This window comes from Silene latifolia, chromosome 10 (genome assembly GCF_048544455.1).
Source record: "Silene latifolia isolate original U9 population chromosome 10, ASM4854445v1, whole genome shotgun sequence".
Taxonomy (NCBI): Eukaryota; Viridiplantae; Streptophyta; class Magnoliopsida; order Caryophyllales; family Caryophyllaceae; genus Silene; species Silene latifolia.
In genome coordinates, this window is record NC_133535.1 from 134,969,540 (window position 1) to 135,041,628 (window position 72,089).

At 39.8% G+C, this 72,089-nt stretch overlaps 3 protein-coding genes and 1 non-coding gene across 4 annotated transcripts; 1 reads left to right on the top strand and 3 right to left on the bottom strand.

Annotated features, from left to right (window-relative positions):
- Positions 1 to 29,811: 29,811 nt before the first annotated feature.
- Positions 29,812 to 30,665, bottom strand: LOC141608292 (F-box protein At4g22390-like). Its single transcript, XM_074427655.1, has 2 exons — positions 29,924 to 30,665; positions 29,812 to 29,816 (listed from the first exon to the last, which is right to left on the bottom strand). Exons 1-2 carry the CDS (start codon positions 30,663 to 30,665, stop codon positions 29,812 to 29,814), a joined length of 747 nt encoding a protein of 248 aa, XP_074283756.1.
- A 2,262-nt stretch (positions 30,666 to 32,927) lies between these two features.
- On the top strand, positions 32,928 to 33,668 carry LOC141608293 (uncharacterized). Its single transcript, XM_074427656.1, has one exon. It carries the CDS (start codon positions 32,928 to 32,930, stop codon positions 33,666 to 33,668), a length of 741 nt encoding a protein of 246 aa, XP_074283757.1.
- A 685-nt stretch (positions 33,669 to 34,353) lies between these two features.
- On the bottom strand, positions 34,354 to 38,574 carry LOC141608294 (F-box protein CPR1-like). The gene is made up of 3 exons (XM_074427657.1): positions 38,528 to 38,574; positions 34,942 to 35,074; positions 34,354 to 34,800 (listed from the first exon to the last, which is right to left on the bottom strand). The coding sequence occupies exons 1-3, from the start codon at positions 38,572 to 38,574 to the stop codon at positions 34,354 to 34,356; spliced, it is 627 nt and encodes a 208-aa protein (XP_074283758.1).
- A 4,214-nt stretch (positions 38,575 to 42,788) lies between these two features.
- Positions 42,789 to 42,895, bottom strand: LOC141609808 (small nucleolar RNA R71). Its single transcript, XR_012527717.1, has one exon. It is a non-coding gene; the product is annotated as a small nucleolar RNA R71 (small nucleolar RNA).
- Positions 42,896 to 72,089: the final 29,194 nt, after the last annotated feature.

Here is a 72,089-nt window from a genome sequence, read left to right on the forward strand (position 1 = left end):
AAAATACGACCTTTGTGAATACGGATTTTGCAAATTGTTTTACATTGAGTGGGAGAAATTTTAGGATATGAGAATCGGTTATCGCACATACACTTGTGAGGACAAGTGGGAGATTGTTGGAGCTTGTGTCCTCCAAAATTAGTGTGATAACATTTATAAATCTCTTATAGGTTCACAAGGGTATACTTTGTATTTTATCAGTTGATTAACGATTACCTAATAACGGTTGGCTTGCTGGAGAGTTTGACGTTATTATCATATTGATGGCGGTGATCAACTGGTCCCTAAAAGTCACACCTAAAGGATGTGTTTGAGAGATGTGATTATGGAAATGTAATCACATTGATGCCTTATATGACTAAAAGGTTAGTTCATGTATTTGACTAAACAGTTAGTCAATGTGTTGATGAGACGATTATTTAATCTAATTAAATAATATTAGCCGAGACAATTAATCAATTAAGTAAATTGAATATAAACTGTTATATTTAATTAATGTATATAATGTTAGCTTGAACGAATTAAGATGTTAATTCGTAATTAAACGTAATCGGTTATATTTAATTAGCTAATTATAAATATGCGATATTTATAGTTAAAGTATATATTTTACGAGATTGTCATAATAAATTATTACCGACCGATATTAATAACTCGACTGCAAGTTGTTGTGTGTAGACTGATTAATACAGAATAAATTAAATGACAATTTATAAATTATACACTTTATATACATTTTGTAAACTACCAAAAATAAGAAGATTTAATCTCATTATTTTTGGTAGGTGAAAAACCGAAAATAAGAAGATATTTCCTCTTATTTTTTTCGGTTGGTCAAGGAGCAAAAAGAGGAAGAAAAATATCCTCCTTTTATTACTCCCTCTACACGGTTTTAAGAGGTGAGTAGAGGATCATTTTTTTTCCATCATTCTTTTAACCTAATTTTGACCTAGCATTCTCTCATCAAACATAAACACAAAAACCCTAAATTAATTACTAAATTTTGGGGATCTCATTCTAGCAATTTGAGGGGCATTTCTCGGAGCATCTTGGGTGCAACTAATAGGCGAATATCATTTTGATATTGTTCTTAGGCCATTATTGCTAGGACCGAAGGTTGATTCTTCATCCCTATTCTATTTTGTTTATGCAATTCATTTATGGCTAGTTTTCATAGATTATAATTTCGTTATAATCCTTAATTTTAAGAGAAGTATACCGATATTTCCTACATGAGAAACCCATATCTCATGGGTTTTAGGTATGGGTATGAAACTCCCATATTTGCCAAACAAACACTTAGTATGAGTTTGGCTCATTTCAAACTCATACCTTATACTTTTATGAGTTGAACCAAACATTAGTAGTAAAGATGAGTTATATGTAATAAAGGGGATAGAAGGCGATGACCTAAGTCAAGTTATATTCTCTTGAACATGGAAAGAAAATTTAGACCAAAATTATATGGTGACATGGTGTATTCTCCTCCCTTGTAAAAACTTATTAATAAGGGTTTATAGCTCGATGGACATGAGCGGAGCTTATGTAATACTACGGTTTTATGAGCCTCTGGGTACTCTATCGAGTGGGCCTTACTCTGTCGAGTAAGGGTGTTTTACGATTTAAAACAGTTTCTGACCTGTTGGGTACTCGATCGAGTAGCCTTGATACTCGATCGAGTAGGCGGCACTCGATCGAGTATGTCGGTTACTCGATTGAGTAGCCGGTTTACGGGGGAATGATTTGTCGGGTTTTGTTAATAATGCGATTTAATATATAAACACTTCCGTCACTTTTTTAATACACTTTTACAAACCTAATTACTTTCAAAAGAGAAAACAATCTACGTTCTTCGCATCAATCGCATTATTGGCAAATCCCGGAGCTTGGAAGGTCGAAATTCACCGTTCTTTGCACCTTTGTGATCCTTGCATTGAGAGTAAGATCTACGTACTATTTTTATGGTATTTCGTTAAAGTTAGTTAAACTCTAATTTGGGGATTTGGGGGTTTTGTTATGTTTCTTGATTGGTAGTAATTGTATGATTGTATGTTAGGAGGAGGATTCGTAGAAGAGGCCTTCTGATAACAGTTGTTGAGATCGTCAGACTGTGTTGCTTTCCAGGTAGGGTTTCCCTACTCAGTATTAGTCCCATAATGTGTTTGTGGTGATTTGTGATTGTTATCATACAAGTATTGTGACGGTTGTTGGTTTGATTGCTGTCTAGTAGTTGTGATTGTTTGTATCTGCCTGTGTTCTTCGGGTCGCGTCCCTGGCTGAGTAGAGTCACTTGCGGGAGTTGCTTCACGCCCATTATTCGCCTTCTGTGGAACCCGCCACAGAAGGGATGTGCACATTAATGGATTTGGGTTTATCGCTCGACGGAGATGAGCGGGGATTATGGGGAATGGCTGCGGTCCCCCACTGGCGGCGTGGAGTGACCTGTTGCGATGGGCACTCTGGCAGGGCTACAAACTTTAGTGTGTAGTCAGTATTGTGGAGTTGGTGATGGAGTTCGGGATATATCTGTGATGTTTGAGCTGTGTTGATTGTTGTGTTGTTGGATTATATAAATTGTGTGATTAGTACTGACCCCGTTTATTGTTTTAAAAACTGTGGTGATCCATTCGGGGATGGTGAGCAGTTGTTGAGCAGGTATGAGTCGAGTTACATGGGATAGCTGGGATGTGCCACTTTCAGATGATAGAGTCTTCCGCTGTAGCCTGAGTAGTTATTAGACATTTCATTTAGTTGAGTAGACAGTTGGTTTTGAGAACATGTATCCGTATTTTGGTATTTGGTTTTGGATTGTATCTTATTCACTAAACTTATACTATTTAAATACTGTTTTGTTATTGTCTTATGATTATCATTGCCTCGGGGAACCGAGATGGTAACATCTTTATACCTGGGTGGTCTTGGTAAGGCACTTGGAGTATGGGGGTGTTACAAAATGGTATCAGAGCGGCGATCCTGAAACCTGTAACCAATGAATCTAATGAATATAGGGAGTCAATTAAAATGAACCCGGGGTAAAGGTTATAGGAGCTAATGCAAATGTAACACCCCCATACTCCAAGTGCCTTACCAGGACCACTCAGGTATGAAGACATTACCATCTCGGTCGCCCGAGGTATGATAATCAAATAGACAAAACAGAAACAACGTTTAATTATAAATGCTTTAGCGAAGAGTTACAATCCTCAAACCAAACTGAAAGTACAATACATTATTCCAAACTATCTTTCTCAATCAAATAATAATAAATGCTAAACTACAGCGGAAGACTCTATCATCATGTCGTGGCCATCCCAGCTATCCCAGTACTCATCTCTATACCTGTTCAATATCTGCTCACCATCCCCGAATGGATCACCGCAGGTTTACAAAACAACACCGGGGTCAGTACTAATCACACAATCAATATAGATAACAATAATAAGGCAAACAGACAAATTGAACCGTCACACACACACACACACCACCAACTCCCATCATCTCAATATCGACGATCCACCGGACCACCACGCCATGGGGGACCGCAGCCGTTCCCACCTAAGCCCCGCTCATCATACGAGCGATAACCCTGTCCCATTAATGTGCACATCCCCTTCCGTGGCGGGTTCCACGAAGGGCGAAACTAGGGCGTGAAGTCACTCCCGCAAGTGACCCCACTCAGCCGAGAACGCATCTCGAGAACCATAGACAACCAATCACCATCACAATCACAATCACAATCATCATATCAAACAACTAATTACAGCACATCACCAATATCCCATTATGGGACTAATACTGAGTAGGAAATCCTACCTGGAAAGCACAACACGCAGACGGTATCTACAGCTGTATCAAAACGGCTCCTCTACGAATTCTCCTCCTATCATACAGCACATAAAGACTACACATCACAAACTACACACCAAAACCCCCAATTCCTAAATTAGGGTTTAACCAAATTAAAGGAAAGACAATAAAAAGGGTACATAGATCTTACCCTCGACGCAAGGAACTCAACGGTATAAACAACGACAAGAACTGACCGTCTGAACTCCGGGAATTGCTAAGAATGCGATTAAGAAGATGAACTTGTTTGCTTTCTCTCTTAAACAGAAATTTAGGTTTTATAAAAGTGATTTAGAATAATGACGACTTTAAATACCTTAATCGCATAATTAACAAAACCCGAGAAAACTCCCCGTAAAACCGGACACTCGATCGAGTACCCAAGGTACTCGATCGAGTACCCCCCTACTTGATCGAGTGCCCCAGCTACTCGATCGAGTACCCAACAGGTCAGAAACTATTTTATTTCGCAACTTACCCTTACTCGACAGAGTAAGGCCTACTCGATAGAGTACCCAAAGACTTATAAATACGGACTATTACAGTCTTCCCTCCTTAGAAGAACTTCGTCCCCGAAGTTCAACCCATACATAAAAACAACCATACCGACTCGACCAAGACACAACAACTTAGCTAAGGACTCAAGAACTCGACCGAACATAGAACATGAACTCTTAACCCCCATTCTACCAACTATGTTTACTTCCACAACATGACTCACTATATCGTATCTACCACATATATATCTCTCACGACACCAACTCCATACATAATCAACTACCATCCTCTAATGCTGCTAGCTCCATAATATCATCAACTATCAAACCCAATACTAAGACACTCATAGACATCAAACGGAATGTTACATTCTACCACCCTTAAAAGGAACTTCGTCCTCGAAGTTTACTCAGACTCATAACATCATCCTCCAACTGTCAACACTATATAAAATATTCTCATACTCCGAAGCATCACACTACTACAAGCACGGCCATGGCCTTTTATAAGTATCATCCACAAAACAAATCCCTCCTTTACGCTACGCTAACACTCTACTTCCAATTATATTACAACATGCACCACCATGAAACTCTCTTTTATCGCATCCTACTCCTCTTAAGACAAATGTTACGTCCTCGTAACTCACTAATACTAAATCCTAGCTATATCGTGTCATTATCCTCATCACCACCGCATGTCAAAGATAACCACTTATAATCTAAACACTCGCCATGCATATATCCAAGGCTCTCTTACCTAAACATTCCTCATACCTCAACTCATTCGCCACACCACCTAACCTATACCTCAAAATCTTTATCTTAACCCAAAACTTCAACTTTTCCACATTACCGCAACATGACATACCTCTCTATATAAAGCACCTATCTCCCAAACGCATAACTCACGACCCACACTCGTTACGTACACTCACACTAGATCCTCAAGTTCTTTCCTTCATTACCGCAAAACTCATACATAACTTAATATGACACTAGTTCCCCCAACACCCTACACTCACTGTCTCAACAAAGGATTATAAACCACCTGCATCTTTCAGGTCATTACCACACATGCTTTACGAATCACTTGCCATTACCATGTCCACTAAAGCCTTATCTAGAACAAGATCAAAAGTACTGTAACAACTTCTGACAACTGTGTCCCATCAACAGAACATTTCTATACCATGACAACAACGAAAACATTTACAACTCTCTTTATATTAAACTCTACCCTCTTTCTCAAGCTGAAACTTGTAAGAAACATCAGCAAACAAAACAACAATCTATCTGTCCAAACTGAAACTCATGAGAAACAACAACAAATAAAACAACAATTTATGTATAACTGGTATGTACTTTCGAAAACTCGTATCATAATCATCCTGCCTACTCCACCACAACCGGTGACGGCATCGTAACACCGTCACTAACAGCCACATAGTAGTGCGAAAATACCCGCATCACAACACTAAATACCGTGCCCGGATCACCACCCGAGGCACCACGACCACATCGATAGACATCACAACTACATACAATTACATAAACACTGACTCGGAAATAACCTTTCGGACAAGAAACCTTACTCAAATCCACTTTACTCAATCACAACGCAACATATTATATGAATAAATGGATAAGCACCTCGTGAGCATCATTTCCACCATTTCACGGAATACACATGTATTATAAATACACATACAATTATAACTAACCATGCCAGATCAATCAAATTATCACTTTTTATCATCATTCCATTAAGTTACCATATCCTACATATATTACAGAACATTCAGATAACAACATTATAACTATCACACCATACCGCTTCTCGTGAGGTCACAACCTCACACCAACATTTATATTCATCTTAGACCCGTAATCACATCCAACTAGTCAATCCTGATCACGTAAGTTACCACTCAACAAAGGTTACCTGCCGCCCGAGCTTAACTCGCATGCCCCTCATAATATATTTTCCCGCTCGCATAACCATCACCTCATGCCAAATATAACCATATCATTAATATTCAACCACTAGAGCTTGCCTCATATAACCACATCTTATACTTCCTTACAAACATTCATATCAATCCGGCCTTTACAAAATCAACCTCTCTAAGACTGCTGTCTTTCTTATCTATCATCACCCTTAACCACTAGTGACAACACCACAATACCACCACTGCTCGTATATCAAACCTCTTACACTCACATCAAAATAACACGGTTTTTCTCCTATCTTTGGTTAACATCCCAAATAACGAACATCAAACCCATCAACAAAATTACCTCAACATTATACCCAATACTGTCTTATTTGTATTGTCATCCAACTCTCCACCAAATATCTCGTATCCTGCCAATCCTCCACCAACTTATTACTCCCTTAATTCCTCGAAACTCATTATCAATCATTTTGTCCTGAAACTTCTATATAATCATTAACTAATATTCTCATGATAATATCATAAATCTCGACGATTCCTTACTTTTATGTTACATAACTCCAGTGAACATTTTTCTCAGCTTACTTTTATCCTTCTTTTCTCTTTATACTCAACAATACCATTAATAGCTCAACTCCTTATTCCTTCTAGCTAACTCTTTAGTAATCCAGTTACCCTTTCGTTGCTCCAAAACTCAAATTCCATTATTTTCTACCGACATCATCTCCCTCTTTCTTACCATGGATCTTCTCTTATTATGCTATCACTCACTCACACTTATCACTAATTTGTCCATAAAAATCAACGTTTAAAGTTCAAACAATTACATCTCCCTTTTTACATCTCTAGAAATCAAAATTCTTTTTATACCGTTAATTGCCCAAGGAAATCCCACAGTGGTTTCACCTCTTAATAAACCAAATCTCCCCAAACTCACTCACTGTCTACAAATCCACCTCGCGACATGTCTCCACAAAGTTCACTATATACCACTCTTCTCAATCCCTCTAAAACAACCTTTCATTATATATATTCTTAATCAACACTATTCCTAACCATCTCCCTCCATAGTTCGTTATACATCTCCGGTTGCTACCATTCGCATCCTTCCTTCCAATCTTTTAATTCTCACGTTCCATAAACTCACATTATCCCTTGCCCACATTCATTTACTTTTACATTACTCAACATTCAAACATATCGCTCATCTCATCTCACCAAACATTCTCTATGTCTCAATAAACCATATCAATCTTCCTTTTCTTTTTCCACTATCTATCACAACACATATAACTTATGTCCTCCCACCGAACTCCTACTCACCATAGGTGTCACTCACTTCAGCATAAGATTGGGTAACTTACGTATCAAGACCAACATACATGTAAAACAATGCATAAAAAGTAAAATAACATCTTTGAATTAAACATAATATGCAACGAAGTCAAAAGATAAGCATATGACCCAAAACAGGGGTCACTAGATCGAGTACAGGCCACTCGATCGAGTAAGGGACTTACTCGATCGAGTAGGTGAAGATCAGAAGCACGTAAAACAAATCACCAGGGATACTCGATCGAGTAACTAACGTACTCGATCGAGTGCCCCCTTACTCGATCGAGTACCAAGGCTACTCGATCGAGTACCCTAATTCTCAGCACTGTCCAGTTTTCGTAAAACAGCCATAACTCACTCATTTCTTGGTCGTTTTGGGCGTGTGACCTATCGTTAGAATCGTAAAAGAACAAGCTATCACCTCCAATTGGAATTACATTAAAATCATTTATGCATCTCAAGTTATAACAGTTTAAAGACAACTTTGCTGTAATCAGACGACATAACTATTTGATTTTTACTTCCAAACAGCTTAAACAACAACCAAGCAAACAAAACCAGTCCAAAACTCATAAAACCAGTATTCATAATCATATGTTACTATTTTCAAAAGCCAAACAACAACATTCATCATGCACATAGCTTATCTAACTTGCCAATTATGACTTACCCACATGTTTTTATTCTATCACTTTTCGTAAACAAAATCACAAATACATGACATCAAGTCCCCTATTCACATGTTACTACCACGATGATTCATCTTTTCCACTAATTCATCCTTCATACCACATATTTATCCACCATATTCGTTCAACATATTCACTCAGCACATGTTCAATTCACACTCCCAACCTTCTGTACTTTTACTCAACACGACGACAACAACATGTAGACTTACACATCGCTTTATATATATATAGACAAAACACTTTTCCTTACATAACTATAACATGCCAAATTACATGTATCAATCCTTATACTTTCATGCTTTACAATCAACCAACATACAACTCACGTCATCATCATCTTTCAATTCAGATCCCCCATCCTCCACATGCATGCATCCATCAATTCATACAACATACTACTACATAGATACACACAACACACAATAAGCACATAACGATCCCGAAACATATCCCATGGTGACCGGTTCAAAATTGTAGGGCGAGTTCGCGACTTTAGGACGTCTCCCAAGTCTTTGCATTAGCTCCTACAACCTTTACCCCGGGTTCATTTTAATTGACTCCTTAGATTCATTAGATTCATTGGTTACAGGTTTCAGGATCGTCGCTCTGATACCATTTGTAACACCCCCATACTCCAAGTGCCTTACCAGGACCACTCAGGTATGAAGACATTACCATCTCGGTCGCCCGAGGTATGATAATCAAATAGACAAAACAGAAACAACGTTTAATTATAAATGCTTTAGCGAAGAGTTACAATCCTCAAACCAAACTGAAAGTACAATACATTATTCCAAACTATCTGTTCTCAACTGAAATAATAATAAATGCTAAACTACAAATGGAAGACTCTATCATCATGTCGTGGCCATCCCAGCTATCCCAGTACTCATCTCTATACCTGTTCAATATCTGCTCACCATCCCCGAATGGATCACCGCAGGTTTACAAAAACAACACCGGGGTCAGTACTAATCACACAATCAATATAGATAACAATAATAAGGCAAACAGACAGCTGAACTATCACACACACACACACACCACCAACTCCCATCATCTCAATACTGACTGTCCACTGGACCAGCCCTGCCAGTGGGGGACCGCAGCCGTTCCCACCTAAGCCCCGCTCATCGTACGAGCGATAACCCTGTCCCATTAATGTGCACATCCCCTTCCGTGGCGGGTTCCACGAAGGGCGAAACTAGGGCGTGAAGTCACTCCCGCAAGTGACCCCACTCAGCCGAGAACGCATCTCGAGAACCATAGACAACCAATCACCATCACAATCACAATCACAATCATCATATCAAACAACTAATTACAAAGACATCACCAATATCCCATTATGGGACTAATACGAGTAGGAAATCCTACCTGGAAAGCACAACACGCAGACGGTATCTACAGCTGTATCAAAACGGCTCCTCTACGAATTCTCCTCCTATCATACAGCACATAAAGACTACACATCACAAACTACACACCAAAACCCCCAATTCCTAAATTAGGGTTTAACCAAATTAAAGGAAAGACAGTAAAAAGGGTACATAGATCTTACCCTCGACGCAAGGAACTCAACGGTATAAACAACGACAAGAACTAACCGTCTGAACTCCGGGAATTGCTAAGAATGCGATTAAGAAGATGAACTTGTTTGCTTTCTCTCTTAAACAGAAATTTAGGTTTTATAAAAGTGATTTAGAATAATGACGACGAAGCTTAAATACCTTAATCGCATAATTAACAAAACCCGAGAAAACTCCCCGTAAAACCGGACACTCGATCGAGTACCCAAGGTACTCGATCGAGTACCCCCCCTACTCGATCGAGTGCCCCAGCTACTCGATCGAGTACCCAACAGGTCAGAAACTATTTTATTTCGCAACTTACCCTTACTCGACAGAGTAAGGCCTACTCGATAGAGTACCCAAAGACTTATAAATACGGACTATTACAGCAAAGACTTGGGAGACGTCCTAAAGTCGCGAACTCGCCCTACAATTTTGAACCTGTCACATGGGGGGGTATATGTCAAGGTCATATGTGGTGTTTGTTTGCTTGTATGTGAATGTGACGATATATGTTGTGAATTGATGGATGTTGGGAGTAGAAGATTGATATGGTGATTGAAAAGTTAGTAAGGTGTGTATATATGTTGTTTGTATAAGAAGCATGATGGTTGTTTATTATGTGGCATTTGATAACATGAAATGGTTGTTTTGTTGATTGAATGAGGAGTTGTGTAGAATTGCATGCGTAGTTAGATTATAATGTTGAGTTTATAAAGTTGTATAGTATGTTGGGATATGAGAGATAACATGCGGGTAGTATATACGAGTCAGCATGACTCGATCGAGTAGGGGGTACTCGATCGAGTAGGTGAGGTACTCGGTCGAAGTGGGTCTGACTCGATCGAGTGGGTATTTGACGTTTTTATAACCAGAACCGTGTTTTTGGGTACTCGATCGAGTACATAGGGCACTCGATCGAGTGGGGGTTATTCGATCGAGTGGCTGTGCTACTCGGTCGAGTATGTTAGAGATCAGAAGGTCTGTTTTGGGTCTGAAGTCGGGGCACTCGATCGAGTATGGTGGGCACTCGATCGAGTAGCCTCTACTCGATCGAGTAGGTTTAGGAACTCGATCGAGTGTGTTCTGGGCAGTCTGTTTTCGTGTTTTGGGGTTATAGTTCGTATGTTCATATCTACCCTTTCTTATATAGTTTCAAAATGCCGCCCAAGAGAAACGCTTTGTATGCGAGAGCTGAGAACATGAACATCGATGACATCGTTAAGATGTTGGAGCATCAGGATGCTCTTACGGAGGCCTTAAAGAGAGTGGGAAAGGATAAGGAGGTTGATCACTCTAAGATCAGCCTTTATATAGCAAGGTTTAACCCAAAAGAGTACAAGGGAACCGGGGAGCCAATTCTTCTTGACAATTTGCATCGTGAGATGGAGAGCATACTAGACCTTGTACACTGTCCTGATGAGATGAAAGTAGAACAAGCTGCGTTCTACTTGAGGGAAGCAGTTGGTGAGTGGTGGGACAAGGTGAAAGTGAGTGCTAGAGAGATGTATACGAAGCAGGGCTTACCTACTATACCTTGGGAAGAGTTCCGGAGGGCTATGAGGAAAGAGTTTGTACCTGAGCATGTGAGGAATAAGCTGAGGGAGAAGTTTGATAGGTTTAGGATGACATCTGATATGTCAGTGGCTGAGTACTACAAGTAGTTTAATGAGAAGTCTAGGTATGCTGAGGACATGGGTTTGAGTGAGGAGAACCTAGCGCTGAGATTTGAGAGGGGGTTGACTCCCAAGATCATGGACAAGTTACCCGTGGGAGTCCTTACTGATGTTAAGGAAGCTTATGAGAGGGCTGAGAGAGCTGAGAGGTTGGTGGAGATGGCTCAGGAGAGAGTGGTTGAGAAAAGAAAGGTTGAGAGTGAAGGTGGTGGCCAATCTAGCCACAAGAAAGGCAACCACAATCGGGCTAGAGCGTTTTCTTCTGGGTCAGGGTTCAGTGCTGGGGCTTCCTTTGGACGCGTCCGTATGAGTGGTAGTGGTAGTTGGGGGATGGCCTGTTATGGTTGTGGCGGTGTAGGCCACAAGAGACATGAGTGCACGAGTGTATCTGGAGCTTTTCAGAGATCAGCCCAGGGGGGCTATTCTCAGGGGCCGGCATAGAGTTATGCGAGCAATAGACCGACTGGGTCATGGTCTAACCGGGGAGGTCAGAGCTACCAGGGTGGAGGTAACCGCAATGGCGGTAATTCCTATCAGAAACCAGCTACGAACAACAACAACAATCAGGGGTCGGGTGCTAAGCCGACCACATCGGCCAAGATCTTGTCCGGGGAGGTGGACAGAAGACCAGTGGAAAGCTGTTCATGATGGACAAGAAAGCAGCTGAGGACGATGCACATGTTATCACTGGTACTTTTCTTGTTAACGGTATTCATACCTTTGTTTTGTTTGATTCAGGGGCGTCTCAGTCGTTTGTATCTTCGAGTCATGTTAAACGGTTGGGTTTGAGGGTATATGAGTCTGTAAGTGAGAAAGTTTTTTTTACCTTCGGGTGAGTCTGTATCATGTGGGAGGTTGTATAGGGATGTATCTATAATAGTTGGGCAAGTTGATCTACCTGTAGACTTGCTAGAGTTTCCTTTTGATGGTTTTGAGATGATAGTCGGGATGGATTGGTTGGGAAAGTACAAAGCTAAGATAGACTGTCATCAAAAGAAAGTGTCTTTGAGAGGTCCTAAGGGTGTTAGTGTGTCTTATCGTGGGTTTGTGGTCAAACCCAAAGTTAAGTTGATTGCAACTGTGACCTTGAAGTCCTATCTGAGGAAGGGATGCCCTTTGATCTTGTGCCATGTGAGATATGACCGAATAGAGAGTCCGACGGTTGATCAGATACCAGTTGTGAGTGAGTTTGCAGATGTCTTTCCAGAGGAGATTCCGGGGTTGCCACCGAAGAGGGAGATATATTTCACGGTTGAGTTGAAACCGGGGACGGGGCCAATCTCTAAGGCACCGTACCGGATGGGTCCTAAGGAGATGGAGGAGCTCAGAAAACAGTTAGATGATCTGATAGAGAAGGGATACATTAGACCTAGTGTATCACCGTGGGGAGCACCAGTTCTTTTTGTGAAGAAGAAAGATGGGAGCTTGAGGTTGTGCATAGATTACAGGAAACTGAACCGAGTGACGGTGAAGAACAAGTATCCTTTGCCAAGGATAGATGGCCTGTTTGATCAGTTGAGTGGTGCATCAGTCTTTTCCAAGATTGATTTGAGGTCGGGGTACCATCAGGTGAAGATTAGAGAGGTGGACATACCAAAGACAGCTTTCACGTCGAGGTATGGCCATTATGAGTATGTGGTGATGCCGTTTGGGTTATTTAATGCACCCGCTGTGTTTATGGATTTGATGAACAAAATCTTCAGACAGTTTTTGGACAAGTTTGTGGTGGTGTTTATCGATGACATCTTACTCTACTCCAAGACTAAGGAGGAGCATGAGGATCATCTGAGGATTGTGTTGCAGACCTTGAGGGAGCATGAGTTATATGCTAAGCTGTCCAAGTGTGAGTTCTGGTTAGAGAGAGTTGCTTTTAAGGGGCATGTGATCTCTAAGGATGGGGTAGCTGTGGATCCGGCAAAGATTGAGGCAGTGACAAAGTGGGAAGCACCAAAGAATGTTGCTGAGATCAGGAGTTTCTTGGGTTTAGCTGGATACTACAGACGGTTCGTGAAAGATTTCTCCAAGATTGCTAGACCTATGACAGCTTTGATGAGGAAAGAGAACAGGTTTCGTTTGGATGAGAGTTGTGAGACGGCGTTCCAAACATTAAAAAAGCGTTTGACCAAAGCTCCTATCTTAGCATTGCCTGAAGGGATCGAGAACTTTGAGGTTTATACAGATGCCTCAAAGAATGGGTTGGGATGTGTGTTGATGCAGAATGATAAAGTGATTGTCTATGCTTCTAGGCAATTGAAGCTTTATGAGGAGAACTATCCTACACATGATCTAGAGTTGGGTGCGGTGGTGTTTGCTCTCAAGATTTGGAGACATTACCTTTATGGGGCGACCTTTAAGGTATTTTCTGATCACAAGAGTCTCAAGTACATCTTCACTCAAAAGGAGTTGAACATGAGACAGAGGAGATGGATGGAGCTGATTGGCGATTATGACATGGATATTATCTACTATGAAGGGAAAGCCAATGTTGTTGCAGATACTTTAAGTAGGAAAAGTGTACATTCTTTGTGTACAGCTTTATCTTTGATGAGGTTGAGAGATGAGGTGGGGAGGTTTGGGATACATATGATGCAGAGAGGGGATGCCATGCGAGATTTGACAGTGCAGCCTGATCTTTATGATGATATTCGAGGTAAATAGGCGTTGGATCCTAAGATGGTAGAGTGGAGAGCTGGAGTAATGAAAGGGACAGTGTCTCGGTTCTCTATTCATACAGATTGTAGTTTGAGGTTTGATGGGAGGTGGTGTGTCCCTAATGATGAGGAGCTGAAAAAGACGATCATGACAGAGGCACATTGTACAGCATATTCAGTACATCCAGGTGGTGACAAGCTATACAAGGATTTAAAGAACACGTTCTGGTGGCCTGGGATGAAGAAAGAAACAGCTGAGTTTGTGGCCCGTTGTTTGACATGCCAGAGAGTTAAAGGGGAATAGCGATGACCACAAGGTAAGATTCAGTCTTTAAAGGTACCTGAGTGGAAGTGGGAATCCATTTCCATGGATTTTATCGTGGGTTTGCCGAAGAGTCAACAAGGTAACAACATGATATGGGTAATAGTGGATCGACTGACCAAGTCAGCTCACTTTGTGCTAATGAAAGATACATGGACTAAGGCACAATTAGTTATGGCTTATCAGAAGAATGTGCTAAAGTTACATGGAGTCCCTAAGGACATAGTATCTGACATAGATGCGAGATTTATCTCAAGGTTTTGGAAAGAGTTGCAGGAATCTTTGGGAACAACTTTGAAGATGAGTACATCATTTGACAGATGGTCAGACTGAGAGAACGATCAAGACTCTTGAGGATATGTTACGAGCCTGTGTGATGGACTTTGGTGGTAGCTGGGAACAGAGGTTGGATTTGATAGAGTTTTCTTACAACAACAGCTATCACACTAGTATTGGTATGGCACCATTCGAGGCCTTATATGGGAGGAGATGTAGGAGTCCGATTTGTTGGGACGACAGTGCTGAGGCAGTGGTTCTAGGACCAGAGATGGTACATGAGATGGTTGAGAAGATTAAGATGATCAGGGAAAGGATGAGAGCGGCTCAGGATAGGCAAAAGAGTTATGCAGATCTACATCGCCGGGATATAGAGTTTCAGGTTGGGGACAAGGTTCTTCTGAAAGTGTCTCCTATGCGTGGGGTTATGAGATTTGGGAAGAAAGGCAAGCTGAGTCAGAAATTCATAGGGCCTTATGAGATCTTAGTGCGGGTTGGAGAGGTTGCATATCGTTTGGCTTTGCCAGATGCGTTAGAGAAAGTGCATAATGTGTTTCATGTATCTCAGCTGCGGAAGTATGTGAGTGATCCGTCACATGTGTTAGAGGCAGAGAGCTTAGAGCTAGATGAGTCCTTGTCATATCTTGAGGTGCCTAAGCAGATTCTTGACCAGAAGGTTAAGAAGACTAGGAGTGGTGAGACAGTTTTGCTTAAGATCCTTTGGTCTAACCACGAGTCTGAGGAAGCTACATGGGAGGCAGAGGAGGCCATGAGAGAGCGTTACCCTTTCCTTTTTTATCAGGTATGTATGGTTACGGGGACGTAACCTTGTTTCTTTTAGGGGAGTGGGAGATGATCGCGAAGAGTTTTTAAGATCTTTTATACCTTTTTATGTTGTGTCGGCAATGTTGTCAGGATCGGGATTCTACTTTGGATCGATGGAGAGGGTAAGATCGAATCGGTAGAATCGGATCGTAGAATCGCAAGATTCTACAAACTTACTAAATATAATTTTTTATTTGGTAAAAACATATAATTGAAAATCAAGACATTTATTTATTAATATTTATTCATAAAATATTGGTAATTAAAGATTTTAGTATCATTATATGGACAACTTACACGAAATTTGGGTTTTACGGTGTCATTATATAAAAATATATATTAATTTTTTTATTATGGAATCGGATCGTAGGATCGTAAAATCGTAGGATCGTATTATGATCCCATCTCTAGAAATTTTCAAATTAATAGGATCGTAAGATTCTACCACTAGGATAGAATCGTAGGATCTAGGATCGGTCAAGCATTTTTGGATCGTAAAATCGTAGAATCGTTGGATCGAATCGCGATTCTGACAACATTGTGTGTCGGTATGTTTGTTGTGGTTGAGTCGGGTTGAGTTTGGGTTAGTAACATGCTTTATGTTGAGTTTTGTTTTGGTTGTTGAGTCGGGAGTGTAGTAGTGTGTGTCTTTGTTTTGTTGTGGTTTGAACTTCGGGGACGAAGTTCTTTTTAAGGAGGGAAGACTGTAATACTACGGTTTTATGAGCCTCTTGGTACTCTATCGAGTGGGCCTTACTCTGTCGAGTAAGGGTGTTTTACGATTTAAAACAGTTTCTGACCTGTTGGGTACTCGATCGAGTAGCCTTGATACTCGATCGAGTAGGAGGCACTCGATCGAGTATGTCAGTTACTCGATCGAGTAGCCGGTTTATGGGGGAATGATTTATCGGGTTTTGTTAATAATGCGATTTAATATATAAACACTTCCGTCACTTTCTTAATACACTTTTACAAACCTAATTACTTTAAAAAGAGAAAACAATCTACGTTCTTCGCATCAATCGCATTATTGGCAAATCCCGGAGCTTGGAAGGTCGGAATTCACCGTTCTTTGCACCTTTGTGATCCTTGCGTCGAGGTAAGATCTAAGTACTGTTTTTATGGTATTTCGTTAAAGTTAGTTAAACCCTAATTTGGGGATTTGGAGGTTTTGTTGTGTTTCTTGATTGGTAGTAATTGTATGATTGTATGTTAGGAGGAGGATTCGTAGAAGAGGCCTTTTGATAACAGTTGTTGAGATCGTCTGACTGTGTTGCTTTCCAGGTAGGGTTTCCCTACTCAGTATTAGTCCCATAATGTGTTGGTGGTGATTTGTGATTGTTGATTGTTATCTTACGAGTATTGTGACGGTTGTTGGTTTGATTGCTGTCTAGTAGTTGTGATTGTTTGTATCTGTCTGTGTTTTTCGGGGCGCGTCCCTGGCTAAGTGGAGTCACTTGCGGGAGTGGTTTCACGCCCATTATTCGTCTTCTGTGGAACCCGCCATAGAAGGGATGTGCACATTAATGGATTTGGGTTTATCGCTCGACGAAGATGAGCGGGGATTAGGTGGGAACGGCTGCGGTCCCCCACTGGCGGCGTGGAGTGACCTGTTGCGATAGGCACTATGGCAGGGCTACAAACTTTAGTGTGTAGTCAGTATTGTGGAGTTGGTGATGGAGTTCGGGGTATATCTGTGATGTTTGAGCTGTGTTGATTGTTGTGTTGTTGGATTATATAAATTATGTGATTAGTACTGACCCCGTTTATTGTTTTAAAAACTGTGGTGATCCATTCGGGGATGGTGAGCAGTTGTTGAGCAGGTATGAGTCGAGTTACATGGGATAGCTGGGATGTGCCACTTTCAGATGATAGAGTCTTCCGCTGTAGCCTGAGTAGTTATTAGACATTTCATTTAGTTGAGTAGATAGTTGGTTTTGAGAACATGTATCCGTATTTTGGTATTTGGTTTTGGATTGTATCTTATTTACTAAACTTATACTATTTAAATATTGTTTCGTTATTGTCTTATGATTATCATTGCCTCGGGGAACCGAGATGGTAACATCTTTATACCTGGGTGGTTCTGGTAAGGCACTTGGAGTATGGGGGTGTTACAACTTAGGTGGGAACGGCTGCGGTCCCCCACTGGCGGCGAGGAGTACTTGTTGCGATGGGTAGGGCTACACACTTTAGTGTGTAGCCAGTTGTGTGGAGATTGGTGATGGAGATTGGAGATTGGTTTGAGCTGTCTGTGTTTTTGTTTCATTGTGGCTATTGTTTTTATGTAATCAGTACTGACCCCGTTAATTGTTTTAAAAACTATGGTGATCCATTCGGGGATGGTGAGCAGTTGTGAGCAGGTATGATGGCTTATGCGAGGGATAGCTGGGCTGGAGTCACCACCGGTCTTAGAGTCTTCCGCTGTGTTTTATTTAGTTGTTTGAGTACTTTAGTTTTTGAACAACAGTTTTATTCCTTTTGACAGTTTTTGGAACTTTGTTATATCACCTAAACTTTATTATCATTTAAATACGTTTCGTTATTGTCTATTTGAGTATCATTGCCTCGGGTAACCGAGATGGTGACGTTTTCATACCTTAAGTGGTCCTGGTAAGGCACTTGGAGTATGAGAGTGTCACAATAAAATCATAGATTAATGAAATAGGTACGGAATATACTATACTAGTTTGAATGCCCGTGCGTTGCAACGGGGTAATTAACTTATTTATAATGCAAAAAAAAAAAAACGTTATAAGCGTTTAATGTTTACATTATATGTCTAATGATTTGTTTACATATTATTAAAATATCTCTTTCAAAAAAAAAAAAGATTAATATATACGTGGGTTAACTCTTATTTATAATTATATAATCACCCTACCTTATATTAATCTTTCGATGTGTGACAATTCTACTATTTATAAGTAATATATTCACAAAAAATAGATTTTTTTTCTGATGTGGGACAATTCTAATATTTATACGTAATATATATTTATCAAACCTGCATTATTTTTCAATGTGGGACAAATAACATACTCAGAATTACACCATCTTTTTTGCACTTAGTTCGACATCCAATCAGATCTCGAATACCGAATACAGACAATTGTTACTCATTATATCTAATAGTTATATTTAAATTTAATAATATGATCAAGTACTCTCCATTAATATTTGTACGTTGTTTTTCTTCCAAAAAAAAATTAAAATAATTGAGATACGGAAATTTCCCGTAGTATCCCTTACTCTTGTTAGATTTTCCATGTTACCCCTACTTTTAAAAATCTGCCCATGGTACCCTTGAGGTTCCATTTTTTTTGCCCATGGTACCCTCTAATGTAAAGGCTGTTAAATGGACGTCAAGTTTGATGGCGTGGCAATAAAATAACAATTAAAAAATAATACCCCCTTTATTATTTTTTTGGTACGGATATCTCTCTTTTAGATGCAAATTTAATTAACTATATCATTATAATATTGAAAATTTCGCATCGTAACCTTGAATTTTGATAGATTACACATGCTACCACTGACGTTTGTTTTCTATTTTTTTTATCATAATTAAAATATGTGCAAATGATAAGAACCTATACTCTAATGATAGAATATTTTTTAACACAATTCTAATTATATAATTTAAACATTGTATATTTACGGATTTACCACACCTACATTATTTTTCAATATGGGACATATAAATTCTATAGGTAGAAAATATAATGATATAAACTTTTAAGAGCTTTCCAAGACAATACTTAAGCGACTCAAAAGATTTTGGGTGAATGCCTAAGTTCCAAGGATGCTCATAGAATCAACCACCTTATGCTATATTTTGATGTGGGAAAATTCTATTTTTTATATGTAGTATATTTATCACACCTATATTATTTTTCAATGTGGGAGATATAACATACTATGAAATACACCATCTTTAATATGTGCAAATTATATGAAATCTATATATACTCTAATGATAGCATTTCTTACCATGAATCTAATAATATTATTTTCATAATTTTTTTACCGACATTATTTTGTCAAATGAAATTTAAAAGTTTTTATATGAAAATTAGAAACATCACTTGAATATAAAATAAGAAATACATAGTATATATTATAATAACTAAAAGATTTTCCAAACATTAACTTAGGTTAGAAATCATTATTGTACAAACAGTAATATAAACTCTTTTAAGAGTTATCTCTGACAATACTTAAGGGAATCAAAAGATTTTGGGTTATGACTTCTATTTATAATCATAAGATCACCATGCCTTACGGTAATCTTCCGATGTGGGACAATTTTAATATTTATACATAGTATATTCACCACACTTACGTTACTTTTCAATGTAGGACAAATAACATACTAACTACTAAGTACACCATTTTTTTTGTACCTACTTTGAGATCAACCCGATTTAATAATGAGAAAATACAATACAATACAATATACACTCTAATGATAGCATTTTTTTTGTAACAATCTAATTATATAATTTTCATACGATATTTTTTTTCAAATGAAATATAAAGTTTTTATATCAAAATAATAAACATCACTTTAATATAATATAGAAAATGTATATATATGGGACATTTCTATTATTTATACATAATATATTCACAACACCTACAGTATTTTTCAATGTGAGACATATAACATACTAAAAAGTCTATATCTTTTATATCAAAAACATTTTGGATTAATACCTAAGTTTCAGGGATGCCTCCTATTTATATTTATAAAATCACCCTACCGTATACTATTATTTCAATGTGAGATACATAATTTAATTATTTAGACGTAGTATGTTCATAATGCCTACATTATTTTTCAATGTGAAAGATATAACATACCAAGAAATACATGTCTCTTCTTAAAAAACCACTATTGTATACATATTATTTTTCTTTGAAGGTAAAAACCACTTAGTCTCGATCATTAGATATGGATCTCTACATCGTACATGTAACGACTCATTAAAGCTCTATTACTGCATTCAAAAGACAAACATTAGTAAAATTTTTAGTTTTGTATTGTGTCAGGAGACTACCATTAGTAAAACCTTTTATTTTTTGATTTTCTTGTTCAACCTTTAATTATTTTTTGATTTTCTTGTTCATATTCTTAACTATTTCCCGAGTAATTCCCAACGATTTCCACTTTATTTTTATATCAAATCGTAGATAACGATAGAAAATCTTAAGAGCTCTTTAAAATAATATTTATGAGACTCAAAAAATTTTGGTGGATACATAAGTTCCAAATATGTATCCTATTTATAATCATAGGATCACATCACCTTATACTAATCTTTCGATGTGGGACAATTCTACTATTTATATGTAGTATATTCACCACACCTACTTATTTTCCAATGTGGGACAAAACATACTAAAAATTATACAATTTTACGTATTAAGAAGTACACAATCTTTAACATGTGCAAATAATATGAAATTTATACTCTAATGATAGCATTTTTTAACACAAAGCTAATTATATTATTTTCATAATTTTTTTAACGATATTTTTTTGCCAAATGAAATGTAAAAGTTTGATATAAAAATTGGAAATATCACTTGAATATAATTTAGGAAATATACATATTATAATAATTAAAAGATTCAAAAATTATACTTTCCTAAATTGATATATAGATGATGTGGACGCTCTCAGATTGCTCGAAAAAACTCTCTTTTATATATATATATAGATTGTAAATTATACTATAAGACTGTTAAATAGTACGACTGCTTAAAAAGTCGCCATTTTATGTTAAAAAATAACAATGTTTTATTTTTTATGAAGTGACTAATTTTATTAGTGGCCACTTTTTAACATAAAGAAATGATCACTATTTATCGTAAAATGCTCACTTTGTGTCTCTCGCAGTCTCGCTTCATACGATGGTAGCGCATAATAGTTACTGTACGTAGTACTGTATAATTTATTGTGAATCCAATTTATGCATAAAAGAATGTGACCTTTTTTATGTTTTTTCTTAATCTTTTCATAATACTTGTGATATTTTTTAATTAGTATCCATTTTTATAATACTAAACTATAAATATATATTTTATTGTATGGTTTTATAATGTTACAAGTAACATAAAAGATCATAAATTTTGTTTATTAATATAATTTGACAAAAATAAAAATATAATTTACGGTAAGGTTACGTCATGCCTTGAAGTAATAATTTACCTAAACAAAGTTGAAAGTTTATAGTTGTTGGTTTAGGAAGAAACAAAAACAAATGCATCAATTTGATGTTTCTGTTTTTTGGGGTGAAAAAGTGGATTTGAGCTTTAGAAAAACAGGTTCTATTTTTTAAAAACTGGGTGTTTGGCACAACTTCTAGTTTTTAGAAAAAAAAAACTTTTTTAATCTTGGCCATACACATACTAAATCTGTAATGCAGTTACGTCATCTCGTTTATTTCGACAATTGTCAAACAGTAAATCAGCGAAATGCAAAGAAGTACCGGAATTATCAGCAGAGTCATCTTTTTAACAAGACAAAGGAACGTCCTTATCCAATTTTCAATACAAAGGTCGAAACAAACAATTTGATGCTTATTCTGTAATCCACATGAAATCAGGCAATGACATAAATGGTTATCGCCATAAGGGATGACAGTATAGAACCCGGTAGACGGGTTCATCAATATAAAATTCTCGTTATAATGACCGCTACGAAGTAAGACTAAGCCACTGCAATAACTGATTATGGAATGTTCCATTTTGGGTCTGAAATACTCTCGTACGGGAATCGGTACAACCAGATTTTCCGGCGAATTGAGATCGTATGAGTGGGGCCTACTTTTCCAGGTGGTGATCAGGAGGCGATTGGCGAAGGTGGAAAGAGAGTAGCGGAGGTGGCGACGGATGAAATTTGGGGATGAAATAAGTGTTCTGAATTGTTTGGAGACACATTTGAATCGAAGGAGAGATTTGATAGGTAATTTAGGGAGGATTTCTTCGAGGATTTGTTGGAAGTAATGCAAAGGCTAGTAATGTTGTCTAAATACATTAGATCATAGAGAAGCCTTCAATTTTCCTCGTAAGGGAATTTCTACACTTTCTCCACTTGCATGATTATAGTCACTAACTTCATGTTTTTGGTGGTTAGACCACTAACTTTGTGGTTATGGTGCTAATTAACCACTATAAATAGAGAACTGTAGTCATTTGAGAAATACACATCTTCATATATCTTTACTATCTTCTCTATGATAATTTTGAGCATACCATATGAGTTCCAACTAGACCTGTCAAAATCTGACCCGATCCGAAAACCGACCATAACTCGACCCGTAAATAACCCGCAAATAACCCGGGTTCTTCAACCCGAACCCGAAAAATACCCGAACCTGTTTTGACCCGCAAATAGCGGGTCAAAACCTGACCCGTAACGGGTTGACCGTTGTGTCAAGGCAATATTTCTTCCTTAAAATTGATAATGTCAAATAAGTATTGACTTATAAAATTTTAAGGAAAGATATGTATATATACAGAATGTCACGCCATCACCTTGAACCATATGCCACGTCATCACATCAAAGTGTGTGCCACGCCATCACTTTCACGATATTACGTCGATCCGTATCTACGTCAGCACTGCTATGTCATCATTTCAGGCGACATGCCATGTTATCACCTTGAAGTGCGTGCCACGCAATTACTTTCACCGTGTTACATCAAACCGCATTCCATGCCAGCACTACCACGCCATCACCTCGATCACATGCCACGTCATAACTTCGAAGTGTGTCCCACACCGTCACTTTCATCGTATTATGTGTAACCGCACTCCACTTCAGCATTGCCACCTCATCATCTCGGATCACATGTCACGTCATCATTGTCATCTTATTTGAGTCTCACTGTCGTACTTAGCGAGTTAGTGAGGGTAATGATGATGATGACGAGGTGGTGATGGCGAGAATGGTGACAGTTAAGTTGACTAAGACGAGCAAGAGATGAAAAAACGTATAAATGGTAGGAATTACAATATAAAAGAAGTTCTAAAAAATGATAAAAAAAATAGATGTTGATCTACCCATTTTTTTTACCCGGACCCAACCCAAAATCCATATCGACCCGTTCGTATAACGGTGTGATATTAAAAATATTAAGCAAAATATGTTTAATCTTACTAATATCATATATTAAATCAGATAATAATAATTTTTTTTTACAATTACCAAAAAAAAAATGGGGATTTTAGAGAGAGGTTTCTCTGCCTTCTATCTAGGATTTTAGGTTTCCATTGCACTATGGCAAGGAAAACTGTATCCAAAAAATCCCAAAAACAATCAAAAACTAAACCTAAAGCAAGAATCCGTCTTTCATTTACAAATTTACGCAATAAATCTCTAGGATTCTCTCCGATAATGGCTCATTCAGCTTCTAATTCCTCTGGGATTCCCCAATCTGCACAAGATAAAGGGACCAAATCTGTTAATGAGATTGTGGGTATACCAGAAGTTGACCTGGATGCTATTATTGTGAACGAATCCACTGAAAACACTTACCTTGTTGAAGATGCTAGCGAAATCGGTAGCGAGGATGATACTGGGGAAGGGTGGAAGGAAGTACATCATGGTAAGAAAACCCCCTCTCAACCTTCATCTCCTAAATCTGGTATCCTTCAATTTACTGTTGATGATGTGAAATCTGAGATAGAATATTGGAATACGGCTGTGATTTGTTATGTGTTGGGGAGTAATCCGCCATGGAAACTAATATCGGGTCATGTGAAATGCCTCTAGGGTAAGTATCATTACTATAAGATCTCTTTCCTACCCAATGGTGTTTTTATTGTCCGTTTCCCCACTCTGGAGTGCAAAAATCTTGTCCTCCAACAGGGTTTCCCTATGTTTGACAATAAACCCATAGTTGTGCAACCATGGTCTTGAGAAGCTTTGTTAACTAAGTCTCCTGTCAAAAGTGTGCCAATTTGGGTTAGACTATGTGGCCTAGGTTTGAAGTTCTGGGGGGAGAATTGTCTGTGCAAACTTCCATCTCTCTTAGCGCAATATGTTAGGGCTGATACTGCTACTTTAGACAAGACCAGATTGGGCTATGCTCGTTTAATGATTGAAGTACAAGTGGGGCAGGAATTCCCTGATAAATTGTATTTCAATGATGAACATGGTCGTCAAAATTGTGTACTTGTGGAGTATGAATGAAAACCTATCATTTGCTCACTGTGTAAGGGAATAGGTCATCACCAGAGTATATGCAGGAAACCTTCTAAACCTAAACCTAAAGTGACTCAGGTATGGAAACCCAAGGTGATGGTGGCTCCTAAAGTAGTTGTGTCTACTGCTGCCCAGTCCACCAGTATGCCTCAGGTCTTTCCTACTCCTCTGATGGTTAATTCAACACCTGATCCTGGAGGAATGGATGCAAGAGTGTCAATAGGTACCTCATATGCTGATGCTCTTAAATCTCCTCCAAGATCTCCTACCAAGGATGCAACTTAGGAAGGAGCTGAGATAATTAGTAAAGGGGGATCTCCAAAACAACAGGTTATCAATGAACATGGATAATATTGGATGTTGGAATGTTAGAGGTACGAATAGTTTAAATAAGCAAGCAGATATTAAGTGGTTTCTGCACCAGAATAAAATAGGTCTTTATGGATTAGTTGAAACTAAGGTTAAGTCTAATAATTTTACAACAATTTTAAATAATCTTGGTCAAAGGTGGTATGGTATTAATAATAATTTGCATCATCATGGGGATAGAGTGTGGATTATTTGGCTTCCTCAAATTTTTCATGTTTATTTAGTGCAATCTTCTGACCAGCAAATTACAGTGGATGTTACTGATATACAGTCTGAGGTACAGTTCTGGTTTACTGTGGTTTATGGGTCTAATTCTGACAATGAGAGGCTACATCTTTGGCAATAGCTTTAATCTCTGAAGGATCAGTGGAAGTTAGCTTGGTGTGTTGGAGGGGATTTCAATGCTATTCTTCACTTCAATGAAAGAGTTGGCAGTACTGTATTGTGGACTGAGATTGAGGACTTTAGACTCTGTGTGGAGTACTGTGAGCTGGTGGATCTAAAAGTTCAGGGTTCTTTCTATACCTGGAATAACAAACAAGACCCTACTACTAGGGTTTTTTCCAGGATAGATAGATTTCTTATCAACCATGACTGGCTGCAATTGTTTCCCAACTCTTAAGTCTACTTTATGAATGAAGGGTTGTTTGATCATAATCCCTGCATTTGTTATAGATATGAAGATCCTATATTCAGGAAATTTTCCTTTAGATACTTTAACATGTGGGTTCAATCCAAGGATTTCTCTAACATAGTCCAGTTAGAATGGAATAAACCTATTGCTGGTGTTAGAATGTATCAAGTGGTGTCTAAAATGAAAAACCTTAAGAAACCTCTGTAAGCTCTTAACAAGCAGAAATTCTCTGATATTGATACAACAACTGAGTTGGCTAGATTTCTTTTGGATAGCCTGCAGACACAATTACATCTTAATCCTCAAGACATGTCTCTCAGGGAGGCTGAGCAGCAAGCTGCTCAGAATTACAACACTTTTCATAAAGCTCAAATGAGGTTCCTGAGACAAAAAGCTAAAGTAGAATGGCTTAAAGATGGGGATGAAAATACTGGTTTCTTTCACAGACAGATTAAGGCAAGACTTATTCACAACAAGGTTATTAGTATTAAGGATATTCATGGTACACTTCAAAAAGATCCTGTGCTCATTGAAAATGCATTTTTGGAATTTTACACTAATCTCCTTGGTTCCAATAGACAGCCTTCTCTTGTGCATATCCCTACTATCATAACAGGTAAAATAATAACTGATCACCATAAGTCTTTACTTTTGAGACCTGTCGCCCATGATGAGATCAAGAAGTGCATCTTTTCTATACCTTCTTCTAAAGCTCCAGTACCTGATGGCTATTCCAGCCAATTTTTCAAGGATTCCTGGCATATTATTGGTACTGATATTTGTGCTGCCATTATTTATTTCTTTAACACTAGTTCTCTTTTGAAGCAATTGAATGCTACCCTAGTAACTCTCATTCCTAAGGTTACTAATCCCACCAGTGTTCTTGAATCTAGACCTATTGCATATTGTGACATCATCTACAAATGCATTGCTAAGCTGTTGTGTGCTAGACTAAGTGAGGTGCTACCTGATATTATCAGTTCCAATCAGGGTGGTTTCATTAAAGGGAGGAATATAGTAGAGAATGTACTCATCTGTCAGGATCTTGTGAGGCTGTATAAGAGGAAAAGTACTTCACCCAGATGTCTCATAAAAATTGACCTTAGGAAAGCCTATGACACTATTGAGTGGTCTTTCCTACACAGTATGCTGGCAACTCTTAATTTTCCTACTGTTTTTATTGACAGAATCATGACTTGTGCTACTACTACTGCTTACTCTTTATCCTTAAATGGCAATAGCTTTGGGTTTTTCAAGGGCAAAACAGGACTCGAGCAAGGAGACCCTCTTTCTCCTCTTTTGTTTACCATATGCATGGAATATTTGTCTAGGATCCTCACTGTCATCAGCTCTCAGGATGATTTCAGATTCCACCCTCTGTGTAGTTCTATCAAACTCAATCATTTATTGTTTGCGGATGATTTGCTTCGCTTCTCTAAGGGTATTGCTTCTTCAATCATGTGGATGCTGAAAGCATTCTCCACTTTTTCCAATGCAAGTGGTCTATGCTTCAATAGGGAAAAGTTAGACATTTATTTCAATGGAGTCCCTAATCAAGTAATGGCTGACATTCTACAAAACTCTCGGTTTAGACAAGGGGTGCCGCCTTTCAGATACTTGGGTGTTCCCATCTCATCCCAAAAACTCGGTAAAAATGAAGGGATGAAACTAACTGATATAATCACTGCTAGAATAAGAGCTTGGGGCACTAGACAACTTTCCTATTATGGCAGACTTGCTCTTATCAACTCTGTACTCACTTCCTTACATTCTTATTAGGCTAGTATGTTCCTCATTCCTAATGGCATAATGAACAAGATAGAAGCAATTTGTAGGAATTTCTTGTGGAGTGGTAAAGACTCTTATCAGAGGGTTCCCATATAAGTTAGGATAGATGTTGCAGTCCTAAGGATGAAGGAGGATTGGGTATTAAAGCTTTAAAAATCTGGAATAGAGCTTTGCTTGGTAAATATATTTGGTGGCTTGCTAAAAAGAAGGATCACCTTTGGGTTCGTTGGATAAATCACATTTATATGAAAGGTACTCATTGGTCCAACTATGATCCTCCTCTTGATTGTAGTTGGACGTGGAAAAAAATTGCTCACTCTATGATCTTCTTTAAGCAAGCCTACACTAATGACTGTTGGTTAGCCTCTGATCAGGAATACACTGTGGATGAGGAGTATAACTGGTTGAGGCAGGTCAGACCTAGAGTTTTATGGAGACATGTTTGTTGGAATTCTATGAATGTGCCTAAATGGTCCTTTATCTTTTGGGCTGTTCAATTCAAGAGATTGCTCACCAAAGACCGTATGATTCAGATGGGATTTGGACATGACCCTACTTGTTATCTTTGTCTTGCAGCGGATGAAAGTCATGATCATCTGTTTTTCAACTGTCAGTTCAGTGCTCAGTGTATCAGTATTCTACAGAGGCATCTGGGAGTTAATCAGCAAGCAACCTGTCTCACTGGGCTGCTACTGGAAGGACGAGAAGTAAGCTTCAGAGGAACATTATCACTGCTTGTTATGTAGGAGTTACTTATGCTATTTGGAACGCAAGGAACAAAGCTAGGCTTGATGCTTATGTAATGCGTCCTAACTACATAGCTAGGAAAGTTATCAAAGATGTTGTCATGAGGTTTTGGGCTAAAAACACTTCAAGACTGTCTACTAGAGATATTAGGTGGATCCGTCAGTGTAGCTAATTTTTTTGTACATCTACTTGAACATTATGATGTAATTATTTTTTGATATCAATATACTTACCTTTTAACAAAAAAAAAAATAATAAAAATCTAAGAATAATTATGTGTTTATAAGTAGAATTAAAGAAAATGAATTTTTTAAAAAAGGCGTCAATCTGACCCGTTCTGACCCTAAATCCCGACTCGAAACCCGTATAAACCTGGCCCGTATAAACCCGTAATTTTCAAACCCGAAATAGACCCGACCGTATTTTACCCGAACCCGAAACGACTGAACCCGTAACCCGCCCGTTTGACCCGTTTCACAGGTCTAGTTCCAACTCCTAATAGTTACCTTCTCTATGATAATTACAACTTGTAGTCGGGGCGATTTCGTTTCTCATTCAGTGGCCTTCATACCACGACACAACAACATATATTCTCTCAATATATTCGCCTCCATAGTGACCTATATTTCCAACAAGATTATTTCTGAATAAAGCATCGCCATTGTTAAAAAATTGGAGGCTTGGTTAACGATTTCTTATTTATGAATTGAATAGAACAAGTCTTAAGCCATTGAATGGGTATGCTTCATTTTGATATTATTATACTCTCTCCATTTTACTTTTCTTGTCCTATTTTCTAAATTGAACTAGTATTGCAAATGACAAGAGTACTAATATTACCGAGTACAGAGTACGCATGTTCATAGGAGTTTACGTGTGACAGCTAAAATTAAAGGTCGGGCTTGTTAACCGCTTAGGCCATTTGTGAATGCAAGAGGAAATAACACAGATAAACGAACTCATCAAGGGACAAACCAAAAAAATAAAAAACATTTGATGATAAATCTATCAGAGGCATTATTCATAAACTCGAAACTAGTCCAATTACTGGAGTACGATGGATGATCAATAAACAACACAGACCTCATTCAAATGTTTTATCGCCACAAATTCGTTTTCCACCAGGAACACTCACAAGGCTTTCATTAACAACACAGACCTCATACAAACGCTTAACACCATGAACATTATGGATTTCTGCATTTTTATACTCTTTCTTTTTAACGTTGTACCATTTAACTCGGTTTCTTCCAGGCAAACGAGTTGTACAAAGCACTTTCGAACTTGATCCTCCGCCAAAAGCCAGAGGAGTACAACGTGTATCCAAAAACCCGAACAACTTAACCCACGACTCTTTAATTCCATACTCTTTCATAACCCACACATCACAACCAGTATCAACCGTATTACTCTGGGTCAACACCGATAAAAACCCGTCCAAAATATGTAATGCAGTCACGTCATTTCGTTTATCCCGACAATCCTCAAACAACATTTCAGCAAAATGCGATACAGTACCCGAATTATCACCAGAGTTATCATCATTATAATTAGGCAAAGGAATGTCTTGTGTCCAATTTTCTATCAAAAGATCAAAACAAATAATTCGATGCTTCTTCTGTAATCCACACCAAATCAACCAGTGACATAAATGGCTATCATAAACAGCAGCGTACAGACGACCATCTGGTACCATTGCGAAAGTATCTACGCGAGAATTATCGAAATTACGCCATAAATTGTCCCTCAAATTCAAAACGGCAATGTGATGTTCGTCAATTGCGGCAATCTTATAATCATCATTAACAGCATCATACCCGAACCCAAAACGATTATAATAAACCGGCCCATCAATCCTAGGGATGGCTGAATAGAATCCGGTAGACGGGTTTATCAACAAAAAATCGATACCGTTACGAAGTAAGAGCAATCCATTGCAACAACCAATTATGCAAAGTGTGGGGTCGGGTCTGAAAAAGTCGGGTACTGGAAGGGGTATTGGCGGATTTTCTGGCGTATCAAGATCGCAGATGTGGAGCCCACTTCCTCCGGAGGTGATGAGGAGGCGATTGGTGGCGGAGGAGAGAGAGTGACGGAGGTGGTGGACGATGAAATTTGGTGAAGAAATTAGGTTTTTGAATTGGTTAGAGACGGATTTGAATCGAAGGAGAGATTTGACGGGTAATTTAGGGAGGATTTCGTCGAGGAGGATTTCTGATGGAAGCATTCGCCATCGTTGGAGGATCTGAGATTTTGTCATTGATTTCTGATTAATTGAATAATGCGAAAGGGGTATTTATGATGGGGTCACTTCCGAACCCTGACGAAACCGAGTCGTTTCGAACGGTTAAATGGTTTTGATTATTGAATTTGGTTCGAGCTTGATTAGATTAACCTTGACCTCGACTCCTATTAACTAGAGTCTAGACCTAGACTTAACCTGGTCGTGGTGTCATGCCTCCCCTTAACCCTTAATCGGCCCATATGGAGGCAAGTACGAATCCGACTGGGAAGATGAGATCGACTATCTCATTTTGCTATATAAGGTGCTGTTTGGCCAAGCTTTAAAAGTGTTTTTGTAACTGAAAAAGTAGTAGTTTGGCCAAACACCCTAAATTTGAAGTTTTAAAACTACTTTTAAAAAGTTAAAAACTGATTAATTACCCCCCAAAAGTAGAAGTAGATATTTTCAACTTCTACTTCTACTTCTACTTTTCACATAAACAACCAAAAAAGCAAAACAAAAGTTGTATGGAAGTAGTTAGGCCAAACACTTACATTTTATATAAACCGCTTTTACAAAATTATGGCCAAACAACTAAAACTTTTCCAAAAAGTAACTTATGAATAAACCCCTTTTAAGAAGGAAAATCTATTTTACACAAGTAAGGCCAAACAACACCTAAGTTTAGGTTAGTGCTAAATGTATCTACTACTGTTTTTACTGATGTCAGTCAAATTGCGAGAGAATGAATAGTAAGTAGAGGTGGCAATTGGGTCAGTCGGATCAGGTTTGGGTCATATCGGGTTCCGATCGAGTTAGTCAGGTCATTATCAAGTCGGGTCATTTCAGGTCAAATGATGTATCGGTTCGGGTCATTATTGGGTCCGGTTATTTTATCGCATTACTCTAATTGTTGACTATTAAATTTAATTCTTAGCCATTATTTGGTTAGGTGGTTCATTATTAAGTCAAACATATCAATTTAAATGCTAAATCACTTTTATTTTGACAGATTCTTTTTGTGAAACCCTGGTAGCCCCCTCTAGTTCTACTATTGAGAAAGTTGGTAGCTTGCCTGTTTTCTTGAAGCTTTGGCAATTTGGCCAATTGCTCGGGCAATATTAGTAAAATTCGGGTGATAAAAAGAATATTTTTTTTTTTTCATTTCTCATTCAAACTCATCTTCTAATCAATATATTTCGACTTTTCATTCATGTCTAAAGAAAATCATTCTCACCCAATTCATCTCGTTTGCCCACCAAACTTCACCATAATACAACACACACCATTATCTTAAATTCAATATAATTTCGTTAAAGTTTGCCAAAATGTGTAAAAATATGTAAGACCCCAATAGTTTGAGGCGAGATTTTGTCCACATCGCAAAAGTAAAGAGCTTATGATATTTTTATAAAAGATTCCGCCTACTCCATAGTAACAATGCATTGTGCTTTTGAGCTTAAGTGAGGACAAATAATGAGTGCTTTTGGGCTTAAGTGCGGACAAATAATAAGTGTAAAAGTGCACCTATCATCTTATTGAGGTTGTGTTACAACGTGTATCATGTGTATCATGGGACTTTATAGTTGTTCAACACATATTGACGTGTGTCTGACATGAGTAAGCTGATTAGAAAGAGCATCCGTGCTACCTAGATTAGTTAGTATATCGAGGAGGCTCGAATAAAATCCTTAACCGAACCAATTATATATCACTGCTCGAACCCGGTTTTCCTCGTTAGGTTTTTCCAAATAATTTAATCATTATTTATACCCCTTCGCATAATAATCGCATCACAGAAATCAATTCACAAATTCATTCATAAATCAGAAATCAATTACAAAACCTCAAATCCTACTACAATGGCGATGCTTCCAACAGAAATAATCTTCGAAGAAATCCTTCCTAAATTACCCGCCAAATCTCTGCTTCGATTCAGTTGCGTCTCCAAAGAATTTAAAACCCTAATTTCTTCCCGAAATTTCATCCACCACCATCTCCGTCAGTCCTCCGCTACCAATCGCCTCCTCATCACCAACGGAACAAATGGGCTCCACTACTACGACATCGATTCGCCGGAAAAGCCGCCGGTACCCTTTCCCGTTACCGACGTTTTCAGACCCGACCGGAGACATTCCATAATCGGTTGTTGTCATGGCTTGCTCTTGCTTCAGTACAAAATTCATATCTCCGATTTTATGTTGATTAACCCGTCCACCGGATTCTATACTGTCATCTCTTGCGGCGCTCCGCCGAGTTATCTTTATAGTTACGGGCTTGGGTACGATGCTATTAATGATGATTGATGATTATAAATTTGTCATGCTTGATGATCATCGCATTGTGGTTGCCAATTTAAAGAACAAAATATGGCGTAAAGTTGATCATTTTCGCGAAGATAATGTACCTAGGTTAGAAGATTATCGTCAAACGGTTGCTGTTTGTGATAACCATTTATGTCATTGGTTGCGCTGGTGTCGATTACAGAATAAACATCGAATAATTTGTTTCGACCTTTGTATGGAAAATTGGACACAGGACATTCCTTGGCCTGATTATAATGATAACTCTTGTGATAATTCCGGTACTCCACGAGATAAACGAACTGACGACCTTACTAGATTACAGTTTATGAATGGGTTTTTATCGGTGTTGACACAGAATAATAGCGGTCGTAAGGGTTACGATTTGTGGGTTATGAAAGAGTATGGAATTAAAGAGTCGTGGGTTAAGTTGTGCGGGTTTTCAGATCCATATTGTAGTCCTCTCGCTTTTGACAGAGGATCACATTTGAAAGTGCTTTGTAGAACTCTTGTGCGTAAGAAAGAACGAGTTAAATGGTACGATGTTAGAGAGAAACAATATAAAAATGCAGAGATCCATGATATTCATTTTGTTAAGCGTTTGCACGGGGTCTGTGTTGTTAATGGAAGTCTTGTGAGTATTCCCGGTGGAAAACGAATTCTCGACAGCAAGGATACTACAAATGACACCCAAATCGCATCTCAGGCGGAAAAGAATACTCGTATTTGTTTATGAAATTACCTCTCCCTTATTTAACTTAGTATCCGCATCAAAATTCAAAATTGCAGCACACGAGTCATCGTAATCCGACTTTCTTTGGTTTGCGGTTCACCGTAAGTATTGATAATTAATCAGTTTGCGTTGGTTTCTAGCTGTAATGTTGATTTTCAATGAAAGGAGATAATGGCTTCCTTGTTTTCTCGTTCTGAAATTGCATTACCATTCTTGGTGATATTATATCCTACCCTACTTTTCTACTTGTGCTTATAGAGTTAAAACATAGCAGATGAACATGTCCGGGTGCCAAATTATGAGCTTGACACACTGTTTTTCAGTCAGTCATCCGAAAGTCTGAGGTTTAATTTGTTTCTTCATCATTCTGCAATAACGTGTGCCTGGTCATTGTTCTTCATTTAATTTTCCTTGTTAATTATGAAACTTTTAAACGAAATTCATTTTAAAAAAAAAATACTTCATTAAAAAACGTTCCTGCTCTCACATACAATATCTACAAAACCAATAATGTAAACTGAACATTTCAGAGCTTTCATTGCTCAGTTGTGCCATTGTTTCCAACTTTCGTCATCTTCAGTGCACGTACTCCTAGACCGACCTCGCTATCTCGCTAGTAGAGATAATCATATCATCTTATGATATTGTTATGTTATTAGGATAGAAAGAAATAGTAATACTCGCAAATTCATTCACCAACGGATATGGCCACGAGGCTTCCTTTAGCTACACATGCCTCAAACAAAGGACCAACTCCATGAGCATCATGTATTTCGTTACCTATAGATGGTTTATCTCTATTAATGCTGCGCCAAACAAGTCGTCCCTCGCGTTTACGCAATTCGCAAACCCAAGCGTACGAGTTTGATCCTCGGCCATAAGCCAGGGGAACTGACACTTTATCCGAGAACTTGAACAACTTAACCCACGACTCTACGACTCCATATTCCTTCATAACCCACAAACTATAACCAGCGTGGTGTGTACTCTGAGTGCACACCGTTAAAAACCCGTCCAAAACCCCTAAATTAGCCACATCGTTTTTCGTTCCAAAGATTGAAACGACAGCCAAAACAAAAGAAGAATCCAAACTAATATCATCATCATATTCATCATAGTTAGGTAACGGAACGTCCTGCGTCCAAGTTTCGGTACAGAGATTAAAACAAACAATTCGATGCTTCTTTTGTGATCGACACCAATATAGCCAGTGACATAAGTGGTTGTTAACAACGACGGCATTCTTATGTTTGTCGATTATGTCTATGAGACTAACTTCATCAGAATAAGCGATGCGATGCCAAATCGTGTTCCTCAGGTTAACTACCAAAACGTTGAGTGCATCAATTCCAACTACTTTGTAATCACCAGTGCGAGCATCATACCCGATTCCATAAATGTTGAAGTACCTATACTCAGGCGCGAACGTGACAAACGAACAGCAGAATCCGGTTGATGGGTTGATCAAAAGGAATAGGAAAGCGAAGGATGACTCGCCTCGAATTAATACTAAGCCATTGCAAGAACCTACAATGCAATTTACAGGGTTTTGTTTAAAGGTGTTGGGTAATCGAAGAGGTGTAGGAGGGTTTTCGGGTGAGTCGAGATCAAATGTGAGGAGCCCGTGTTTGGCAGAAACGCCCTGGCTTACGATAAGAAGTCGATTGGCATTTGAGGAGACGGTGTGATGAAGGTGGAGGGCGATGAATTTTGGGGATGAGATGATGAGTTCGAAGTGTTTCGAGACGCATTTGAAGCAGACGAGCGATTTGGCGGGTAATCGAGGGAGGATTTCATCGATGAGGATTTCTGATGGAAGCTTGGTGATTGGTGATTGGTGATTGGTGATTGTAGTATGGTTTAGGAGGCTAAAATGAAGAGGAAGATATGAATGTATATTTGATCACTTAAACCCTACCGCCTACCAGTGATAAACCGTTTTAAACATGGGTTTTAATTGGGTCGGGTTAAGATGCATAAGCACGTTTGTGAGAATTTGAATCTCATCTATTTCTCTTCTCTTTATCTTCTTAAATTTCCTCTAATAAAAGTGTAATTAGTTTTAATTATTACTTCATATTATTTCTCCACCTCAACAATCAAATAGTTTCAAGATAAAATTAAGATCTTCATCGACCGCCGCGCCCTCCTACTCATCGGGGCCTGGCTGTTACCCCGACGGCCGGGTATAGGTCGCGCGCTTCAGCGCCATCCATTTTCGGGGCTAGTTGATTCGGCAGGTGAGTTGTTACACACTCCTTAGCGGATTTCGACTTCCATGACCACCGTCCTGCTGTCTTAATCGACCAACACCCTTTGTGGGATCTAGGTTAGCGCGCAGTTAGGCACCGTAACCCGGCTTCCGGTTCATCCCGCATCGCCAGTTCTGCTTACCAAAAATGGCCCACTTGGAGCTCTCGATTCCTTGGGACGGCTCAACGAAGCAGCCGCCCCGTCCTACCCATTTAAAGTTTGTTGTTACGTTCTCGAATCATCTAGACAGCTGAACAGGGGTGACTAATCCAATCCAATATGTAGCAAGGAATTACTCGAAAGAAAAACAAAGTGAACTATAATAAAGATAAAACGGGTACTCAAAGTATTAAAAATCCAGTGTTTCATTTATAAAATTTTCTCCTTTTTGTCTCTAAAAAACCCCTAGCATCCATCAATCAAATCTGGGGCTTCCATCGATCATTGATTGATGGTAAGCCCCTCAAATAGTTTTATTTATCAGTTACTAGTATCAAATATTATGAATTAATCAATAAAAATCTTCCTTTTGGTGAGATCTGTTTTTCCGTCTCTATTTTCAGAGTTTTTTCACTCCTTGTCTTTTTAGGGTTTAGTATTATTATTGGAATTATAGATAAGAGCGGTTTGTTGATGATTCATCATACGACTCTACAATGGATATGCGTTATTCGTCAGCGATCTATGGTGTCAGTAGCAGGTGAATTTTCTCCATCAATGAATCAAACGAAGGATCCCCTTAAAAGCTACATGAAGAGAGCGATACAAGGACGAGCCGAATTGTCATATCATGTTTTGAGATCCGTAGTTTTACAGGAGAAATTTGTCCTTTGGTTTCTATTAGAATTGTTTTCGATTATACCTATCTTTTGTAAGTGCCGTTTGGCGTTTTATTAATGAATTGATCTTTTCTTTCAAAAAAAAAATCCAGTGTTTCAGGCTATCAGCGGTAAGGTAATTGGTACTCCAAGCAGCGTGTCAGGGTTAAAAATCCCCTTATGCAAGACATTTTTCGCGATTTCCATTTAGTTTTTTGTTTACTTTTTACATTCTTTATGATGTAATATGTTATAATATTTTGTTGTACGGGGTAAAACTGTTTTAGCCACAATAAAATGTTTAACAAAACACTTGAAACTTGTAAGCTTTAGTTGTTGAACAACATACTATTGAGTACTGACTACCTTCTCCACCTTATCTCGTCGATAATCCTCCGTATCATGAATGTCACTTGTCTTTTTTTTTTTTTAATAGAAGAGCTAGGATTGTACTTAAGGACAGATATCCCAAAGCAAAATTGTGGCCATACTATTGCAATATTTAGTTACTTAATACTTCCTCCAATTTATCCGATTCCTTTTTACATTTTTATTTTTCTGTGAGGAGTATTAATCAATGTAAAGAATCAGATGAATCGCAGAAAGTATTAAGCAGAAATGAGAGAAATTTGAAACATAAATGATAGAGTCAAATAGTGTTTGCCTAATTAGGTACTTTTAGTTGAATAAACTTGTCACAAAGCCGATTTTGAGTGTTAATCGTTGTATTTTCCGGTGAATCCACTTTGGTTGTAATTTGGATTATTTAAACTTGTTGTTGGTATTTACATCTCAAGGTAATTCAAGTACTTCATATTAGTAAGTTGAGATGAATGGATCATTTTGTACAAGCCGACTCACAAGTCAAACCCGAGCCACGGTTGTAACACCCCCGCACACCGAAACGCCTTACCAAGGACCATTCCAGTGTATGACGGTGTCACCATCTCGGTTTCCCGAGGAAGTAGATCAAATCAGACAATAAAAGAACAATTATAATATATATTAATGTATCTTAAACCATACAACTCAATACAACCTCTTTAAACCAAAGATAAAACTACAACAACTCATGACACAGCTCTTCTAGACTGGTAACGTGATGACACGATCCCTCCAATCCTAGCAGCCACAATCAACAGTACCTGCTAAGCCAACTGCTCACCATCCCCGAATGGATCACCGCAGATACCACAAAACAACACGGGGTAAGTACCGACTAATTAAATGTAAAACAGGTAAACAATGTAACCAGCTGATCATCCTCTAACCCAGTCTCCCGATCTCGCACAGTAACCGACTACACACCGAAGTGTGTAGCCCTGCCAGATTACTCATCGTAACAAGTAATCCTCGCCGCCAGTGGCTGACCGCAGCCTATCCTACCTAGTCCAGCTCATCAACGAGCGACTAACAATCCCTGTCCCTTAATGTGCACATCCCCTCCCGTGGCGGGTTCCACGGAGGGCGAACTAGGGTGTGAAGCCACTCCCGCAAGTGACTCCACCACAATCACAACACACATAGCACCCCAGCTGTCACCACACCTCCACACCAACATCGTCACAACAACGCCCAAACACCGATGATCAGCAGATAACAAAAGATATGAAACAATAACAGTCACAATCAATTAACGGTACTGAGTAGGAAAACCTACCTCATCACAACCATAAGAGACATCTATAACAGCCAAGCAGGACTCCAGTACGCATCCTACAACGATAACCAATCCTATTAAACAACTATCCTCAACGAACTACCCAAAAGAAGCACAAGGTGGAAGCTTACCTAACACACGCCTCGACGGCGACACAGACGACAACCACGCACGCCATCCTTCCTAAGTGAATCCCGTCCTTCCCATGGTGAAGGTTTAGCCTGTACTCATGAGAGTGTGTAGAAATGGGTGATAGGAGAGGGAGGCAGGCTAGGGTTAGAGAAAGAGGAACTGTCGAGAAAATGGGAAATGAAATAAATCTCGCGAACTTGCGTTTTATATTAACGCGTCAACAGCAGCCATACTCGGTCGAGTACCAGAGTACTCGGCCGAGTAGGCTCTACTCGATCGAGTATTGAAGATACTCGGCCGAGTAGCCTCTGCTAGGTCGAGTAAGTCATCCTATAAAATACGTGTTGTAAGTCTGGTCCTTCCCCCATTCCTCCCCAAGGTCGGTCTTGGTCAACAGAGTCAGTCAACAAGGTCCTTAAATATCCTGGGTATTACAGTCTTCCCCCCTTTAAAAAGAACTTCGTCCTCGAAGTTCCGTCTCCACGACATCAACAACAAAGCCATGCAAAACCCAATCCACACACATAAAGACATACGAACTCTGGCCATACTCGATACTACCACCACATCACATTATTCAACCAACAATCATACCACCACAGTTACCACGTACAAAAATATACGGGAAGGATACTCCATCATAAACTCACAGCGAGGTACGTTCAAATCCCATGCCACATGTTTTTCGTATACCAATCCGGTGAAAGCAACACAACGACTACCAAAAGTACACATCCTACACACCCATACAGGATTGCATGTTCATGCTACTTACAATATAACATAGATACAACTTCAAAAAAACGTAATGAACTTCAATAACGTGTAACATAATGTGATTCCAAATACCAACATAGAAGTGGTTCAAGTATTATAGACATAATTTCATCATTTGTCCTCGCGACATTACTCTTCCCCTCTTAAAGGAACTTCGTCCCTGAAGTTCACCGCTAGCTACTGCCCCTACCCAAAACCAACGCACACATCATGACTGTGACATTACCCATAAACTCTTGTTGCACAACTTACTTTGTGACATTACACGCTTGTGACTCATAGAGACAGAATGTTTCAGCAATTAAGTAGTATATATGAATCCAAATATGGGGTTAGCAAATGATAGCAGCTTTATTCATAAGCTTTTAGGTTAAACATGTACCGGCCACTAGTTTCACTCATCCAGTTGGAGCGATTATAACTATAACCAAACATATACACGTATAAGACTGGTGACAGCTACAACATCGTCTGGGTATTGTGTTACATTTCTATATTGTTTAAAGGCTCATGTATCACCTTGAACAATTTAAGTTCCTGGATATTAACCAATGTTATATAACTAAACATTCACAAATTAATATATTATCCAAGCAATCGCATATCTGTGACATGATCATAGTCCATCTTTTGGGCAATTGATTACACAAAACGACAATGTAAGACATCCACAGACTCCGTCATACAATCATTCACATAACTCTTGCAATTCGTAACTATCACACGTCATGGTCTCTGTATCAGCAATAATCGGCCGAGTATGAATGGCTACTCGGTCGAGTAAGCTCTACTCGGTCGAGTATATTTGTATATTCGGCCGAGTAAGCTCTACTCGGTCGAGTAGTGGCTATACTCGGTCGAGTTATGACAGGCAGAGGGCTTTTGACGCCATCACGTAGAGCATTCACAAATTAACCTGCAACCAAACTCTCCACATCGATACCAAACATAACTACTTCCTAACATAACGAAATCCAACACGTCTCCACACGATAAGTTAAGTAAATAACGGCCTTATGGCCGAGTACAGTCATCCAACAGTAAATAATTAATCCCGAAAGTAAACGTCCAATGCAAAAGTAATAAATCCAAGCAATATAACAGCACAAGATCAATAACCAGGACCCTCCTCCATGTCATCGTCACCACCTGCACCAGAAGTACCTGCACCTGAACTGCCCGCTCCTGGAAAGCCTGCTGCTGCTGCTGAGGAATCTCCCCCTAGCTGACTGCCATAGTTGGCTCCCCACGGTCCCGCGAGGCAGCCAAACTCTGTCTCCTCCGGTGGCCTCCAGTAACTCGGATCAACTCCGTAGCTGTGGAATACTCCCGTGTCCATGATACGTGCATAATATATAGTCTTTTTAGCCTATTTCAGCACGTATTTCTATGCATTTTTATACTGTTTTTATGGTATTTTGCCCTGAATTGGCTACATTGTTTCGTTTTGTCCATTTTGTAGAAATGAACGCGAAAGTAGTGGAATCGTACTCTTTTTCGTCCTTTTTGCATGCATTTAGAGGAGACGGGATTTTCGAGAGTGAGATACTGTGTTTGGAAGCGTCATGGCACGGATTATGAGGCAGTCGTTGGCGGACTTGAGCTGATTTGAAGTCAAAGTACTCGATCGAGCAGTTTTACCACTCGATTGAGTGGTTTCTACGTCCCAGGATGGTCGATCGAGTAGAAATCTACTCGATCCTTAAGCTGCAGAAAGACGGGTTACTCGATCGATTAACTTTCTACTCGATCGAGTAGATTATGCTGAAGGTTTGCTCGATCGAGTGGTTTTAATCCACTCGATCGAGTGGTTTCGCTATTATGGGCTTTAAAACAGCCTGTGTGAGTGTTTATTTCGCTAAACTTAATTACTTTGCTATTTAAGCACGCTTTACTAGGTCATTAGGATCTATCTTTCATTATCAAAACTTTCTACTGTAAAAATTTACTGCGTTGCTTATTCCCTTTCACTGTAACCTTGTTCTCGGATTTATTTCACTCGGATTTTGTGTTCTTTACGCCGGATTCGCTTGATTGTAATTCCTTCCTCTTCTCTTATTAATAATTAATCTCTTGTTTGCTTTAATTCTTTGTTTTGTTACATTTATTCCTTTGCCCTAATATCTCTTTATGCGATTTATTGTTTATTTCATAATGTTTACTGCTGAAATTTTATCTGCTGTTAGTTTAATTAGCGACATGAGTAGCTAAACCCCTTTCATGTTGGGATTAGGGGATCTGCGGTAGGATTGTGACGATGTAGTGAATGAAACAGATGAATTAATTACGAGACACTGTCACCATAGCAATTTAATTGTATTTATCGACTTAGTTGAGTGCACGCTTCTGAGTCATCCTTTAATCTGGCTAAAATTAATCCTAGATCGAAAGATTGGACTAAATAGGCCTGCTATGAACAGTAGACTACCCTGACGAGAATGAAAGTTAAGTTAGTGGTATTTTAGGATAGAAAGTGGACCGAAAGGACCTTTCAACATCCGTCTTACATTAATTCGTCTGAATCATTTACAGCTGAGTCACTGGACTACCGTAGTGAACCGAAATCCTGACATGTCCCTCTCTATCTGATAGTTTAATCCTTATTTCTTGCCTTTACTGCTCTTGCCCTTTATTTCTCTTTCCTTTAAAACTTCGTAGTTTAGGAAACAAATCAAACAACCCCCCCCCCCCCATTTGTGACCAAATAGACGGACTTCTACAGATATCTTGCCTCCCTGTGGAGATCGACCTGACTTCCCTAGCTATATAGTTAGTTTAGTTAGTTTATTTTTGACAGGTACACGACAGACGTGTCAAATTTTGGCGCCGTTGCCGGGGAGGCAATTGCCCTATTTGTTTTAGTTCCGTTTATTTTATCCGTCTCAGGGAATTTTTATTCCTTGAGGCAGTTCTTATTCATTTTCCTTCAGTGTTGTTTATGCCCAGGTCAGACAGGTTTGAATTAGTTTCAGCTGATTCAGAGCCAGAGAGACTATTCAGGCATAGACTCCGTCTGCAGAGAAAATCACGAAAGGAAGACTTGAGTACTTTCGAGCCAGAGATAGATCATTCTCTTTTCGCGGAAGACAGTCCGATTTCTACAGTAAAGATGCCTAAACTTTCTAGTCATTCAGTGCCTAAAGCATCCTCTATTCCGAAAGGTTTCAATCTCCAGACTGAGGATGGGAATACATTCGACATCCGTCCTTCTTACATCAATCTGGTGGAGCGAAATATCTATAGAGGTGTGGCTGGTGAAGACCCGAGGAAGCACATGGAGGTCTTTACAGATTACTGTTCTACTATCCCTGCCACTAAGGGGGTAACTCAAGATAAGATTAAGGAGGTTTTATTTCCTTTCTCTTTAGCCGATTCACCAGGGTGGGCCGATCGACTTGGACCGCACAAATGCTTTGGGGTTCTGATTGGGAGTCTCTTGCTCTTGCCTTTTACAAGAGATATTTCCCTCCACAGCGCACCAATCTGCTGAGGGCCAAGATTACCAGTTTCAGACAGGCTCCCGATGAAAGTTTCTATGAGGCGTGGTCGCGATTCAAGAAGTTGGTGAGGTCTATTCCTCACCATGGTTTTGACCCGTGGTTTCTAGCTAATCAATTCTACAATGGGCTATATGCTGACCAAAGGGCCATACTTGATGCGGCATCCAGTGGGAGATTCCAGGAGAATACAGATGATGATAAGGGATGGTCCCTTATCGAAGAGATGGTGAATCATAGTGCTGAGTATGGAAACCCGAGGTATGGGATTAGAATAGTTCATGCAGTTGATAAGCAGGTTTTGGCTCAGCTGGAGACCATGAATGCTAGATTTGACAAGTTGGAGTTACAAGCTGCTGGGGAGCCTCATACGGTCCATGTTCTTACTAGGGGAGAGACCGTTTCATGTGAGAGATGTGGAGGTAATGATGGCCACACTGCTGTTGGCTGTCTTGTGGAGAAGGAATAAGTCCTTGCCTTTCCGCAATATAGGCAAGGAGGAGGTTCCTATTACAATAATCAAGGGGCAGTCCATCCCAATTTGAGATGGGCTAGTCAAAATGTGCTCAATCCTACACCTCCTCCGCACCAGCAACAGCCTTATGTCCCTCCACACAAGAATCAACAAGGCTTTCAAAAGCCTCCTTCCTTTACTCCTCCTAACCATAGTGCATCATCTTCCGGTGGGGTGAGTGAAATTGGTGAGCTTAAGTCTATGTTGCAAGCCTTCACGAAGCAGTGGCAATTGAGTGATCAACAGAAAGATGCATCCATAAAGGCACTTGAAACTCAAGTTGCCCAATTAGCCACTAATCAATCCACAAGAAAGCAGGGTCAATTACCGACTCAAAATGAGATGAATCCACACGAGACGGTAAATTTCATAAATCTGAGAAGCGGTCGTTCATATGAGGGACCGGAAATGCGAAAATCAGACCCAAGGAAGGCTAAAACTGATGGTGAACAGTGCTCTTGTAACGCCCCGTAATTTCGGACCGTTAATATATTTTGAAAATAATTTAGTAATCAAATAAAGTTTGACATTAATGTATTTAAAGTAAAAATAATTCAAAGAAATATAATTTTATTATATTTTGAAGAAAAGTATTTATTTTGATAGTTTCGAAATGTTTAAAAATAGTTTAAACCGTGTAAAAACTTTTAATTTCGAAATAAGGGCATATCGGGGGGAAAATGACAATTCTATTGAAAATTGGGTAAACGAATTTGGAAATGGGTCGTATGAGTATTCAATTTTCTTGTAATCTCGTGTTTAAGAACTTTGGTCTTGTCGGAATTTGCGTTTGACAAACGGTTTTAATTATTATCGAAACGAGCCAAAACCGACTCGTAAAATCCCGACTTAAACCCGCTCTTTTCCTTTCCTTTCTCCCTTACCCGCGGACACCTCCCTTCCTCCTTTCTTTTCTGATTTTGTTTTCTTTGTCCATCGTCATTCTTCATTCTCTAAAGACAAAAACACCATTTTCTACAAAATTCAAGCTAGAAATCACCATAACTTCCTCGTTTCTTATCGGATTTTCACATAATTTATATTTCCGGAATCCTCTCGTCGAGATCTACAACCTGGTATATTTTAATTTCAGTTTTCTTGAAGTTGTTTTAAGACGAATTTTGGCACAAATTCGGTTTTTATGCTTATTTATTGTGTTTTTATTGTTTATTTAGGTGAAGAATTGGAAGACGAGTTTGGGGACTCGTATATTGTCGAAGATAGCGGATAGTTGCTTGTTAGGGTTTGGTTTTTAAGGTGCTAATTGCTCATTTTCTAGCTTAAGGTAACATATTTCGAGTTACTCGACGAATAATCGTCACAATCTTTGTTGTTTTTGTATGTTTTGTGATTTTTATTTAAGTAGATAATTCCATATGATAAAATGGTTGCATGCATGGCTAATTCATGTAATTTTTGTTAGTTTAAGTTAACATGTTAGTATTGGGGACGATTAATTATGTTTCAGACGGTCTTATACTGAACAAAAATTGAAAAAAAGGAGGAGTAGGGGTGGCGGCAGCAGGCCGGCAAGCCCATGGCAGGCCCACGGCTGGCCCGGGTCAGCCCGTTGCTTGTTTCGCGGTTTTTCGTGCGATATGTGTCATTTCGGGTTTATTAATGTATAATTAGTATAAGTAACAAATGGGTAGTCTTTTGAATTGAATCATACTAGTAATAAAAATTATGTTTATATTGGTAGTTGCACATGTTAGTATAGGTTATAAAATGAAATTGTAATGACTAGGCTCAAAATGAATTTTATAGCAATAATTGCCATGTTTTGATGATTGTGCCGAAAACTGAGCCTTAGTCCCTTTGACTGATTCGATGTCAGTCAATTGAGTGATTGGTCACCAAATTTAACCCGTACTGTCGCGGGTCAGGGTTGCGGGTAAAAATTCGGTTGGATGAAATTTTATATGAATTGGATAATCGGCCTTTTTCTTGTTTTAGGCCATTTATCAAGTTTTTAAGTTCACATGTATAGTTGGTTGAATTTAATAGTTTCTTATATTGAAGAAATGGCCCTAGATTCCCTGAAGCCTTTAATATTGTTAATATTGCTAGAAATGGTATTGGTATTAAATACTTTCTTGCAGGTTGTTGTGTTTGTCATAGATAGGTCTTTATAGTCTCTGACGAGTATATGTTCACTGCTTAATAGCCTTTGTGTTCCTGACTAGTGGATTTATATCCAAGTTGGGGCATGACCTCGTTACTTATTTTGATAGTAAGTGGTCAGCTTAAGTACTAGCCAACCCTTTGGTGGACTCCTTAGGGTACTCACTTTGTTTTAGAAAAATTGTGGGTCTTGGGTGCGGTGGTGTGTATCCGCATGTCTAGGTCTGCGCAGATTTTAGGCTAGGGTTGTGTTGTGTCTTGGCCATGTTTTATTAATATTAACCGCTGATCCAAGATACCGGTTCGATTACCTTCCCTACCTCGTGGTATAGACTCGAGTTACAGAGTGACTATTGACGGTACTAAGAACTTATGCCTGTCTTTGATATATTGCCCTTTCTTGTATGGTGATTTTATGAATTGTAATAGGTGAGATGTAAGCAGGTTACAATTGATAAAGTTTGGATTACTACTTGTTATATGTTTCACATGATAGTTTAAATTGGTCAGTTTAGAGTTCACATGTTAGAATACTTGATAAGTAAATGGTTTATCATGTTGTTTACATGTTTTATTACATGTTACATTAAATATGACGTTTCGTGGCTGGGAGGACTCGAAGTTACTCCCCACTGAATTGTGGCTTTCGTGTTTGTATAAAATGCGATTGATAGGTATTTGATGCTTAGTTGGGGTTCACGGACGAGCTAGCGAGCATAAGGAACCTTGGACCTAGTTTTGGCTATTTTTATAGTAAACCTTTAGACTTTGGTTTTGTATATATTTTGAAGGGACATATGTCTCCCTCTTCTATTTTGGTTTGTATTACTATATTCCCGCGTCTTTAGGTATGTATGTAAATTAGTTTGTTAGAAATTGCAGGTTATGGCACTCTCCTTCTGGAAATGTTTGTGAATGGTTTAGGAAAATTTTTGAAATTACAGGTTTTATCTAGTTGAACCAATTACAAACATATCCTGTCAGTTTTTCCGTAGAATTTACGTATTTATTTAAGGCTTAATTTGAGGGTGTCACAGCTCTGGCGAAGATAATGAGCGGACAGCGAAGAAAGTGCTCGATCGACTGGTTTCAGGTGGTCGATCGAGCAGATTTGGCGATGAAAATGGTCGATCGAGTAGTTTTTCTACTCGATCGAGTGAAGAGCAAAATGGAGTTGCTCGATCGAGTGATGTTGATGAAGAAACTGCTCGATCGAATGGGTATATTGGTCGATCGAGTAGTTTTGATGACGGGAAGCTTATTCGAGAGCCTGCTAGTGCTCGATTAAGCGATAAATCACCGGAAAGACCTCGTTCGAGAGGTAAGAAGCGTCCAAAGGATACGGAACTTGCACCGGAAGATACATTGGAAGAGAGAAACAAAGGACTTGAGATACCTATCACGGTTCCCTTCCCGAGGCGTCTGCAGAACACTAAAGCCAATCAACAATTCGGCAAATTTGTTGAACTTCTTAAAAGCTTGGAAGTCACTGTGCCATTCACCGAGTTGCTGACAAAGGTACCCTCTTATCTTAAGTTTATGAAAGAGATTTTATCGCGTAAGAGGAATATTAGTGATAGTGAGACCGTAGCTTTGACTGAGGTGGGGTCAGCCCTATTTCAAAATAAGTTACCTCCTAAACAGTCAGACCCGGGTAGTTTTTCGATTCCGTGTCATATCGGTACCTATTTGATTGATAACGCGCTATGCGATTTAGGCGCTAGCGTGAGTGTCTTACCGTTGTCTCTTGCTAAGAGACTTGGTTTGACAAAGCTGAGTTGCACCAACATGACAGTCCAGATGGCCGACCGTAGTGTATCACGGCCACTAGGTATAGTAGAAGACGTACCTGTTCAGATCGGGAGATTCTTTATTCCCGTTGATTTCGTTGTCTTAGACATCCCCGAAGATGCACACACCCCTATTATTTTAGGGAGACCATTTTTGTCTACTGCCCGTGCAGTAATAGACGTCGGGGGTAAGACTTTGACCTTTCAGGTAGGGGACGAGGAGCTGATTTTTCATCAGTCTAAGTTCCGGAGGGCTCCCATGCAAGCTCAGCCTTGCAATGCCCTCTCTTCTATTGATCCTATTATTGACACTCCAGATGAAAATTTGGAGTATTGTGCTGCAATTGTTACCCCTCCGCCTCAGACAGAGAGCAAAAAGGAGGAAAGTTCGTCTGTTTTCCTTGCTGCAGGTACAGATGAAAGCAATGAAGGAGCTGTCAAGGGACATGGTGCAATTACTGTCAATCAAATTGGAGATGATGACGCTGAAGACGGTGATAGAGGAGCAAGGATGAGGAAAGTTCGTGCTTATGTCGATGTGAACTATTCCCCTCCTAGAGAATTAAATGATTCAAATTCAAGCTCATGGAAGTTGAAGAGGACAGTCAACGTTGCTGAGATGACGTCCTCCAGTCAGGAGCCCTCCAAGGGGCTACTGAATTGCTTTGGGAATTGAGCGGGGAAATGCCCCGTGTAACACTTTGTAATAAATAATTTTTGAATTTCCGTTGAATTTGTTTTATTGCATTTAATTAGGACAATTAGCTTTTAGACGGTTTTAGAGTAGATTTAAGACTATAGACTGTTCTCATGCGTATTTGGTATTTTGGGATATTTTTGCACGTGTTTTTATGCAGGTTTGGGGAAGTTTTACGCATTCCAAGGAAGAAATGACGAAATTAAAGAGCTTATGCGAGAAAAGAGCTCGATCGAGTACTTTTTGTACTCGATCGAGTGAAAATATGGTCGATCGAGCACTTTTTCAAGTCGATCGAGTAAAGCATAAAAGGGGACTTCTCGATCGAGTAGAATTCTACTCGATCAAGCAGCTGGATCATCAAAGGCCTCGATCGAGTGGTTTAAAACCACTCGATCGAGTGAATGCAACAGGACGCATGGAGTTTTTATTCCTTAAACTCTTTTGTTCTTATTTCTATCTCATTTCCCCTATTTTTCGTCTAGCACCTCCTATTTGCGATCAAAATCAACCCCAAATCCCCATTTTCTTGCCCAATCTCCAAATCCGCCACCTACAATCCTTTGCTTGCTAATTAATCTTCCAAAGCCCCATATATTCCCCTTACTTTGTGTTCGTTTTCTCGGTTTTAAAAGGGTTTTAGGGTTTGCGATCTTTCGATCGAAAATCGCCTTATCTTGCTTGTTTATTTGAAGATTAATTGCATTTGTAGGATTTCTCTCATCAAGTAAGTGATTCCTTCATCCTCTTTGCATTTTAGTTTCGATTATTTTGATTTTTATTAGGAAAAATTGGAATTAGGGTTTGAATATCCATTGTTGGTCGAATTTTTCGACTTTACTTGTCTTTTTTGGCCCTTACTTGTCTTGCTTGATGATCTATCCCCTTTCCTCGCTGAATGTTGCATGTTTATTTCGAATTTTACACGATTTTCGCGATTAGGGCTTTTTCAGTCGAAATTTTCGACTGTCAGACGGGTTTATATGCTGCCATGATTTAATTAACCTCAGTTGTTGTTACTTGCTACTGTTGTTAACTGCTATTCCTGTTCCCTATCGCTGTTTGCCTACTGTGACTCAAAATTTTTGAGGATTGTTGGGAATTATGTGTTGTAGGTCAAAATTTTCGACTGGTAGGGGGTTTCACATGCTGTTTCTGCTGGTTTTCCATGCTGTTTCAGCTACTATTAGCCGCTGTTTCTTATCATACCCCCTACCCTTTGTATACAGGATGGATTCTAGCTCTTTACCCTCTACCAGTTCGTCCTCTAGTCCGTCTCTGTCTGAGACAGTGGCCCCTATTGTTGCCACTGTCTCCACTTTAGTGACTACCGCAGCCCCAGTGTTCCTAGTTTCAGCTGCAGGTACAGTTTTTCCTCCAGCTAGCTCTGCTGCTAGCTCAATTCAGGCTGCCACTTCCTCTACGATCACCACCACTGCTAGCACTGCTGCTAGTCTCTCTTCAGTGGTGACCACTGCAGCCACTACCTCTACACCAGCCGCTACTTTTACGTCTGTGGTGCACTCGCAGCAGCCGCAGCTGCCTTTAGAGTAGCCCTGGTTCCTCACACCGTCGCTGCACGGGCTTCTGCCTTGAGTTCCAGAGGACGGGGCTGGTTTCGTGGACACACTAGAGCTCCACCAGCTCCTGTTACCTCCACCTCTTCCGCTCCTAGCACTTCTACAACTGCTGCTCCTTCTACTTCTGGCACGGTCACGGTTCGAGGGGACGCTTCCCTCGACCCTCACCCAGACTATCCGCAGGTACATTTTGTTAACGCATTACATCGCAAGAAATTTTATAACCTGCTGCGCTGTGTGTTTATACCTTCCCGATTTCTAGAGAAATCGGCGCTTGTGAGACTCGGCATTTACGAGTCGGTTTGTGACTTACTACGGGGCACGGGGATGGCCGGACTCATCACTATGAGCGACCGTACCTTTTTAGAGCTGAACCTTCTCCCCCGGGCACACGAGGCTGACCCCACTAGTTCTTCAGTGTCCTTCCGGTTGTTTAACCGGACTTTTCCGATGACCTTAGGGGAGTTTGGTAGGTTACTTGACCTTACCTCTACGGGCGAGACTGCTGCCCCGAGGAAGGTCTACCGTCAGCTTTGGCGGTGCCTGGCCCAGACCACTTTTAGGGAGCGAAAGCTCCATCAGGTCCACCTTCCCCCTGTCCGTTGTTTCCTTAGACTCATGGGGAGCACTATTTTCGGCCGAAAGGAGCCGAACAACATGACCAACACCGAGCTCTCCATCCTAGGCGGTTACCTAAACATTGACTGCGAGGGTCCTTTTACCCTCAACATAGCTTACTTGACCGCCCAGTACCTTTAGAGCCAGGGGAAGAAGGAGACGGGAACCATTGCCTGCGGTGGCATAGCCACCATTCTTGCCCGTCGCCTTTTCCCCGTTTGGCCTCGTGACCTGCAGTACCTCGAGGGAGAGAGGCTACTGAGTCTGGATGCCATGCTCGCTCAGCATTGGCTGACCCCAAACTACCAGACTTGGAAGATTGACGGCTCCTTGTCTGTTGACTTACCTTGTGACACTCTCCCCCGTCTAGAGCCCCTTCCTACTGTTGCTAGGGGCGCCCGTCTGCCACCACTACCTCACCTTCTCCTTCCACTTCAGCCACGACCACCTCCTCCTTTTGTGGCGCCCGCGGTCATGGACCAAGGGGGCGCCGTTTACGGTTTGTTGCTTGAGGTTGCAGAGCGTCAGGCTCGTATGGAGAGGGATTTGGCTCTTACTTTACACCCTCTGTACGAGTACCACTTGCGGCGACACCGTCCGATTCCAGAGGGTTGGCCACACCCTTCCTTCTTCCGGTTCCCGGTGAGGGGTACCGGAGTCTCGCTGACGAGGAGGAGGACGAGGACCCAGAGGTGGCAGTGGAGAGAGCTCGCGCTGAGGAGCAGAGGAGGAGAGAGATCCGGAGTTCAGGGTGGAGGAGATCTGTGACAGTAGTGATGACGACGACGAGTAGCTACTGGTCTACTCACTTCCCCAGTTTTCTGGCTGGTTTGGGGAAGTTCGTATTTTGTATGTATCTCTTACTCTTTTATTTTGTCTCCTTTTATTTATTGTTTTTATTTCTTATTGGTTGTATATTCCCGTTCCCCTGTATATATCTGCTGGTGTATGCTGGAGGACAACGAGGGCGTTGTCCGTTTTGGTTTGGGGAGGGTATTGCATCCTTTTGAGTCTGCATTTGCATTTGTTTTGCATTCACGTTTACACTTTTCAGCTTGCATTGTTGTTTATTTTCATTAAAAATCAAAAAATTCCAAAAAATTGAAAAATTTCAAAAAATCAAAAATTTCACGTTTATTTTTGCATATAGGTTGAGTCGGAACGGTAGATTTCCATGATGATAATGCACTATAACTTGTCATTTTACTTGAGCCTTGCACTTTATTGATAGTTTTTAGCTTTGTCATACGCATAATCTACGAGTTTCTGTTCAAATATAGCCAACTGTTTAGACTTGACCTGATAAATTGGCAAACTACTTGATAAATTCTGAGTTTTAGAGCCTTATAACTGGTGACATCCATGACCAGTTCATTAGGAATTGAGAGTAGTACTCCTTGCATAGCATATTCATCGTTTTTGCACATTTATGACATTCAATTTCTCGTCAAATGCACATATTCGGGTTTGTGGTTCGTATCACATGCAGGGAGGTGCTTGCAAATTTCCCTTTCCTTATATTTTTCACCCATTTAGCTCCACATAAGCCAAAACTTGCCTTTTTGACCCATTAGCTACATCCCAAACTAAGCATGCCTAGTCAAGCTAGTTAGTATGTCTTTTGTGGTATGAGTTTTCTATCTGCAGTTTGGCTCGTATCTGTTTTGTATGGAGTTGTTGGAAAATTAAGGAGGGGGTATGAAAAGAAAAAAGTATTGAAAAAATGAAAAAGAGAAGAAAAAAGAAGGAAGTTTGAAAAAAAAAAGTTGTTTGTTTCAGTTAGTTCGTTCAGACGGTGTTAAAAAAGGGAAGTTTGTGACCGTCTGACTCCTCCGTTTTATCCCATATTTTTTGAGGAGATTGTGTTTGAGTTTAGTGAGTTGTGTGCCAAATGAAGGGCACTTGTACTTAGTCTTTTCAGTCAGTTGAGATTCGGATGATTTCATTATGGTCCTGTTAGGAACTAGCTTGACGCTTTTACCTCCACATTTCCATAACATGTTTTGCCTTTCTCACCTGAACCTCACTATTCCCAAACTATTTGTAAGCCCTCGGCTGTGACGGACATTATTGGTTGGAGTGTGTGCATTAGTACTTGAATTGTCTATCATTTTTGTTGCATGCATGCTATGTAGGTCGCAGTTAGGTGAGTGACTATCTTTTTTTCTCTCTTTTACATATAACATTCACCCTTTGCTTCATGAGAGAAGAGTGACCACGAGAGAGTCCGATTTTGTTGGTCTTGCAAGGTCGATAGGGTGGCTATATTTCCGAACAGCTTATAATTCGTTTGCGTATTGACTGCTTAGCTTTAACTGTTAGTTTTTGTTGCATTAAATTGGTTCGAGTAGACAAGTTAAGCTAGCTCTGAGTTATCATTTCCGTTCCATTAGTTGCATTTTAGTTTACTCAAGGACGAGTAAAGGTTCGGTTTGGGGAGATTTGATATGTGCATAATATATAGTCTTTTTAGCCTATTTCAGCACGTATTTCTATGCATTTTTATACTATTTTTATGGTATTTTGCCCCGAATTGGCTACTTTGTTTCGTTTTGTCCATTTTGTAGAAATGAACGCGAAAGTAGTGGAATCGTACTCTTTTTCGTCCTTTTTGCATGCATTTAGAGGAGACGGGATTTTCGAGAGTGAGATACTGTGTTTGGAAGCGTCATGGCACGGATTACGAGGCAGTCGTTGGCGGACTTGAGCTGATTTGAAGTCAAAGTACTCGATCGAGCAGTTTTACCACTCGATCGAGTGGTTTCTACGTCCCAGGATGGTCGATCGAGTAGAAATCTACTCGATCCTTAAGCTGCAGAAAGACGGGTTACTCAATCGAGTAACTTTCTACTCGATCGAGTAGATTATGCTGAAGGTTTGCTCGATCGAGTGGTTTTAATCCACTCGATCGAGTGGTTTCGCTATTATGGGCTTTAAAACAGCCCGTGTGAGTGTTTATTTCGCTAAACTTAATTACTTTGCTATTTAAGCACGCTTTACTAGGTCATTAGGATCTATCTTTCATTATCAAAACTTTCTACTGTAAAACTTTACTGCGTTGCTTATTCCCTTTCACTGTAACCTTGTTCTCGGATTTATTTCACTCGGATTTAGTGTTCTTTACGCCGGATTCGCTTGATTGTAATTCCTTCCTCTTCTCTTATTAATAATTAATCTCTTGTTTGCTTTAATTCTTTGTTTTGTTACATTTATTCCTTTGCCCTAATATCTCTTTATGCGATTTATTGTTTATTTCATAATGTTTACTGCTGAAATTTTATCTGCTGTTAGTTTAATTAGCGACATGAGTAGCTAAACCCCTTTCATGTTGGGATTAGGGGATCTGCGGTAGGATTGTGACGATGTAGTGAATGAAACAGATGAATTAATTACGAGACCCTGTCACCATAGCAATTTAATTGTATTTATCGACTTAGTTGAGTGCACGCTTCTGAGTCATCCTTTAATCTGGCTAAAATTAATCCTAGATCGAAAGATTGAACTAAATAGGCCTGCTATGAACAGTAGACTACCCTGACGAGAATGAAAGTTAAGTTAGTGGTATTTTAGGATAGAAAGTGGACCGAAAGGACCTTTCAACATCCGTCTTACATTAATTCGTCTGAATCATTTACAGCTGAGTCACTGGACTACCGTAGTGAACCGAAATCCTGACATGTCCCTCTCTATCTGATAGTTTAATCCTTATTTCTTGCCTTTACTGCTCTTGCCCTTTATTTCTCTTTCCTTTAAAACTTCGTAGTTTAGGAAACAAATCAAACAACCCCCCCCCCCCCATTTGTGACCAAATAGACGGACTTCTACAGATATCTTGCCTCCCTGTGGAGATCGACCTGACTTCCCTAGCTATATAGTTAGTTTAGTTAGTTTATTTTTGACAGGTACACGACAAACGTGTCAGTCCACTCCCGGTCCTCTCCACCAAACAGGCTGTGCTAGCTGTGTCCCTATGCCCTGGTTATGGGCCATCTCATGCATGTTGCGGAGCACCAAGGTAGTGGAGATCCGCTCAGCTAGGTCACTCGGCTGCATCCTGGGGTCATGCACTGCGGGGTAGGGCGAGTACTGATAAGGGTAGAAGTCAGGGGTGGAGTAAGGGGGCTCAGGTACAACCGGGTCTGCCCTATACTGCCTCACCCTACGGCGCTCTCGAGGTGGGGGAGGTGCCTGCTGCTGTCCCTCAGGCACGGTGACAGGCTCAGGTAGGTCCAAGAGAATCCTTGGGTCAATCAGGTAGGTCTGGGGCTCAGGCCTAGGAATGGCACAAGGCTCCCACTCAGTTAAATGGTCAACAACAGGGAGATGGGCTGGGTCTGGAAGCACCATCCACATAGATCCCTTCACCCTCCAGGCATAAGACCCGTCATCCATCTTCCTCAACCATTTGTTCTGACGCCAGTACTGAGCGTCCATGGTAGGCACAATCTCTACATACTCATCCCCCTCAGGAGGTGGGGCCTCAAAATCTGTCAGACGCTAAGCTAGGCGGGTCACTATGGCCCCGCAAGCAATGTGTCGGGTATCGGACTGTGCCATGCGCTCAAGGCTAGAGCACACTACCCCTGGGGCACTATAATAGAACGGTTTCTGAAGGTGTAGGTTAAGGTAAGACATAAGTAACATGACCTCGTGAGAATTAAGCTTACTCACGTCGTCCCTCGCATACAACAGGCAGGTCATCATCCTTAAGAACATACGGAGAACAACATGCTGAACATCGTTAATTAGCATGGAACTGGCGCTAGGAGTAGGTCGGCCAGTCAAGTATGGAAGGTAAAGAGGGGCACCGCTGTTCTTGGCCACATCACTAAGGTACCCTTCCCCCTCGACCTCTAGACCCAAATGGTCGGCAAATTCATCTAGGGTAAGCTCATGATCCTCATTCATGAGGCGAAAAGAGACGGTCTTTCCCTTCTTGTCATAAACATAGGAGCTCAAAAACTCCAAGGTTATGTGGGGGTAAGATTTCTTCCTCAGGTGGTATAACCCCTCCATACCCAGAATCCGAAAGATGTGAAATATGTCCTCTTTGATCCCTAAAGTCTCAAGAATACCAGGATTAATACAGCGGGTGGGACGGAAAGGACGACGCATAAGTGCCACAAAAGCCTTACGTTGCTTGAAATCAGAGAAAATTACCGATGGATGTGCCTCCACCGGTGGAACTACAGGTTCCCTGCTTGACTGACCCGTCTCAAGCTGGATATTAGCACGAGTTCTTTTGTTGGGTAGGCCTCTGGTTTTCACCATGCTGCAAAAGGACAAGCTTTAACAGGGGATTGACACACCAACTCTTATCGCAAAAAGACGGACTGTTTTCAATTGTATACAGATTTTGAAACGATCTTTTAAGACAAATTTTATCAGGAAGTCACCAAATACCTTACAAATTATATGGTTACAAGCTTCAAGTTGTCTCAAACCAAAGGACAAACAACAAACAGAAAGTGTTTCGTTTTTAGCAACCCTAGAGTACAGAAATCAAATTTTAAACCATGAAATTGCTTAAACAAGGGCATACACGAGGTTTATATACGATTAAATCCAAGAAATAACAAGATAAAGACTCAATTCCAATTGCCCAAAATGAAAATTCGACGTATAGCTGAAATTATACCATAACTTTGAAAACAAAGAGGGAAATCGAATTAAAACCTTACCTTGGATTGGTTTATAGCAAGGGAGAATAAATTAATCACCAAGGATTGACCCAAAAAGCTTGAGAAAGGAAGGGTATGGAGTTTTAGAGAGAGAGGGGTGTGAAGATGGGAGGCGGAAATAAGAAAGAATGGGACGAGAATAGGGTTTTTGTATAACCCACTTAAGTCCCAATAAAGCAATACTCGGTCGATTGTTGGGCATACTCGGCCGAGTGTCGACTACTCGGTCGAGTATCCTTCTTGCTCGGTCGAGTTTTCAAGGATAGTAGCGATTTTAATTTTCACCAAACGGACACTCGGTCGAGCAGCTTAATACTCGGTCGAGTATTGTCTACTCGGTCGAGTACAGTTATCTACTCGGTCGAGTTTCCAAAAGTGAAGACGAAATCATATTTTTCATTGTTCCTGCAAAATAAATAACATCGTTCGGAGTTCCGTGCAACCAGCTCGTCACTATTAGAGCTTACTTCTACCACATTAACACGCACTAACACGAATTTTTGTACATACATCATCAATTTTTCGTTACTTCTACCTACATACCTTATTTTTACTATAGAACAATTCACATGTTACCTTAAACATATGTAACTATTTAACCACAGTACTCGCAAGGTTTAACTTATGTATTACATTATTACACGTTCCGCTAATTATAATATACTTACCTTTAACCAACATTTACAAGACAGCCATTATCACATACGCAACCATTGTGGAACAATTAATTGACTTACCTCTGATCACTTATCACCACGATTCATTCACCAACTCTAGACTTTTCCATACACATTGATACGCATCACCATAAACACAGATGCACACAACGACCACCACTAAGCAACCAACGACTCTTACTAGCTACCCTTATTCCCGTGTCTGGCTTAAGTTCGATGGGGCCATGATTTTGAAATGAGGGCACCTTCTCACCCAAAATCTAGCATCGGCTGGGGCTCCCAACGCACATACACCAGGTTCATTTTAGTTGACACCCTACATTCATTAGTGTAACACCTCCATACTCCAAGTGCCTTACCAGGACCACTTAAGGCATGGAAGTGCTACCATCTCGGTTACCCAAGGCAATGATAATCATAAGACAATAAAGAAACGTACTTTAAAAGTAAATATAGTTTAAATGGTTACATAACAAAACCAACTGTAAAGTAAAATTACAACTGTTCTCAAACTATAAACCAACTAAATAAAACTGCTTTAACAAACACAGCGGAAGACTAAAGACTCTGACATGTGATGACTCCATCCCCAGCTAGATCCCTCGCGTATCCAAGATATACCTGTCAAACAACTGCTCACCACCCCCGAATGGATCACCACAGTTTTTAAAACATTTAAACGGGGTCAATACTAATCACACAATTTATATAATCCAACAACACAACAAACAACACAGCTCAAACGGTCACACACACAATCACACCCACTCCAATCAATCTCCGTCACCGATTATCCACTGGACCAGCCCTGCCAGTGGGGGACCGCAGCCGTACCCACCAAATCCCCGCTCATCATACCGAGCGATAACCCTGTCACATTAATGTGCAAATCCCCTCCCGTGGCGGGTTCCACGGAGGGCGAAACTAGGGCGTGAAGCCACTCCCGCAAGTGACTCCACTCAGCCGAGAACGCATCTCGAGAACCAGAGACAAACAATCACAACCATTAAACAGCAATCAAAACCAACAACCATCACAATACTCGTATGACAACAATCAACAATCACAAATCATCACCAACACATTATGGGACTAATACTGAGTAGGGAAACCCTACCTGGAATGCAATACAGTCAAACGATCTCAACAACTGATATCAAAAAGCCTCTTTTACGAATTCTCCGCCTAACACAATATCACATATATCACTAATTACACAAAATTACCACAAATCCCCAATTCCCAAAATTAGGGTTTAACGAAACTTAATTAAATATAACAAATTCGGTACGTAGATCTTACCCTCGACGTAAGGATCACAAAGATGTAAAGAATGATGTAATCCGATCTCTCGAACCCCGGGATTTGTCAATAACACGGATGAATGCGAAGAACGTAACTTGAATCTCTTTTTCAATGTGATGAGGTTTGTAAAAGTGTATTATGAAGTTGACGAAAAGGTTTAAATACTAATCCGTGTTATTAACAAAACCCGACAAAACATCACCCGTAAACCGAGCTACTCGATCGAGTAACTAACGTACTCGATCGAGTGCCCTCTACTCGATCGAGTACCAAGGCTACTCGATCGAGTACCCTACAGGTCAGAAACTATTCTAAACGCAAAACACCCTTACTCGACAGAGTAAGGCCCACTCGATAGAGTACCCAGAGGTTCATAAAACCATAGTATTACAGTCTTCCCTCCTTAAAAAGAACTTCGTCCCCGAAGTTCAACCCATGCATAAAAAAACAAACATACTAACTCGGTCAAGACGCAACAAAGCTACTAAGAACTCAAAACAAAACCCCAACTTATAAAACATGAAACCATGAACTCTTAACACCAACACCACCAACTATTCCTACCTCCACACATCGCTCACGATGTCGTATCAACTACATCATAAATTCTCCCGACACTAACTCCATACACTACCAACTACCATCCTCTAACGCTGCTAGCTCCATAATATATCATCCACTACCAAATCCCATATCAAAACACTTATAGACATCAAACGGAATGTTACATTCTTCCACCCTTAAAAGGAACTTCGTCCTCGAAGTTTACTCACACTCATAACCTCATCATCCAACTGTCAACACTAGTGAAATATTCCCACACTCCTAAACATCACGCTACTACATGTACGGTCATGACCTTTAATAAAATCACCCACAACACGAATCAATCTTTTATTCTACATCAAGACTCAAACTTCCAAATATATTACCATATGCACAACCATCAAAATCTCTTTTATCACATCCTACTCCTCTTAAGACAAATGTTACGTCCTCGTAACTCACTAATACTAAATCCTAGCTATATCTTCTTATTATCCTCATCACCACCGCATGTCAAAAATAACCACCTATACTCTAAACACTCGCCATGCATATATCCAAGGCTCTCTTACTTAAACAATTCTCATACTTCAATTCACTCGTCACACCACCTAACCTATACCTCAAAATCTTTAGCTTAACCCAAAACTTCAACTCTTCCACATTACCGCAACAGGACATACCTCTCTATATAAACTATACAAAACTCCCATCGTCAAAAGCATAACTCACGATCCACACTTGTTACGTACACTCACACTAGATCCTCAAGTTCTTTTCTTTCATTACCGCAAAACTCATACATAACTTAACATGACACTAATACCCAACACCCTACACTCACTGTCTTCAACAAAGGATTATGAACCACCTGCATCTTTCGTGTCATTATCACACATGTGCTACGACTCACTTGCCATCACCATATCTACTGAAGCCTTATCTAGAACAAGATCAAAATTACTGTAACAACCTCTCACAACCGTGTCCCATCAACAGAATATCACTATACCGTGACAACAACGAATACATATACAACTCTATTTCATATCATACTCTACCCTCATTCTCAAACTTAAACTGGTAAAGAAAACATCAATAAACAAGACAACTGTCTATCTGCACAAACTGAAACTCGCAGGGAGCAACATCAAATAAAACAACAATCTATGTATAACTGGTATGTACTTTCGAAACTCGAATCATAATCATCCCGCCTACTCCACCACAACCGGTGACGGCATCGCAACACCGCCACCAACAGCCACACCGCAGTGCGAAAATACCCGCATCACAACATGAAGTACCATGCCCGGATCACCACCCGAGGCACAACAACCACATCAAAAAACATCACAACCACATATAATTCCCATAAAAACTGACTTAGTATGACATTTCGAACAAGAAAACTCACTCAAACCGTTTTACTAGATTATAACACAACATATTATACGGAATAAACTAACAAGAATCTCATGAACATCATCCTTACCATTTAACGGAATGAACATGTATCATCAATACACATACAATTTTAACTATCCATGCCAGATCAATCAAATTGTTGCCCTTTTTAAACCTCATTCCATAGTATACCGCACCCAACATAAATTATAAAACATTCATATAACAACTTTATAATTATCACACCATACCACTTCTTGTGAGGTCAGAACCTCACACAAACATTTACACATATCATAGACCCGTAATCACAACCAACTAGTCAATCCTGATCACGTAAGTTACCACTCGATAAAGGTTACTTCTCGCTTGAGCTTAACTCGTATGCCCCTCATAACACATTCTCCCATTCGCATAACCATCACCTCATGCCGAGTATAACCATACCATTACTATTAAACTATTAGCAGCCGCCTCATCTAATCGCATCTTATACTTCCTTACCACCATATATTTCAATCGGGTCTCTACAAAATCAACCTCTTTAGAATGCCATCTTCCCTATTTATCATCACTCTTGACCACTAGTGATAACATCTCAACCCTACTATCGTTCGGACATCAAGCTTCTTACACTCATCTCTAAACATCACGGTTTCTTTCCTATCTTCGTTTAACATTCCAAATAGCTAACATCCAATTCACCAACAAAATTACATCAACATCATTCCCAATACTATCTTACTCGTATTTTCATCTAACTCTCTACCAATTATCTCTTATCGTGCAAATACTCCACCAACTTCTTACTCCCTTAATTCCTCGTAACTCATGATTAATTATGTTGTCCTGAAGCTCCCATATAACCATTAACTAACATCCTCATGATAATATCACACATCTCGACAATTCCTTATTTCTTTATCACATAACTCCGGTTAACACTTTTCTTAGCTTACTTTTTACTCTTCTTTTCTCTTCACATTCAACAATACCATTTAATAGCTGAACTCCTTATTACTTATATCTAATTCGTTAGTGCTCCGATTACCTTCTCATTGCGCCAAAGCTCAAATCCCACTATTTCATGTCGATATCATCTCACTCTTTCTTACCATGGATCTTCTCTTATTATGATATCACTCACACTTGCCACTAACCTATCCATAAAATCAACGTTCAATGTTCAAACAATTTCATTGCATGCCGTTAAATGCCCAAGGAAATCACACATTAGTTTCACCTCTTAATAAACCAAATCTCCCAAACTCACTCACTGTCTACAAATCCACCTCGCGGCATGTCTCCATCTCAGTTCACTATAGACCACCATTCTCCATCCCTCTACAACGACCTTTCATTACAGATATTCTTAACCAACACAGTCTAACCATCTCCCTCCATAATTCTTACACATCTCAAGTTGCTACTATCCACATCATTCCTGTCAACCCTTTATCCTCACATTCCTTACACTTATATCACTCCTTACTCACATCCACTTGCCTTTACATCACTCAAAATCGTAAATATATCACTCACCACGTCTCGCAAAACTTGAGCCATGCCTCAATCAGCTCGTCAATGTTCTTTTTCTTTTTCCACTTCTCATCACAACCACTTATAGCTCATCTCCTCCCACCAAACTCATACTCACCATAAGGTGCCATTCACCACCCCATAAGATTGGGTAACTTACGTATCAAGACCAACATACATGTAAAACAATGCATAAAGAAGCAAAATAACAACTTTGAATTAAACATAATATGCAACGAATTCAAAAGATAAGCATATGACCCGAATCATGGGTCACTAGATCGAGTACTGGCCACTCGATCGAGTAAAGGACTTACTCGATCGAGTAGGTGAAGGTCAGAAGCACGTAAAACAAATCACCAGGGCTACTCGATCGAGTAACTAACGTACTCGATCGAATGCCGCCTACTCGATCGAGTACCAAGGCTACTCGATCGAGTACCTTACGCAATTCTCAACATTGTCCAGTTTTCGTAAAACAGTCATAACTCACTCATTTCTTGGTCGTTTTGGGCGTGTGACCTATCGTTAGAATCGTAAAAGAACAAGCTATCACCTCCAATTGGAATCACATTAAAATCATTTATGAATCTCAAGTTATAACAGTTTAAAGACAACCTCTCTATAATCGAAAACACAACTACTTGATTTTACTTCCAAACAACTTAAACGACAACAAGGTAAACAAAAACAACTCGATGCTCATAAAACCAGTATCCCTAACCACATGTTAATATCTTTAAAAGCCAGACATTAACATCTATCATGCTCATATAACATTCAACTTATCAATCATGTACTACCCGCATGCTTTAATTTTATAACTTTTCGTAACACAAAACATACTCATACCTTACAAATCCTATTTCCATGTTACTAATACAACAATATTACAAATACACTTCGTCACCTAAACGTATTCATAATCACAAAATTCATATTCTCATGCAATTGACACTCCATCTTTTCCAATCACTTCATCCATTTCAACCACATTCTTCATACAACATATACATATGAACAATAGTAGGCACGTATATGAAATCATTATATAAAATTACACAATCAAAATTATGTATAATCATATCACATCCCCTAATCACATGTTACTAATATAGTCGCATTGTAGATCATCCATCCTGCAACATCATTATTCATCACATCTTATCACATATGAACTACCTCCTTTTTCCACCACATTACTCATCATTCTCATACACTTTTCTAACAATTCCAACCAACATTGTAAACCAACTATCATTCAACATGCTTTCAACCAACAACATACAAAATCACACCAATTCATGCCACACATCACTATATTGGTACACAATTCACAAAATAACACATAGCGATCCCGACTCATATCCCATGGTGACCGGTTCAAAATTGTAGGGCGAGTTCGCGACTTTAAGACGTCTACCAAGTCTTTGCATTAGCTCCTACAACTTCTACCCCGGGTTCATTTTAATTAGACTCCCTAGGTTCATTAGATTCATTGGTTACAGGTTTCAAGATCGTCTCTCTGATACCATTTTGTAACACCCCCATACTCCAAGTGCCTTACCAGGACCACTTAAGGCATGGAAGTGCTACCATCTCGGTTACCCGAGGCAATGATAATCATAAGACAATAAATAAAAGTACTTTAAAAGTAAATATAGTTTAAATGGTTAAATAACAAAACCAACTGTAAAGTAAAATTACAACTGTTCTCAAACTATAAACCAACTAAATAAAACTGCTTTAACAAACACAGGGGAAGACTAAAGACTCTGACATGTGATGACTCCATCCCCAGCTATATCCCTCACGTATCCAAGATATACCTGTCAAACGACTGCTCACCACTCCCGAATGGATCACCACAGTTTTTAAAACATTTAAATGGGGTCAGTACTAATCACACAATTTATATAATCCAACAACACAACAAACAACACAGCTCAAACGGTCACACACACAATCACACCCACTCCAATCAATCTCCGTCACCGATTGTCCACTGGACCAGCCCTGCCAGTGGGGGATCGCAGCCGTACCCACCAAATCCCCGCTCATCATACCGAGCGATAACCCTGTCCCATTAATGTGCACATCCCCTCCCGTGGCGGGTTCCACGGAGGGCAAAACTAGGGCGTGAAGCCACTCCCGCAAGTGACTCCACTCACCGAGAACGCATCTCGAGAACCCAGAGACAAACAATCAACACCATTAAACAGCAATCAAAACCAACAACCGTCACAATACTCGTATGACAACAATCAACAATCACAAATCATCACCAACACATTATGGGACTAATACTGAGTAGGGAAACCTTACCTAGAATGCAATACAGTCAAACGATCTCAACAGCTGATATCAAAAAGCCTCCTCTACGAATTCTCCGCCTAACACAATATCACATATATCACTAATTACACAAAACTACCACAAATCCCCAATTCCCAAAATTAGGGTTTAACGAAACTTAATTAAATATAACAAATTCGGTACGTAGATCTTACCCTCGACGCAAGGATCACAAAGATGTAAAGAATGATGTAATCCGACCCCTCGAACCCCGGGATTTGTCAATAACACGGATGAATGCGAAGAACGTAACTTGAATCTCTTTTTCAATGTGACGAGGTTTGTAAAAGTGTATTATGAAGTTGATGGAAAGATTTAAATACTAATCCGTGTTATTAACAAAACCCGACAAAACATCACCCGTAAACCGAGCTACTCGATCGAGTAACTAACGTACTCAATCGAGTGCCCTCTACTCGATCGAGTACCAAGGCTACTCGATCGAGTACCCTACAGGTCAGAAACTATTCTAAACGCAAAATACCCTTACTCAACAGAGTAAGTCCCACTCGATAGAGTACCCAGAGGTTCATAAAACCGTAGTATTACAATTAGATTCATTGGTTCAGGTTCCAAAATCATCGGATCTGATACCACTTTGTAACACCCCCGCACACCGGAACGCCTTACCAAGGACCATTCCAGTGTATGACGGTGTCACCATCTCGGTTTCCCGAGGAAGTAGATCAAATCAGACAATAAAAGAACAATTATAATATATATTAATGTATCTTAAACCATACAACTCAATACAACCTCTTTAAACCAAAGATAAAACTACAACCACTCATGACACAGCTCTTCTAGACTGGTAACGTGATGACACGATCTCTCCAATCCTAGCAGCCACAATCAACAGTACCTGCTAAGCCAACTGCTCATCATCCCCGAATGGATCACCGCAGATACCACAAAACAACACGGGGTCAGTACCGACTAATCAAATGTAAAACAGGTAAACAATGTAACCAGTTGATCATCCTCTAACCCAGTCTCCCAATCTCGCACAGTAACCGACTACACACCGAAGTGTGTAGCCCTGCCAGATTACTCATCGCAACAAGTAATCCTCGCCGCCAGTGGGTGACCGCAGCCTATCCCACCTAGTCCAGCTTATCAACGAGCGACTAACAATCCCTGTCCCTTAATGTGCACATCCCCTCCCGTGGCGGTTTCCACGGAGGGCGAACTAGGGTGTGAAGCCACTCCCGCAAGTGACTCCACCACAATCACAACACACACAGCACCCCAGCTGTCACCACACCTCCACACCAACATCGTCACAACAACGCCCAAACATCGATGATCAGCAGATAACAAAAGATATGAAACAATAACAGTCACAATCAATTAACGGTACTGAGTAGGAAAACCTACCTCATCACAACCATGAGAGACATCTATAATAGCCAAGCAGGACTCCAGTACGCATCCTACAAGGATAACCAATCCTATTACACAACTATCCTCAACGAACTACCCAAAAGAAGCACAAGGCGGAAGCTTACCTAACACACGCCTCGACGGCGACACAGACGACAACCACACACGCCATCTTTCCTAAGTGAATCCCGTGCTTCCCATGGTAAAGGTTTAGCCTGTACTCATGAGAGTGTGTAGAAATGGGTGATAGGAGAGGGAGGCAGGCTAGGGTTAGAGAAAGAGTGTAATACTCCGTATTTATAAGTCTCTGAGTACTCTATCGAGTAGGCCTTACTCTGTCGAGTAAGGGTAAGTTGCGTTTTAAAATAGTTTCTGACCTGTTGGGTACTCGATCGAGTAACTAGGATACTCGATGGAGTAAGGGGGTACTCGATCGAGTACCTTAGATACTCGATCGAGTAGCCGTTTTACGGGGAGTTTTTCTCGGGTTTTGTTAATTATGCGATTAAGATATATAATCTTTTCCGTCATCATTCTAAACACTTTTGCAAAACCTAATTTACTGTCAAAGAGAGAAAGCAAGTACGTTCATCATCTTAATCGCATTGTTAGCAAATCCCGGAGTTTGGAAGGTCGGTTTTCTTCGTTTGTTATACCGTTGATATCCTTGCGTCAAGGGTAAGATCTATGTACCCTTTTTGTTGTCTTTCCTTTAAGTTGGTTAAACCCTAATCTAGGGATTTGGGGGTTTTTGAGTAGTTTGTGATTTGGTAGCATTTGTATGTTGTATGATAGGAGGAGGTTTCGTAGAAGAAGCTTTTTGAAACAGCTGTAGAGACCGTCTGATAGTTGTGCTTTCCAGGTAGGATTTCCTACTCAGTATTTGATCCGGTCGAGGTCGTCACTCATCCAATCAAACACATTTATAATACTCAACAAACAACTAGTTAGCGGTAAGTCGAGGTCGATCCATGGGACGGTGTGCTTTGGGTTCTAAGTCTATCTATCTCAATTTATGCTAGTGTCACAATTGATGGGGTTTGTAGTTGTGTTCTAGACTAATGCAAGCAATAAAGTAAAACAAGCAATAAAAGGAAAGATGTAAACAAATGATTAAAAGTGCTAGGATGTCATGGGGTCATAGGGAATTCATGGGAATTGATCATACAAACATGTTCTCAAATTATAAGCAAGCAATTATTGTTGTGATGGATTGAGTTGGGTTATATCTTACAATCTTAGGAAAGTTTGGGTCCCGGAGCCGAATCGATTAGATTGTACAACACCTACAAGTCGACTTAATCTTCCCTACTCAACAACATGCATGGTCTAATGAGACTCGAGTTGGTTTATGTCTTACAAGTCTCATTGAAAAGATAGGTGATGGGTAAAAAATGCAAGGATTCATAGGCTCACATTTCATCAAACATAACGTGTGCATGAGTTGAGATCAAAACAAGCAAGCAAATAAACCATGAAAGCATATTAATTTAAGCATGAATCATTCCCCGTGTTGGTTTCCCCTAATTACCCATTAATCCTAGCTAAGTAACTACTCACTCATGATCAAGTTCAACATGTTAATAAGGTTGTCAATCATACTAACAAAGCCAAACATGATGAACAAGTAAGAAAGATTAACAATAATTAAAACAAGGATTAAGAGAATTATACCTATGGAGATTCCAAAATAATAATGCAAAGAATAATAGAAGAACTTGATGGAAGGTTGTCAATCTCCCAATAAACCCAATAATCTTCTAATTACCCAATAATAAACTTGAATGATAAACTTGAACAATAATTAAGAAAAGATTAATGTATAAATTGTGGAAAGATTAAATGATAATTTATTCTAATCTACTCCTAATCTAATCTAAGAGAATTTCCTCCTAAAAACCACACACTTGATTAATTTACAAAATGGGATATTTATAGTAGAAATTAGGTGGATGCATTAGGGTTAACTAAGGGCTAAACTAGTAATTACACTTTTTAAATGGAACAGGGAGGAGCCGGTATTTCTCGAAGGAAGGGCTTCTTTCTTTTAGGCTTGAAGAAGACGAAAATGCGCTGGGCTGGAATCCGGGCGGATTTAGGTCGGGACGGGCGGATTCTGTTGATGGAAGACGAGCGGATTCGACGGAATCCGGGCGGATTCTGGAGGGGCAATCCGAGCGTCTTTGTGGAAATCCGCTCGGATTGTGTTGTAAGAAGACGGGCGTATTGGAGACAATCCGCTCGGATTGTTCTTCAGCAATGATACTTCTTCTTTTCTTCCCTTTTGCTCACTTCCGTTTTATTCTTGTGGGATTGATCTTTGGTCCTTGCCTCCTCTTCATACAATTCCATCTAGTATCGTCAAGTAGCTTCCAAATATGCATGAAAGACGGGGATTTCCGTCTTATTATCTTCTTTTCTACAAAACATATGAAATGCGATAGAAAAGCAAATAGGAAGGTTTTGACGGATAAAATGGCCATGAAATACTATATTAGTATGCAAAATAGGCTCAATTAGGGGACTAAATGTGCGCAAATAATGTTCACATCAAATATCCCCAAACCGAACCTTTACTCGTCCCGAGTAAAGAGGTGACAAAAACTAGACCTTTATTTAAACTATCTTACTAATATAACCGATATGAGACAATTACCGGGTCTCACTCCGCCCCTTCAACTCACAACAAGACAACCATGCAGAGGTAGGATGCCTTCTTGCAAGGCAAGGTGGGTCTTGCCAAAATGGCGACACATCCAATCATTAAGCACACAAAATCAAGTAATGGATGTATCTACAAAAGAATAGCCACTTTCCTCATCTAAGTGGCGGAAATTATCTACAAGGGAAGCAATTCGAGGGTACACACTCCTTCATAGATGCAATTTCTTCAAACTACTAAGCCTAGAAGGATACCAATAAATCACCTCCAAATTGTGTCAAGCTAGGGTACCTTTGTCCTCAATCGTTAAATGCTTTTGTCAAGAGTAGACTCCCTATGGTGTTAGAAACACTGGAGGATCGCGGAATTCCCCCTCTTGCCTAGACAAGAAGAAGGGTCGTCCCCTCTCTACCATGCACAAAAATGGATAAGATGGAAAAGGGATCGATAGTATTTGAGTTTTATTTTGGGAGTTTGCTTTCATTGTTGTTTTTCCCCCCAATTTCTTGTGGCATATAACATTTGAGAACACTTTCTTTGCCATTTCTTTTTGATTTTTGGCAATTTCAACACTTGACAACTTTTTGCATTTTCTTTTGAACATTTTCAAAGTCACCCCAATTAGTAACGAGGGTGCCTTGTATTTGAAGCATAGGAGTTCTATTTTTGCTCCTCTTTTCATTTGATGCATTTTTTTTTTTTTTTTTTTGCAAACTTTCTTTCTTTTCTTTTCTTTGAACTCAAATTAATTTCTTTTTGTGCCCATTCCCTTTGATGACAAAAATGTGGTAGAACATGGATGAATGATGGTTGCATGGTTTCAAGGGTCACCTTGGAATAAACGGTAGCCAAGGAGTTATCACACCACAAGGTACTCTTGACTAGGCCTTAATCCATGGGTCAAAGGATACTAGCATGACACATCCTAGGGTGTTTTACAAGTATTCTAACAAGCAAAGTCTTAAGAACAAAAAGCATCTACTGGGGCCTATATGCACTTGTCAAGCTTCCCAAGTAGGCGGTTTCGCAAAATTTTTCTAACATGCAACTACATGCCATGATGCAACTAGCATATATACATCCTAATGCAAATGATTCTACCAACTAATATGACATGTAAACTAAATGCAATCCTAAATTCACATTGTTTTTACCGCATCAATCAAAATAAAGCCACATAGTCATTAACATAAAGAGGAAAAAGGAGATTGGAAAGATCATACCATGCGGTCTTCAATATCTTCATGTCTCGGATGTGGCGTAGTCAATCAATGTGAGCAAACACAATATATACAACAATATATACATGACTACACTACAAAGGAAATAAACATGTTTTTGGATTTTTAAATTTTTCAAATTTTTATGGTTTTTGTTTTTATAAAATTAAAGAACATATTTTTGTGATTTTTCGAAATTTTTCAATTTTTATGCATTTTTGGAATATAAATTCCCATCCCCCACTTTATTTTGGACATTGTCCTCAATGTACATGTAGGAGTAGGAAGGAAAAAGGAAAACATGTTTTTGGATTTTTGATTTTTTTGAAATAAAGTACAAATGCAATGATATGATATGAATGAATGCATGCTCTAACTAAATGCAATTCTATATGAGATATATAACAAATGAATGCAATCTACACTAGATGATGCATGTTTTAAACTATGGTTACTTATGATCAAACCTCCCCAAACCGATTTAAACACTATTTCTAGTGTGGAAAAGAATAGGATTGGTCATTAGTGATTATGCATGAATTCTAGTCTATATGCAACTATCTACATGAATCATGTGAGATATATTGCAATGCAAACTATACTATATGAACTACTAATGTAAATGCAATATGATATATAATACAAATGCATGCAAAAACTACACTAAATGCAATGTATATACAAAAGAGAGAGAGGGAGAGATGGGTATCATACAAATGGAAGTGGTGAAGTAGGCCTCTTTCACTCGTCATCCTCATCTTGATCAAAGCCATAACCATGAGATATTCCGGCTTGATCATATCCGGGTGCTTGGCCCCAATATCCTCCTTGGTCAAATCCTCCTCCTTGACCCGAGTACCCTCCACCTTGGCTAGAATGCCCTCCGTCTCCTCGACCCCAAGCTTGGTCCCCATAATTTGGGAACAAGAGCTCCGGTTGTGCCCAAGAGGGCTTAGGACCATCGGGGTCAATATACCCTTGTTGAGCCATGTTATAGTATTGGGGGTAGAGGGCCAAGTAGTTGTCTTCCCTCCCTTTATGCACCCCAAGGTCCACTCTATTCATGAGTGCCATCAAATCATTAATACCCGGGGTATTGGGGATTGCCGGCTGAAATTCGGTATAAGGAGTAGGGTATGGCGGGATAGGTACGTAGAAAGGTGGGCGAATAGGTACTCCCGGCCCTCCACGAGGTGGTTGACGGTGTGGCTCTTCCCTTTGAGGGGGATTATCAAGAATTTGGATATCAAGGAGGTAGCTTGGTGGAGGAGAGTATGGACTCAATCTTGGGTCAATGCCCGGTATCTTCCATCCCTCAAGGATCATTGAAGTGCATCCCTTGGTGTGCCACTCCACACTCCCATCTCAAGTGTAGTTACACCATCGGTGACTGTTGAAGATGGTGTGCTCATCAATCAAAGTCCTCCCCTCAAGAGGAGTATAGGTTCCTCGGGTATTGAACCCGGGACAAAGGTGGTGGGCCAAAATGGTAATTAGACCTCCCATCACGAAGGTTTTGAGTTGGGTGGTCCCTTGAGCAAAATCATGGAACCTAGTAAGTATCTCAAGCGGCGTATTAATGTTATAACGCCTCACCGCTCGAACATTCAAATAGGACTCAAGAAAAGTTAAGTCGATGAGAGTACACCTATCTTGTTCGTACCTCCCATTGATGCGACCGGCTACAAAGCGTTCGGTGAATCGAATCACCGGATGTTGGATGGCAAAGGTGTAGCAACGCTTTATATGGGTAAAGTCCCTCCCGGAGATAGCCTTCCAAAGAAAGTCCACACCAAAATTATCGGGCTTTTCGGTATAGTCGGTGGGTACTTCAAGACCGAAAACATAGGCAAATTCCTCAAGAGAAAGAACATGGTCTAGGTTGCATAACCTAAACTCCATGCCTACATTGTTGTGGGTATCCGCCACAATGCGAAGGCTACTCAAGAATTCAAGGGTGAGACTAAGGTAAGTCTCTTCATGGGCATGGAAAAGTTTCCCGATGCCAAGGCCATTAAAGAACATCTCAGTAGGGTACCTTATCTTAAGGATTTCCAACACCCTAGTGTCTACAAATTGAGTAGGTTCGTACTTCTTACCTAGTAGCTCGACAAATTTTTGGCGGTGGTCGTCGGATTGAAAGAGCACCTCTTGAAAGTGGTTGAGTTGTTCAATGCCTCCCCTCATTAAGGGTTGGGAGCCCCTTGGTGTTACCACCTCTCGTGGTGTTGAAGAGGTTGATCCTTTGCGCTTCTTCCCGAATGATTCAACCAATTTCTTGGCCTTTCCCTTGGTGTTTGTCAATGGTGCCATTTGGATGTTGATGATGGGGGTGTTTTTGAGGATGGGATGGTGATTTTGAGGATTGAGATGAGTGTTTTAGGGTTTGGTAAGGTGAGGAAATGAGGGAGAAAGGGGGTGATTATATAGAAGGAGTAGGGAATCTGAACGGATAAGGTTAGATCAAACCCGTTTTATCCGAAGGAACAGGGCAATCCGAGCGGATTTCAGTCAGGACGGGTGGATTGTCGAGGAAGAAGACGGGCATCTTTGCTAGAATCCGCTCGGATTCAAACACAGCAAACTTCCTCGGCTGAGAAGAGGGAAAAGTCGGGCGTATTGTGCCCAGGACGCGCGGCTTGATCGGGACGGGCGGATTGTGAACAATCCGCACGGATTCTTTCACAGCTTAAATTCTTGCTTCTGGATGACACACGGGACGGGCGTCCCGTGAAGAAGACGGACGTATTGTCCAGGACGGGCGGATTCCCTCGAATCCGCACGGATTCTTCTTCAGTTTTAGCCTTTTTCTTTTTCGCGGGTCTTGGTCGGGCGTCCTCCTCTCGATCCGGGCGTCTTCTGGTCTTTTCCTTCTTTTTCTTCCTTTTTCGTGAAATAACGCACCCCTTCTCACCAATTTTCTCTTTTTCCTTATCTTTTTCTGAAATTTACTCATGAAACATGTAAGATGACTCTCTCTCTCTTCTCTCTCATGCAAGAAATTAAATGCAAATGGAAATGTACAATATTATACAAAGTAAAGGGTCCAAGAAATATCTTACAAAGGGTGGTTTTGAGGTAGGACTCCACCAAACTAGTTCAAATCGTAGAAACTCTTATCCATAGAGCTCAAAGCTCTTAATAAAAGATCAAAAGCTTGTGAACAAGCTCCAAATAAGCACAAGTATG

Excerpts from the sequence above, each read along its gene's own strand:
- LOC141608292 (XM_074427655.1), bottom strand. The coding sequence starts at position 30,665 with ATGACAAAATCTCAGATCCTCCAACGATGGCGAATGCTTCCATCAGAA.
- LOC141608293 (XM_074427656.1), top strand. The coding sequence starts at position 32,928 with ATGATTGATGATTATAAATTTGTCATGCTTGATGATCATCGCATTGTG.
- LOC141608294 (XM_074427657.1), bottom strand. The coding sequence starts at position 38,574 with ATGGCGTGCGTGGTTGTCGTCTGTGTCGCCGTCGAGGCGTGTGTTAG. Across the intron at positions 35,075-38,527 it reads GCCGTCGAGGCGTGTGTTAG|GTACTTCAACATTTATGGAA; the intron begins GTAAGCTTCCAC and ends GCCTGAGTATAG. Across the intron at positions 34,801-34,941 it reads GCATCGCTTATTCTGATGAA|GACGTTCCGTTACCTAACTA; the intron begins GTTAGTCTCATA and ends ACTTGGACGCAG.